The 60096-nt window shown below is 37.5% G+C and overlaps 2 protein-coding genes and 1 long non-coding RNA gene across 5 annotated transcripts; all 3 read left to right on the plus strand.

Annotated features, from left to right (window-relative positions):
- Positions 1-1125: 1125 nt before the first annotated feature.
- Positions 1126-10456, plus strand: LOC591507 (ADP-ribosylation factor-like protein 6). 2 transcript variants are annotated; one of them, XM_030994751.1, is made up of 7 exons: positions 1126-1292; positions 5055-5243; positions 5323-5583; positions 6061-6191; positions 6901-6995; positions 8300-8485; positions 8949-10456. In XM_030994751.1, exons 3-7 carry the CDS (start codon positions 5461-5463, stop codon positions 8963-8965), a joined length of 552 nt encoding a protein of 183 aa, XP_030850611.1. In that variant the 5' UTR covers positions 1126-1292; positions 5055-5243; positions 5323-5460; the 3' UTR covers positions 8966-10456. The 2 variants fall into 2 exon arrangements, with proteins under 2 accessions (XP_030850611.1, XP_796160.4); XM_791067.5 differs by having other exon boundaries at positions 5055-5583.
- Positions 10457-16067: 5611 nt separating this feature from the next.
- Positions 16068-58978, plus strand: LOC582118 (organic cation transporter protein). Of its 2 annotated transcripts, none has more exons than XM_030994753.1 (12): positions 16068-16195; positions 28180-28440; positions 28976-29079; positions 30778-30932; positions 32471-32639; positions 33191-33329; positions 45961-46052; positions 46563-46771; positions 47458-47566; positions 48081-48290; positions 56751-56873; positions 57413-58978. In XM_030994753.1, the coding sequence occupies exons 1-11, from the start codon at positions 16112-16114 to the stop codon at positions 56869-56871; spliced, it is 1653 nt and encodes a 550-aa protein (XP_030850613.1). In that variant the 5' UTR covers positions 16068-16111; the 3' UTR covers positions 56872-56873; positions 57413-58978. The 2 variants fall into 2 exon arrangements, with proteins under 2 accessions (XP_030850613.1, XP_030850612.1); XM_030994752.1 differs by lacking the exon at positions 16068-16195 and adding an exon at positions 21589-22045.
- On the plus strand, positions 36492-40299 carry LOC115928074. Its single transcript, XR_004065861.1, has 3 exons — positions 36492-36550; positions 37766-37916; positions 39044-40299. It is a non-coding gene; the product is annotated as an uncharacterized LOC115928074 (long non-coding RNA).
- Positions 58979-60096: the final 1118 nt, after the last annotated feature.

The following is a 60096-nucleotide window of genomic DNA, read 5'->3' on the forward strand; positions in this document are numbered from 1 at the left end:
CCGTTCCGCACGTTGTTGGCGGGATTAACAGCAATTGATCTTCCCTTTTTTCACCCTTTTCTTTTCTTCTTCTTCTTTTTTGTTCCCTTTCAGCTCTCCTCTTTCCCTTTTCCTTCCTTCTCTCTCTCTCTCTCTTTTTTTTTTTTTTGTTGGGGGGATATAGGGGGATATAGGGGGAACAGCCTGGGAGGCAAGGCCCTTTCGGCCCCGATCTCTCCCCCCCCCCCTTTTTATTTTCTTCTTCCTCTTCTTTCTTCCTTTCTCTCCTATTTCCCTTCTTTTCCTTCCTTCTCTCTCTCTCTCTCTCTCTCTCTCTCTCTCACTCGCTCTCTCTCTTTTCGCGGGGGGGGGGGGGGGGGCAAGGACCGCTCGGCCCCCTAGATCCGCGCCTGACGTCATTGCCTCGCTATCCTCTTATTGTTTTCTTTTTATTGGTAATATACATTTTTCACTTTCCCCCCGAGAATCTCATCTCCTAACTCCAGCATCCAAGTCATATTGATAATAATATGTTTTGTGTGGATGCACTAATAATCTATAATATAGAGTAATTTTTTCAGTTAAATCATGAAAAATGTGAATTCTGAAAATTTATTTATATAAAAGTCAATAATTATGAATATACAATATTCTTAAAATAGTTTTAATTCTTCAAAATTTATAAAAGATCTTGTGAAATGTCATGCCCGCAATACGATACAAATCATATAAAGGCATGGGAAATCAAGTTTTTGGGATAAAGAGGGAAATTAATGGGATACAAATATATAAAGCAATTGATAAATAGTAAGGCAATGGCGTCACAAACTGATTGAATCCAGTTAACTAATACCAGTTGGTTCAACTGTTTTTTCGACCTCGCGCGTATTTCTGAATTTCACTATTATTTTCGCTTAGCAGAAAACAATTAAGTCCGACAAATTTGCCTGAAAAAAAAGGAAAAACTATGTAAAAAAATATGTAAACTATGTAAATCTAAAAAGCATGTAACCCCAGGGACTTGCTTTTGCCCCCTCGACCTTTAGCCGTTTGAAAACGAACCTCCTAATTGAAAACTCTGGTTATACGTGTTCCGTAAATCGTGTATTGGACCAATTAGCATCAGTAAATTAGCAGCCTATACGTACGTACGTTACCAGCAAATTCGATCGTCGCGCACGCTGGCATAGCAACTTCATGACGCGCGCTAGCGCCAACGTAATAGGACTTATGCATATTTCCGTAGAAAAATACTCAAGAGCCGAGATTTGATCTTGCGAGACTTGTCTTCGGTCCCATGTATGGACAATTAGGTGAGTAGATTCGGGGGGGGGGGGGCTTAATATAATGGTGGTGGTGGTTATTTTACCTGAAAATTTCGTCTCTGGGTAATTTTACGTTCCTCTTGCCATTGGTAATATCAGATTTTTGAAATCTTACCGATTTTTTGAGCTAGCGAACTTTGGTCACACCACCATACAGTGCAGTGCAGGGATGGTATTGACTATTGGTAGGCCTAGCCTAGATCTATGGCTACACCGGTGGCTTGTGCCTGCATGTGTCTTGGATCTTGGATCTTGGATTCTTTTCCAAAATGACATTCTGATAATCAACATTTGTTCTGGTAAGATATGTATATACGCATAATACAACTGATCTTTATGATTTCTTAACGTGACATAGAATCTAGACTAGCTTCTTCTCCTCTGCAAACAAAACAGAAAACAAGGACAGGTTATTTAATAAACCATGCGACAAATAATCATTGTGATTCAAATTGATGCAAGGATTTTTTTGAATAAGCAGAAAGAAATTTTTATCACTGGTTCTTCTACATGCATACTTTATTGCCACGTACTGGATATGAAAGAGTATGCGGCAGGTCTGCAGCAGGTCTATATGAGATATGAATATTCATGATGAAGAGTATGCGGCAAGTCTGCGGCAAGTCTGCGGCAGACCTGCCGCAGACTCTTCATCATACTGAAAGAGTATGCGGCAAGTCTGCGGCAAGTCTGCGGCAAAACTAATTTGCATGTGAAAAAGATGACTGTCTGCGGCAGGTCTGCTGCAGATCTGCGGCAAGTTTGCCGCAGGAGTATGCGGCAGGCTCATTTCTTTCCTATGGGTACGTATATATTATACACACAGGCAAGTAACAGCTATGTAGCTTGTAAATTTGTAAGAGGGAAAATGCTGATTGAAATGATAATGATGAAATAGCAAATAATTGAGGAGTATCATAGGTACCAATTCAATGGATATTTGTTTAAAAAAGAGCCCCCGTCAGTAATAAAAGAGCCCCTGTGAGAAGGCTCACGGGGGCTCTTTTTTCGGGGGAAGAGCCCCCGTGGACAAAAAATTAATTTGAGCCCTGGTGTGAGACTCGTCAAATTTGTTTTGCGCGCGATGAGACCGGAGCTCATACATATTTATATAATGATGTCGCAATACCTCTATTTGGGGCTGGAACAATGACATCTCTGTTCACAGTTTTCCTTCGCAATTTGAGATGGCTCTAGCTATGGGCTCAAACCAACGCGGGATTGACAAAAACATTGTACTCTATCTACCTTCGAATGTGCAGTTTGTAAAAATCTGCAATTAAAAAGATGTAATCTTTTTTCTTTATATTTTCTAGTTGTTAAAAGTGACATTTGTGCACGTCTGAGATGTTAATGGGCAATTCCACGGTAACGGAAGGACACTCAGACAAGATTTTTGAACTTCAGGTTCATACTAAAAGAAATGTTTTATTAGTATGTATTAAACTATGGGGAACAAAATGTGTTTCAGTCAAGTGGAAAGCTTCATCAACTTCACAAAGTTTGGATAAACACTAATTAACTGGAAAAACCATGTCCATTTTTATGTCCTTCCGTTACCGAGGTAATTAATATGCACATTCTTAAACTACTTAACTATAATGACAATTTTTGGGGGAGAATTAAAGGCACTTATATAGGTATTAGATTCTATATCTGTACTGTTTCACATCTTATACTAATAAAACAGTTCTTTTAGTATGAACCTGAAGTTCAAAAATCTTGTCTGAGTGTCCTTCCGTTACCGTGGAATTGCCCTAATCTCTATCAAAAGTTCTTTCATTTAAATTGGATTCCATATTTTTAGGGTCTACCTTCTGCCATTGAGAAGGATTTTAGTGAGCTAACCTCCGCGCCCTCTAGGACCCCTCTAGTTTCTCTTATGTGCGCGTTAAGTTCGTCTGCTAAAACAATTATTGGATTCAAAAACGTCAAAATCTGCAAGATCGTCAACAAATGGTGAAAGACCGTTACAGATCCGTGATTATAGATATGTTGTGGAGTGTGTAATTGTGTATTTGTTTTATATTTTATTCCATAGATAATTGTTTTCATTTTTTTTTACTTTTTTTTTCTTCTGGTAATTTTCTGACTTGGACGACGAGCGCACAAATCGTAGGCGTAGAAGCCTTACACCCAGGCATTGGCCTCCCTATTAAGAGTGATGTGGTTCATTAATTTAAATTAACAAACCCTCAAAATGTTATCATAATAATGCGCCCGGTAGACCTATTGGGTCAATTTCCAGTATTCAACAGCTGTAACAAACTCAAAATTAAATCAGGTAGGGTCTATACAGCCCCGGAAAGATCTCCAACTTAACTTAAAATTGGTCAGTATCACACAACACAAGTTTCTGCACTTCCCTGTTCTGTTAGTGTTAGCGCGTCAACATGCATAGATCTAGCCATATGTAAAAGCAGATTGTGAAACAGCTACTTGTGCTGGTGCAATGAATTTAGTAATAGTAGATCTATGTGTGTGAAGAGTAGATCTAGCTCTTACGTATTTGCTCTAGATCTATTGCAGAAAATTTGCAAATGACGCACCTACCGATGTGCAAGAGGTATTTATACATTAGGCCTACCCTTGGCCTTGCCAACGCACTGACATTGAGTGCTTTGTCGCGCAATTGTGTGAAAGTTGTGTGCAAATGCGCTTCGCTCCTTGACACCAGAGATACCACGCAATATCTTGTGACCAAATTCTAGGCAGCATGACAGAATTCTGGGCAGAAAACTGCTCCTTCTCTTGAAAATATTTCCCTTAGTATATCATATTTTAGGTGACTTTAAAAACCTGTTAGAGGACCAATTTTCTTTTCTTTTGATGGGTAGATTGCCAAATAAAAGAGGAATGTATTCAAAATATGAGTGATTTCCCCTTTGTGACCAAAAGTACTGGGCGCATTACCCTATGTACAGGTGTATGTGAGTTGTGACCTCCAATTTCAGTAAACGACTAACCTTGCAAACAACATATTTTGGAGTTCACTAGTGAATAGCCTTACAGTGGACTGTTCTTCTCATACAAAGCACTTTGAAATTAGGGAAGAATTTCTTTCCATTGTATTATACTATTATGGTAGACAGAAATAACCGTCTGGTATAGTTTATGAGCTGGGTCATTCTTAGTTTAATAAAACTGACATTTGTCAACCTTAATAGAGGCAGTCAGAAGAGCCAGATATAATCTTAGTGGAATAACCGTCGATATCAGAGACTGAAGCTTTCGGTCTACCATATGTGTTCCCGCAAAGCTGCATGAATGATTATGAACTAACATGCGATAGACTGTACATCACAAAAATGCTGACAAAAGGTTTTGATGTTGGTTCTGCTGCACGCGCAAAATTACTTGATATTGCGTGACAAAAAAACCCAAATAAGAAATCCAACCTCTGTACTGTAGTGTGGTGTTTTTTTTTAAACGCTCTGGCTGATACTCCACCAGTTTTTGCCGGTGTAAAAGCTTGCTCTCAATTAACTAATGAATTATTCAAGATTTTGTTGCAGAACAGGGACCAAACAAATACAAAAACAAGAATGATAAATCACTGACTGTTTATATGTTATAAGTCTTTCCAGTAGTGTAATTTGGTAGTTAGAAAAACAGATGGCTTTTCAAATTGATTTTTCTGCAGTGGACTAAATGAGCCTAAATTGTGCTGAACAGTCTTGAGATTTCTTTTCGACTTTGCCTATTTTTGAACTGTCCATCACTTGTCATGTACTTGGTTTGTTTTTTCAGATTGATATCGTTTGATCCCATAATCCAGACTGAAGATCATCATAAACCAGACTGAAGATCATCATAATCCAGACTGAAAATCATCATAATCCAGACTGAAGATCATCATAATCCAGACTGAAGATCATCATAATCCATACTGAAGATCATCATAACCCAGACTGAAGATCATCTTAATCCAGACTGAAGGTCATCATAATCCAGACTGAAGATCATCATAATCCATACTGAAGATCATCTTAATCCAGACTGAAGATCCAGACTGAAGATCATCATAATCCATACTGAAGATCATCTTAATCCAGACTGAAGATCATCATTATCCAGACTGAAGGTCATCATAATCCAGACTGAAAATCATAAGTATTAAAAGGAACATTGCCTTGTAATCCTGTCTGCTGTTACTATGGGTCTCTTGGATTATTTTGCAAGATTATTTGGGAGCAGCAAGAAGGAAGCCCAGGTCCTATGTGTAGGACTTGATAACAGTGGAAAGAGTACCATTATCAACCGTCTTAAGCCAGATGAGGTTAGTTTGTACACATCATATTTAGAACTAACAAAGGTCTCTTGGTAGCAAACGACCGGTTTAGTTGAGTTTTGCTGGTAGACTGAAGTTGGATTATGTGTTGTCATTTTAGCCAAGAATTAAAAACCTACTATCAAATATTTTACATTTATCTTTGTTGAATCTGTAATTGCAAGACTCAATTGAATTTAAAATTAAAGTCATTGTAATGCTGGTCAAAGAAAAATGCATATCAAGCAAAGATTTTGGAGAGAAGCATCTAAAACAGGAATTATTTTGGCAGGGCACTACTATATTTATTGCATAAATATTTTCAAATGGTGATTTCATCTTTCATGTGCAGTAGAAGATCTCTATCAATGTTACATGGACATCATCATGTTTGTTGCTCCAAGTCATCAACCCAATACCTCATGGAATTAAAAATGTGTTTTGAATATAGTAATGAACAAGTTTTATCTTTCTTTGTCATCTTAGTCGACATCGGAGGATATAGTGGCTACAGTAGGCTTCACAGTGGAGAGGTTTCAGACTCCTGGTGTACGATTCACTGTCTTTGATATGTCTGGTCAGGGAAGGTACAGAAACCTATGGGAACATTATTATAAGTAAGTATAGCTCCCTTACTTTCTTTTATCTCTATTTCCTTAATGTGTTGGCTCAGTCAGTAGAGCGTCCGCCTCACAACCGGGAGGTCGTGGGTTCGAACCCCGGCCGCGTCATACCAAAAGACGTTAAAAGATGGGAGTTGTTGCTACCTTGTTTGGTGTTCAACAATAAGGGATAGAGCAACGTCGATCTGGCGCTGCTCAGTGGCTGCCGGGCTCACGATCAATTGGGCAAAAAGAATTTCCGTTTCGGTTTAATAAAATTTGGAGTGGACTATTAGGCTATTATTATTATTATTATAATTATTATTATTATTATTATTATTATTATTATTATTATTATTATATCCCTGTATTCTGATGCAGGGTAATAATATGTTTGCAGGGTGCTCTCAGGGGGGCTCTGATAAGACATATTAATATTATTATTGTTAGTAGAAGTAGTAGTAGTAGTAGTAGTAATAGTAGTAGTAGTAGTGGTGCTGTTGTTGTTACCTTTATTAAAATTCTGATCTATCTTTGTCCTCATCCATTTTCCCCTGGCTCTCATGCTTTCACTCACATTGTCTCTGAGTATCACCATTTATCTGTCTATGAATGAAAATATCACTAATTTTGACTGAAAACGTCTCTGAATATATATCCATCTTTAACTCAAAATATCTCTGAATTCCTGTCTAATGTTGTCTCAATATTTTCTTTATGACAGGGATGCTCAAGCCATCATGTTTGTGATTGATAGCAGTGATAAGATGAGAGTAGTCGTGGCTAAAGAAGAGCTGGACATGCTTCTTGATCACCCAGGTAATTCATTCTACACTACCCTTGTAGTCGGTATTTAAACACTTCTTTCCACAATAGTTCCTTTTGCAGCGTAAATATGATTTATCGTAGCAAGTGCTGTGCAGTATGGCAGCCATCCAACACTCGCTGAGAAAGACAGAAAAATATCAATATTTTCAAGGAAAACTGATGTGTTGTGATGACCTGAAAATCAATATTTAGTAACTTTGCGTGAGTAAAATTACCAAAAATTTCAGAGAATCATGCATGCATGTGTCCGCGCAGTGTTGGCGCGTCTTTTTTTTTAGATTCATAGCGCCGCATAGGAAATTACTAATTTATTCCCCAAATTACTGATTTTGAGCCTTGTGATTACTGATTTTCTGTTCTGGAGGTTGGCAGCTCTGGTTATAGGTGGTATTAGTAGCCAAGTTACATAGTGTTTGACTAGGCTTTTAGTGAGGAATGAGTAGGAAAAAACAATCAGCTATCCAATCTGAAAATGATGCACATTTATATGCGTACGACTGTACGTAAGGTTGATAATATACATTAGGTACATTGTAAGTATGTGCGTGAAGCTGCTGGTAATGACAATGCTCAACTGCAGGAGCTAGTGTACATATATGCAGGCTGGAGTAGTTTATTCTTCCATGTAGTTGGTTGTACAGTCCGTTTCGCCCAAAGGCTCATTAGCAAGTGAAATTAGATTATAGGGTATGAAGATAGGCACTTGAATAAATGTACAGTAGTGGTTAGAACATAATAAGGTACTGGGCAATGAAAGATTTGACAATACCAAGTATGCAGTCAGATGAGTGCATGTACACAACTTGCTCTACATTCATTGAAGCACTTATTTTCATACTACATGGAAGAATAATCTACTCCAGCCTACTAGCTTGCAGATGTTTGTTTCAATTTTTTTCTTTTTCTGGGGGATCCACAAACCACAAGCACTGCTTTTTAGTGGACCCCCCCCCCCCCCCCCCCCATTTCCTCAGAAATTAAGAATTTCTTGTAATCATTTTATTATGTGCAAAATGTATTTGTATAGTTTCCCTTTCTGTTGGAAATGAAATAAATATGAATATGAATGTAAATGAATGGACCATGGTCAATTTATATCTTAGTCTTGGTAACAATACTGTACAACTCTAGCCTTAACATATACCTAAAAAGAAGCAAGGTTTGAGCATATTTTGCCACAGCAAATCTAGATGCTTATGCAAAGATAATTGTCTCCTGGTATTTACTTTTATAATTCAGACATTGATTTTGATTGATTGTACCTAGTAACTAAGACTCTCCATTGTCTCTTGCAGATATCAGGGTACGTACAATACCCGTCCTATTCTTTGCCAACAAGATGGATCTTCGAGAGTCTCTGACTTCTGTTCAGTGTTCTAGGCTACTGGAACTGGAGAAGATCAAGAATAAACAATGGCACATATGTGCTAGCAATGCATTGACTGGAGAGGGATTACATGAAGGTGTTCAATGGCTATCAGGTATGTAGCTTGATATCCATAATAAAGCCCTGTGACAAGCTGTTATCAAGTAATTACAGGACATTATCGTGTCATCATGTGTAAGATGGGGTATCTCTCTCTCCTCCCCCTCCCCCCCCCCCCTCTCCCCCCTTTCCCCCCCCCCCCTCCCCACCTCTCTCTTCTCCTCCCCCCTCCCCCTCTCTCTCTAACTCTCTACTCTCTCAATCACTTGTTGTCTGTCTTGCTCCTTTCTTTAGGGTACGATTCAGTAACCATTTGCTTTTCCAAAAATTGATGGACAAGGGAGCATAGATAATGATAATAATATTCCTCTTATATAGCGGGATGAAGGAATCGAGATATGCCTTTGTACGATGCAAAAATGCTAATCCCTTAAGCTTATGTTCAATTTCAAGATTGCAAAGATGATATATTAATTCTCTCTTATAATCTTCTCTTAATTCTCCCATTTACTCTACAGATCAAATAAAATTGTAATTGATAGCCATGCGGCTGAATAGACTGATTGAGACCTTTGTGTACCCTAAGAACACACTGTGTAGTGAACAGCTACAGGAATCGATTCTCTCAAGGACTTTTGTAGGAGATCATTGTGCACTGACTCAATCATCAAGCCAAGCCTAGGAATGAATATAGACTGATGTGAACTTATCTTGGATAGAGGAATGTGATGGAAAGCAAACACCAGGAATGGCAACGCTGCCCCTGGTGAGAGGGTGTCGCTTTAAATGTTATTCAGTGGAGAGTCAATCTAATTGACTAATCATGGATTTTCTGCTCCATAATAATTTCACAGCACATGATCATGCATTGTTTTTTTAATGTCTTTTTGTACTAAAGCTAAATCACATGAGGCTGATTAGACCTCATCAATAACGTAACATTAAATATTTCCCAAATTATATCATGAAATTTGTGATATTTACAAGCCATTGAATACATGTAAGCTCAATCCAACAATATAACAGAGCAATACCAACAATAAATCAGCGCATACAGTTAACATGTAAATATTCACACCCTTGTATATTTGATGTTTGTTGTGTTTTTCGTAACTCAAGCATGAAGAACCAGTGGACTGGTTGAATTATAGGGCTGTTGTGGAATACTTTTAGATGTAAGGTTTGAAATGTCACATTCTCAAGAAACACAAATCGGGACAAGTTTATATTTCACATACTTAATAAATTACAAAGCTAAAGCTTGGTAAGTTTTCTTTGAGATCCATGTTCTATAATTGGAAGAGAAGCGGTTCAATGTAGAGGTGTGGTTTAAGCACTTGACTTGAAATGCAAAGGTTGTGGGTTCGATACCCGACACTGCACTAGTGTCCTGTGGCAAGGCATTAATCTACATTTGCCATTCCTTACCCAAGAGAGAGATTATGGGGACCTGTTAGTATGACGAAAGCCTTTGTGTTGGTAATTGTCATATGCCCTCACGGTGACTATATATATATGGTAGGAATATTCCCCAGGGGGTGGATATGGTGCCAATGTGCTTAGAGATGGTATTTTGTATTAAGGGCTATATAAATCAAGATATGTATTATTATTGTTATTATTATCAATAGCAGATATAATATCTATTTTCCCAACATAGAAATTTCATTGCTAGATTTAACTCCTGATATCCTCCTATCACATCACAAGTGTTTCTATCTGTATTGTCTTGAGTGAAATCACCAAAAAGATTACTTTATTTAATAACCACAAACAAGATTGATATTTTATGAATGAAAATGCCTTGGAACACTACTGCACCTTGTGTTTTAATACATTATGATTGTAAAGATTTAAACATACGCTATATTTTGATTTCATAAGCCCAAAGACAATGACCACATACATGACTGATGTGGTATTGGTACGAGGTCATCTTGTTGTGCAGTTGTTTTTGTTTAATGTTTAGTAGGACGAGGGGCTGTATTTCCAGATACATAACAAAAGCAAAGCCGTCACGTTGACCGTTAGATTTTAGGAAAATAAACATCAAATAGCACAAAGAGCATATATGTCTTGAAAGATTTATGAAGCCATTCTTGTTAACTTCTTCAAATTACAGTTTGAAATGCGTTCATTCATCAAGAATGTCTACGCCTTTAACTTCTTTTTAATTATTATGCTTGATATAATACATCTGTACCGGTAGTTTTATGCTCTTCATAAATTGTGTAGATATTTATACATACATTGTATATTTTGTTTAATTTGGGGAGAGGAGTAAGATTTTCGATGCGCTGGTCCATAGCAGGCCAGGACCAGTATTCAAGTCAATACTCGGTATTCAGCTTAGGTTAATACTTAGCCAGCTTTGGTATTCGGTTGCAGATTTTGTGTGTGTGTATACATGTAATATATCATTTGAATGGTATGGGATGGTTATAAGTTGTAGGTTAATGAACTTTTAGATGTTACAGTTGATGATAAATTTTCATTTGAAGAAAAAAAGTTGTGGTAGTTTAGCAGGGACAATCATTGCTTCATCACTCAGATTTGAATATATGCAATAGGTCTATTCCCAGCGTTACAGAATGATATTTTTAGAAAATATTATAAACATCTTAATAAAAATGTGCATATTAATGATATCATATATATACTGATATGAGGTACTTTTGCAACAGTAAAGTTTCTCATCCACCATTCATCCAATTTACAGAAAATATTGTATTTTAGCTTTGTTACGTAATGACCTAAAACTGACCTTCTATATCATTCCATCACAAAGTACATATAACATTCAATATTTCACAAATTTGTTGAATGGTTGACCAGGATGTCGTGGTAATACAGTGGAAACTCATTATAATAAGGTCATTGGGAACAAGGAAATTACCTTGTTATATCAGGGAAAAACAAACGAGAATATAAAGAGCTGGGACCAGCAAAATCACCTTGTTAAAGGTGCCATTTGCAGATGAAAAAAATGAAAAGGTAAATTCCAACTGCATTTGAAAGACTATACTAATTTAGAACTTCCCTCAAATCATAAGGGCTTGAAAATAGCTTTTAGTGGGAAAATAACAACCATTGGTTGTTTAATACACTTAGGTGATTGCAATCACTTAAGTAATAGTCTGATTTTCAGACCCTTGTACCGAATGGTCGTATGTTTTGTGCTGCACAAAGTTTGAATCAGTTTAATTTTTAGCCATTACAAGAAGTGGGTTATTGATGTAGACGAATTCTCATGTACCTGTTACAGCTCATTTTATGTATGTTACCAAAGAAAAAAAAGTTGTCAATCAGTCACTCAATAGTGTCTGATAGTGAAATCTACTGAGAGGATAAACAGGTTTCCTTGCATAATTTGAATATTAGGACACTGCTAATGTTTACATTACACAGATTGGACATACGGATACATGACATATTCATAATTCCTGCCAAGTTGTACAGAATTTGATGTTGGCTGCAAATGGGACATATACCTTTAAAACAGATACCTAGTTATATCAGATTTTGTTATACCAAGGTTTCACTGTATTCTGTATTCAAAATTGAAAATGATCTGGAAAGGTAATTCCGTAACTCTTGGAGTTGACCAGTACAAGCTCTAGATCAATCTACACATTAGTATATGACTGCCTATATTGTTCATAGTGCACATTTGTTGTTTAAGTAGATGATTCATGAGAGATGATATGATGTTGAGTTACATCATCTGCTTCTGATTGTTCAGATAAACCCACCTTTAACTCTTACTATAGATGCCAAGGGGCTTTACTTGTTTCAAAATCTTACCCAAACATGAACAATACTTACTGATTTAAACACCTGTACTTCTTTAACCATGACTTGTATCACAAACATAATGACACCTATTAAACCAGATAAACTGAAGGGCAAATTCAATACCCATTTGTACATCATGTTTGGATTACGTCATTGTCATGTTCACACAGTTCAATAGGTGACACACAAGGCTATTGAAATCGATGTTGGTTGATTTGTCTAAATTAGTTGCGATCGTGCTAAGAAATTGCTTTGTTAAAAAATGTATGTAATTTATTATCCTTTCTCATGACCCAAAACATATTTAATTTCATAAATAAAATTATTGTAAAATATAAGTGAAATTCCTTGTAATCCTTCACGTATTTGTTTCTCACTCATTTAGCATTGTTTGATTCACTAAAGTTCTTTGGCAAGACATTAATCTATATTTGCCACACTTGACCCAGAGGAAGTAAATGGGTACCTGGCAGGAATTCATTCCTTGAAATGCTAGAGTACCATAATGGCAGCTATGCTAAGGCTGGATAATAATTTCTGGATAATAATTTACGAGCGCCAAAAGTGCCAAGACTCACACACATGAGAGGTACCCACTATTATTATATAGATTATTATTCATGCCAATGATGTTTCACGACCAATATATCTGAGAACCAAAAAATAATACTAAATAGATGGATTGTATGATAATAGTATTGAGTTGCCCTAGATTAAGTGCCCTAGTTTTTCCTCTAATTTCGTTTAAACGTTGCACACTTTCTTGTCCTTCCCATTATAGTACAGCCTAGCTCTTTAGCTTTTTTGATGATCGGGGCTGAACCTTGTACTTTCAGCTTTCATTATGGTCTAGCTGTTTTATCAATTAACTTTTATATGGTGTGTGTGATATCTAAGCCTCTCAATAACATACTGAAACTCTGGTTTTAGCATTCGTATCTGTCTTGTTACTATATTATCATATTTTACGTTGATATCGTTGCAGAGCGTTTGACTTGGCCCCATGTTCAGGTGTACGGTCCATGATCAATAATCATAACCAATAGGGCACCACTGTAAAGGGGAATCAACAGGCTTTTGAACGATACCAACTTCAAGTATGATAATAAACTAACAAGAGAGATATCAATGCTAAACCTTGAGTTGCAGAACTTTTTTTAGGAGTTTATGTAAGAGCAAGATATTTATAAAGACGTAAATGGTTTTGTCAGCATGTTTGTGAATTTGTTTCAGAGTAGAAACTTATATTTCGATATATTTAATTACTATTATAAGCTGTCAATAATGTTGATATAATAATGATAAATGTTATTTGGCACTTAATATGTTGTATCTTTAGTAGGGTACAATATGAACGAACGTCAATCATTTTGATATCACTGCATATTCTTGTTCTCCATCTATGGTTTGGTTTGTTGTTTTTGTTTTACCCGACTGCTAAGAAAGCATGTAGGTATCCAGAGGACCGACAGCTATAAGTATTAAAGCCTTACCAAAGGGAATGATCACATTGGCTTGAAATCAAACCCAGGACCATGCACTGCTCTACCACAGAGCCCTCTTCTTTGGATAGGGGTATTGTGATGTTTTAAACAGCATACAATTCTTTAATGTAATTGAAATAGAGAAGTTTTATTTCAATTTATATTTGTTTTCGGCGTTGAGGTCCGTGACATAGGCCGGAAATTACAAGTGGGATTCATGGCGCCTTCCAAAGTTCTGAATGATAATCCTGTTATGAAGTCAATTGTAACTATAAAGGCCTTGGAAGCCATCCAATGTTACACTAGGTTCTAAAGTGTACCATTCACATAAACATGACTTTCAAGAATTCGTGTGTTTGACTTTTGTAACAAACTATGGGAGTGTATGGATATGATAGTAATGTCTATATTCTCAGTGGCGTACGCAGGATTTTTGCAAGGGGGGGGGGGGGTGTTTTAAAATTGTAAAATCGCGCGGGAAATTTCGCAATGACTCAGCCAGCCACTGAAAAAGCGGGGGCGGGGGTAAGAGTACATTTTTTTTTGTCCCGGAAATCTGGCCGACCGATATTTCGTTCGGTGGTAAGGTCACTTTTTGGGGGTCACCCTTTTGCACACAAAAAAATTGAGGGGGGTTCGACCCCCCCCCCCCCCCCCCTCCCTGCGTACGCGCCTGCCTATTTTTATTGTACGGTATTACTTTCTGCTTCAGGCAAAAGTGCTGTAATTATAGTTCAGTGGGCAGTGTTGGATCTACTAATTTATTGATAAAAGTTTATCGGAATAATAGAATTAAATTTTGTAGAAAAGTTTGGCAAATATCTGTTTTTGTTTATTGTTGTTTTTGCTTTTTGTGTCTAACGTGGTTATTTTGTTACTAATGTAACCATGTAAAACACGGCTTTATAGACGACGTCTAAATGCGCCCTTCGCGTATAAATTTCCCCACTTTTGAGTCAAATGAGAGAGAGAGACATAGAGAGAGAGGGGGAGGGAGAGAGAGAGGGGGGGAGAGAGAGGGGGGGAGGGAGGGAGAGAGAGAGGGGGAGGGAGGGAGAGAGAGAGAGAGGAAGACACACCGGGCGGCGTCTTTCACTTCCAGAGATGTTGTCTCGCATGAAATATGTTTATAGTATTTTATTCGTTTGTCAAATATTAGTATTTGAGTTGTCAATCCTAAGGATCACCTCGACTGTAAATAGTGATAACCTTGTACCCATATCAAATAGTCAAATGTACGTAATTGCGAGCGAGAATCTTTTACGACGTGCATGGGGTCTGGCAAATTTTGAACCTTCAGATGCTCTATGGTAAATTATAAGTATTTCTGAATGAGTAAACTGAACATTAATTTTATTTGATTTTTTTTTTGAAGGGAAAGGTGTTGCGCGAGCGCCCCACGCATCTTGGATCTGCCCCTGTGTTTTAATTATGACACTGTTCTAAAATAGTTATCATTTCTACGTGACATGAGATTAAAAACTCATAAAATATCATCACAGGAGAATAATGAGAATATCATGGAAGGATTCGAAAACTAACAGAAATATTGCATAAACAAAACATCCTGATGAATATCCTTATGAATCCTTATGAATAGGTAATTATAAAAAAGCGAAATATTTTGGTCAAGATTTACTAAAAATCATCAGAGATCTGTTCAAAGGAAAAATAGAAGTTACTCGACCAGGAGGGAAGCCGAGAAGCAACCACCTATTGGGAGGACGTAGGGACCTAGAGCGCAATTAATGACACTGCAATGGTGTACTAGAACGACAGATAACAAATATGTAGGCCTACGGAAAATATTGCAATCAACTTCCTAGCTTGGAGAAAATACCAGGATAGCCAAATAATTATGATATTGTTCTGAAATATTAGTCACTTATTTCTTCATTGTCACTTGAACGTCTGAATGTGGTTGCGAGCAAACGATGACTTCAGTTTTTTCGGGACATCGGTCTTCCAAGGTGGATGAAATACGCCCCTCTCCGTTCCTGCATGGCAGACACAAGTTAGTCAACATTGCTTCTTGTTATGACCAAACAAAGTTCTATAATTCATCAAAGTTACCCAGGTCAGTCTCAGAAGAAAAGAAACCGTGGTAAAAAAAACTTTGAAGTTTTGTAACAATACCCTTGATTATATTTGCAAACGGGAAAAAGAGCGGATAGTCCGTGTGTTTACGGACTGATTGGAGCATTTATTTCGTTGATATCATTTGATATCATTCTACTCTTATTATTCCAGTCGAGTCTAATCGATAGATCGAACACACGCTTGTCTGATTGTCAAACCTAACGTGACTCAAGGATAGGAACTTACAGAGACGCAGGATGAAGCTGGATGATATCTTAGGAGATATTGGAGAGTTTGGTCGTTATCAGCGATGGGTATATGCCATGGTATGTTTCATATCATTACCTGTCTCTTGGCATCAGATGGCTCAAGTTTTCATGGGAAGCAAAATGGATCATTGGTGCCAGGTATGTTCTATAGTTTATCATCACCATGTTGGTTCTCAACAACAGCTTGTTAAAACCACTCTGCACTAGTTTGGTATGGAGAGATTAGACCTCCCTGCAAGATCACTGGTAGGTTGTTATCTCATCAAATCAGCTCCGATAAGAAAAAAGGGCATCATGGGGATTCAACGGGTACCGCTTAGGCATTGGTGTATGTACGGAGGGCGCAAGTAGCTACAGTGCAGTGGGGCTTTAATGTAAAATGTAATTACAATACTATACACAAGCCCAGCTCTCCTTTCCATCTTACCCTCTGTTTTAACTATCTTTTATCTCTCTTCTTCTCTCTCCCTCCACTTTCTTTTTTAATTTTGTCTCCCGCCTATACTCTTCTTTTCCTCTTTTTTCTTATCTTTCGGCCCTCCCTCCCTCTCTCCCTCCCCACTCTCTTTCGTTTATTTCCCTTTGTTCTCCCTTAATCCTTACTGAATTTGAACAGTATTAGGAGCATAATAAGATATACCATCTCTCTGTGTCTCTGTGTCTCCCTCTCTCTATTTTCCCTTCTCCTCTGTCATATACTTACCTATATGCTTCCACACTCCCCCTTTCCCCCTCCTCCTTATGATCCTACAATAATGATAATCACATTACTTTGCGTAGCATTCAATACTTCTAAAAAGTGCTTTATATCATGATTAATTTCTCCTTTCTCTCCTCAGTCTCCCCCAACTTCTCCCTCGGTCTCCGTCCCTCAGCCCCCCCCCCCCCCAACTCTCTCTCTCTCTCTCTCTCTCTCTCTTTCTCTTTCTCCCCTCTCTCCCTCTCTCCCTCTCTCTCCCCCTCTCCCTCTCTCTCCCTCCCTTTCTCTGTCTTTTTCTCTCTCTATGTCGGAATCGAATTGAACTAAATTGGAAAAATAATTATAACAGGGAACCACCCATTTTTGGGATATACCGCGTGACAGGAACTCGAGCTTCGTTGTCGAGGACATTCACTGCTAGATACACCCTAAACAAAAAGAAATGTTCATTCAATGGGGAATTCCACCCCTGTCTGATTGAAAGTAAGAAAGTTATGAAATTGTTAAGGTTGAAACTAATCAAACGCAAAATGGCAACTCCTGCACGACGTACCCTTTTCGAGCTTATACAGTTTGCTTTTGTACAGAAATGTAATGAAGGTTTAGATATATTCCAAAGGGGATATTCAAATTAAATTTCCTCAGAGCAGATCAAAGTGGAAGGTAGTCCTGGGAAGGTATGTCACAGAGTTGCCAGTTCACCAAATGTAATCGAAAATTACCAGATTCAAATTTTGAGTCCAATATACACAATAAATTGTATATATATATATTTTTTTTTTTTTTTTTTTTAATTTTCGGGGGGGGGGGGGGGGGAGAAAAAAACCCAATGTTTTGCCTAACTATGATCATCGGAATTTGTCATTTTCCAACGAATGCATGAATAGTATAATTTACAAAGAAGTGAGAACCTCCCCCCCCCCCCCCCCCCTCCCCCGGAAAATCATGCATTCGTTTCAGCAACATTTGTAAATCATAGGTATCGAATTAGAAATAAACATTTTAATTTTATTGGAGGGGGCAACCACCCCAAAGCCCCCTCACCCTCCATCAGTACGCCAGTGCTATCATTATTTTTTTTTGTATCGATAATGATGGTTGCACCCAAACCTGAACAATGACAAATTCTCTGTTTTGTGAAGTGCTGGAAGTATGAACGTGGATGAGATAGAACTATACAGTGTGACCCAAAACGAACACAATGCCTGAGTTCTGAAATTACAATGACATCACAAACACACAGCTGATTGTATGGAAGCCGTAATGCACAAATTTCTCACTGCTTCGCAAAAGAAACAAATTTAATTTTGAAAATGACATTGCCAGTAAGGCACTGCATGCAACTAGACGATGAGGTGAACTAAGGCGATCTTTTGGAGTTCATTAATCCCCGGTGCGATCTTATTAGCGTTGGCGTTTAATTTTAGCCGTTTTTTGTTGTTGATGGATCGCTGTTATTAAAGAGACTTTATTTCTTCAACAGAACATTGACTGGTGGATCTCGTCTAGTTTGAGGTTAGATGAACTTACCAACGAACACATGACTGTAATCTCCTGTTATACCATTGTATTTCCTTCTGTAAAACATTGAGCTCTTTTGATATGTTATGATCACGAAGACAAGACATGATCCAGTTACTATAAGAGTCAACTAGAGTACAATACTGATCGACTTCCTCAATGTTTCGTTTCAAAAGTAAATGAAGTGGAATATGTTCATCAAAAACGTGTTAAAAGTGTAACCATGAAAAACTGTAGGTCTACATGGTTTAACTACAAGTAGAACCCCACTGGGAAGTTTCTTGATCTGTCGTAATTATCCCAAGTCTTAAAGGTAATACAAAGTTTTGATATGGGGTCATGAATTTGGTTCAAATGATTATTAGAAGCATATGCGATCCTACAATATTCAGTGATCATTGTCGCGGTCGAAATCAAGTCTAAAATTATGAAATTGTACATAGTAAACTCTTTATGTTGTATAGCACACTCTCAAGGTCAAGATATTAATAACACTATAAAACGATGATTCTTGACTAAAATAGACCGATTAGCTATTCCCGTTTGGTAATTATATATCACAACTACATATTCTGAAATGTTCATAGTCGCAGCTACCATTGTACGGCCGTATGCGCTATTTGAAATTTATCACAATTTACCGGGAGCACCGGTAAATTTTTATATTTGATTTTTCTCGAAAGCAGAAGTGTTTTACGGGCTATATTTTCTAGTGCTTAAAATACATCCACAGGGGCATCCAAATATATCAAAATTGGAAAGAATCACTATACACCCAATTTTCAAAATTCGCCAAAACTTTGTAATACCTTTAAAGTTATTTACTATACCACTAAAACGCTTATTAATAATTCTATGACACATGTTTCAGTAGGGTATCTGAGAACTTGGACTTCGGAAGTTTTAAGACTGGTCCCAGGTTCTGAAAGTCACATATAGTAGTCAGAGTCCATGTGTATATTGCACCATAATTCGCTGACACCAGATTCGGTTGAATTATCAATTACTATTTGCATATAGGTCTCTCAGGCAGCGAACCCGTTGTCTCATCAGAAAATACTCCAGCTTGCCTTCATAATAATTATCTCGAGGGAAATGTTATTAATATGATCAGAATTACTTATGGCGGTACGTTAAGGGCATTGTGCATTTGATATGCCCGTCTATAAATTGAAGTCCACTCTTAGTGATTGAAACGCCTTTTGTTCCGATATTTTTTTCTGACTTGAACTTTTCGATTACAGATCGATCAATCGACCTTATTTACTGGGTGTAAGCCACAGATATGTTTAATTCTTATTGTTTTTTAAAAAGCAACAACATTTTGTGCGCTCGCTTCGCTCTCTCGCTAAGAATCCACTAACAAGAATCTCTGATGCTCCTATTTATACGACAAAATCAATAGAAGTGAAGTGAAGCGCGAAGAGGTATAAAGAACAGGCACTTTCCATCGCTCTTGAATCGTCCTTTATGATGCTCACTGGCCCGCCATCTTTATACATGATGCTCACTAGCCCGCCATCTTTATACATGATGCTTACTGGCCCGCCAGCGCATATTTTTGCAACTGTTTAGCCATTTTCGCGAAAAAATTCCTAGAAGTGCTCTGGTAAAAGAGTCTAATTCGTCAGTGCACTATACATGTATAGCACGTACATTTAGGGAAGGGAAGATGATAGAAAAGGAAAAACAAGGATAGCGGAGAGGATGTGGAAAAGGAAAAACAAGAAAATACACAAGGAAAGAAAAGAGGATTGTGGATTCGTATAGACTAAGGAAAAACAAAGAATATAAAGAAGGAGAAAAGCATAGGCCTATAGATTGAAGGAACAACTAAGAAATAGATGACGAAGGAGAAAAGAATAGATTTAACGAGAAACAAAGACATAACGAGTATGTACACATGAACAGCTCCAGCAATCCAAAAATACTGAAGGGTAATGTTAGACTCTATCGAGTCGTTTGCACAGTTTATTTGACTGAACTGGCTAAACAGTAATTGTGTAAAAAAAATATATGTGCGGCCCGCCATCTTTATACAGTCATGATGCTTACTGGCCCGCCATCTTTAGACGTCAGTGTACTTGTCGTTGTCATGGTGTAACCTCATTGGAATCTTCATGCTGTGTTTCATCTAAATAAAATGTATGCTCTATCTCCCGATAATGTGTCATAATACCTCACGATTTACCTTCTATACTCAATACACACCATTATTTTAAATATAAGTATGGCCAGTCTGACTAGTTGAGAACATTTGAACTAGGAGAGTATGTATCAAAGGTCAATCTATTCCTTTAAAAACATACTAACAAATTGGTTTCGTGATATAAATATCAATGACTCACCATGGTTATGCATGGTGCGTCTGATGTACTGTGTTAATGAATGGTTTCATGATATGGGTTATAACATAATTTTGAAAGATGATGCATTCAAAACTTTGTAACCAATAAATGATCCATTTCGTAGTTGTGATCGCGACTATATTATGTTGAGCCACCCATCACATAAAACGAATGTTATAAAATTGCCGATTTCACACACCAACGACACACAGAGATCGGTCTGATATTTAAACTTTTCCATGACAATAACGTGAACTTAATGAGTGTCTGCTGCTGCTACATACACAATAGATTGTAGACATACGTGTATTAGGCCAACAATAACATACTCTTTAACCGCCCTTGGATATAAACCTTCTCTTGAACCTTCTAAGGAAACAATGTGACCAAAAATACTCCATTCGGACAATATTTTGATAATAATTCATATGTTTTTAAAACATTCGATTATTTTGTCTGCATGTTGTCCATGTTTAAATCTCTTTTATATGGTAATTAGTTCAAATTTTCGTTCGAACGTTTTTCATATTCGGATCACTTGTCAGTCTCATGCTCGATTTTAGTTTGAATGTTCTTAGCATCAGTCTTTTGGTCGACTTATTTTATTTTATAAAAGAAACATTTCAAACACATAGAGCGGATAATCCCCTTCGGATGGGTCCACGAAATGTTTAACAATACTACTTTGAATATCCTTAGCGGCGGTCTCTTGTTCGATTTGTAGTGCGCATGTTCAACATTTCAGTTTGCATGTTCTTAATGTTAGTCTCTTGTTTGGCTTGTAGTTCAAGTATTAATCTGAACCTACAAGTCTGTTGTTTTAGTGTTGATTTGAATTTTATTAATTCCAGGTTATGATACAAAAATTAGTGATATAGTAAAACTTTAATCATAGTACAACAAAAAACAGATCGACGTTGACATATTATTGTTCAACAAGAACTGTCTCTCTTATAGGCTTCCTGTTTGATACAGACCGGAAGTATGGTTTGTAGTTTTGTAGTTCACAGACAAAGGCTTTATAATTCTAAACATTAACATTCTGTTCATAGCAGTTCTAGCATCCACTCATCTGGGAATGCTTGTAAGCTCCATCTATCACGAGAATATTTGTCCTCAAGTTCATTTGAGAAGCAACATCATCAGTGCAAATACACGAATGCAGCATTCGCGTTAATGCCTGGAAGGAATTGTACATAGGTTTGTCACGCTGACACGAGTCTTAAAGATTTTGAAGATTTGAAGAAACATACCTCTATCGAGATCGAGATGAAGTTTGATGCTATCTTGGGTGAGATAGGAGAGTTTGGTCTCTATCAGAAGTTGGTCTACTATGCTCTATGTATTAATGGCGCCACTGTAGCTTGTCACATGCTAGCTCAAGTCTTCTTGGCCGGTCACATGTCACATTCATGTAAGGTATGCTTATCACATCTCATCTTATACTGTATACTCATATCTATGCGCAGTGATTGATTTAGTGATTATTGATAAAATGTATAAGTTGGAAAAAGTCATACATAGTGATATTTACTCTGTATAGAGGTATCAATAAAGATGCAAATGCTGTGCTGGAAAACGATGTTTTGTATTCATCATATCCTCCAGTCAAACTTTGTCATTTTCTTAGAACACTTTATTATATTAATAATTATATGATGTAAATAGTCGCGTTAATGCGATAAAGTCCATGGGCCTACTGTAATTCAGTGCTTATGATGCAACAAATGACACCTTTTCTACACATTGTTCGAAGATATAAGTATGGAAAAAACCTTCTCAATCTGAAGTATAATTTATTTTATGGAGGGGGAATCGATTGACATGATACTTGGTATATTATTTATTTATAATCTGATTTATATTGGTCATTTTATATCGCCATTGGTATCGTTTTTTACGAGGAGGTGTCGTTGTATAGTGGTTATTGGTTAATGGATTTGACTCTCCATATAAGGGTTGAGGGTTCGAATCCCAGTCCGGCTCTAACTTCCCTTGACAAGACGTTAATTTATACATAATGCCATGCAGTGTTCACCCGGGTGTAAATAGGTACCTGTCAACTGTTTGGGTAATCCTGATTGCAGGGCCCTCAGGAAGGGCCTTACTGATGAGGCTACCCTGTGTATATAAGACTCAAGAGAACACCTGACCGTATACGGTTAGAAAAAAACAGATTTAGCTGCCTGGTCGAAATCTCACAAAATGTCGATTATTTTGTTCAACAAATTAGAACCTTAATTTGGAGTTTTATTTCGCAAACCATTTAATTCATGAGATCACACAAGATATAACCGATGCTGGATACATCCTTATGAGGCCAACATTCATTTCTTGAAAATACAGGCATTGCATTCCAGAATGAGCTTAGTATGGGTTGTAAATTTTATACTGCAACTGTTGTATCTATTTTTTAAATCATTATTATATTTGTCTTAAACAGAACTAGTTATAATTTGACCCGTTCTACTTCGATCACCGCATCGTGCATTGCGCAATAACAAAGCAATAATGACGTCAAAATGTCATCACAAAAACAGCTCACCCATCCATTTATTTATTCATTCATCCATTCAACAATCAATTCCTTCATTCGTTCATTCATTCATTCATTCATTCATTCATTCACTCCTTCACTAAATCATTGATTCGTTCGCTCCTTCACTCATCCATTCATTCATTCGTTCGTTCATTCTTTCATTCTGATCCATTCGTCCATTCATCCTAATTTATACCTTCACTCATTCATTCATTCTTTCATTCTTTCTTTCCATCGTCCATTCATTCTTTCATCCTGATCCATTCGTTCATTCATTCATTCCTTCGCTCATTCCTTCATTCATTCATCCATTCATTCATTCTTTCATTCTGATCCATTCGTTCATTCATTTATTCCTTCGCTCATTCCTTCATTCATTTCTTCATTCATTCATACTTTTATTCATTCATTAATTCATTCACTCATTCATTCATTCGTTCATTCATTCATTCATGCATCCTTTCATTCTGATCCATTCGTTCATTCATTTATTCCTTCGCTTATTCCTTCGCTCATTCCCTCCTTCATTACTTCATTCATTCATGCATTCATTCATGCATTCGTTCATTCATTCCTTCATTACTTCATTCATTCGTTCATTCATTCATTCATTACTTCATTCATTCATGCATTCATTCATTCATTCATTCCTTCATTCATTCCTTCATTACTTCATTCATTCGTTCATTCATTCCTTCATTACTTCATTCATTCATGCATTCATTCATTCATTCGTTCATTCATTCCTTCATTACTTCATTCATTCGTTCATTCATTCATTCTGATCCATTCGTTCATTCATTCATTCACTCACTCATTTATTCCTTCATTCCTTCATTACTTCATTCATTCATGCATTCATTCATTCATTCGTTCGTTCATTCCTTCATTACTTCATTGATTTATTTATTCGTTCATTCATTCATTCTGATCCATTCGTTCATTCATTCATTCATTCACTCATCCATTCATTCATTCCTTCATTACTTCATTCATTCATGCATGCATTCATTCATTCGTTCATTCATTCCTTCATTACTTCATTCATTCATGCATTCATTCATGCATTCATTCATTAATTCTGATCCATTCGTTCATTTATTTATTCCTTCTCTCATTCCTTCCTTAATTCATTCATTCACCCAGTCCTTCATTCATTCCTTCAATCATTCATGTATTCATTCCTTCCTTCCTTTATTCATTCATGCATTCATTCGTTCATTCATTCATTCATGCATTCATTCATTCATTCGTTTATTCATTCATTCTGATCCATTCGTTCATTCATTCATTCATTCACTCATTCATTCATTCCTTCATTACTTCATTCATTCATGCATTCATTCATGCATTCATTCATTCATTCGTTCATTTATTCTTTCATTTTGTTCACTAATTTATTCTGATCTATTCGTTCATTCATACATTCGTTCATTCATTCATTCATTCTGATCCATTCGTTCATTTATTTATTCCTTCGCTCATTCATTCATTCGTTCATTCATTCCTTCATTACTTCATTCATTCGTTCATTCATTCATGCATTCATTCATGCATTCATTTGTTCATTCTTTCATTTCGTTCATTCATTCATTCTGATCCATTCGTTCATTCATTCATTCCTTTATTCATTCTGATCCATTCGTTCATTTATTAATTCCTTCACTCTTTCATTCATTTATTCATTCACTCACTCCTTTATTCCTTCATTCCTTTACTCATTCATTCTTAACAGGTACATTGCCCTGTAGTTTGAACGAGTAAAGTTTACATACAATTTTATGATCAAAACAAAGTTCAGCTTGTCAAGTAAAGGATGTCGACAGAAACGAGAAGTGAACTTGTTTGGAAAAGGAAGACCTTTTGTTTTGTTACGCACTCTTTTTGCCTACCGAAAATGGTATTTCAATCATGCCTGGAATAAAGTCTTCCTCCCCTTTAATCTGTGTTTCCCCTCTCGAATGATTAAGCAACAACAACCAGAAAATCCCGTTAATAAGATATGAACAGTTTCAAAAGATCAATCAACCAGTTAGAATATGTTGTGAATGAGCATTATTTATCTAATAGAAATGAAAAAGGCATTCTTTGTTTTACATCAGGTCAAAAGGTCTATTGAGTTAATTATTATTAATTTTATACTATTTTTGTTTTAACCCAGGATTTCGTCTCCATATATATCATATCAATAAATTTTATGAATGAGACGGATTTACATTTTTAGTATAAAGCATTCCATGCATGGACTTTTACGATATAAAATGCAGCTAGTCGGCCTATGTACTAATAAGAGAACCAAAGCTGCGACGTCATAACACAATTATTTCTAGAATTTCTCAATTTGAACTGATCATTTTTCCGAAAGAGCATAACAAAATAATGTCCAAATGTCGAAAACCAATTGCATAATATGTTAAGTATTGGCTGAGATATGACCATCCGAATAAATATATTTTAATAGAAAATCACTTTATTTTGCTCTGGTACGTAATGTAATGAACCAGAGCAAAATAATAGTGATTTCCTATTGAAATATATTTATTCGGATGGTCATATCTCAGCCAATACTTGACACATTCAATTGGTTTTCAATGCATTTGGACATAACTTTTGATGCTCTTTCGGAAAATAAACTTCAAATCTTGAAACTCTAAATATAGTTTTTGATGACGTCACACTAATGACCACTCTATAACATTGTTTATTGAGAAAGTAGTCTAGATGTCGGTCTACAATAGCCGATTGTTCTCAGGCACAATAGATGTTTGACCTAGCTATAGCTTGTTTCAACTATAATGACTGCATATAATATTATTTTAACCTGATACGATTGTGAAAAAAACAGGGTGGATGTGATGGTAAAACCATTAACTAGTCACATCTCTGTTCTGCTCAGTCATCTAAAGAACAGCTGAACTCTTGTATCGGGTTTACCGCTGGTTAGCATTCATATCAAATCGTTGAAATCATGTTGCTATTCTAACCTTCAGTGTATTTCCAGACATTTCTCCAAATTAATGATTAATGTAAATTTACTGCCAATGAATTTGAATTTTGACCACTTGAGTATTCTAGCTCCCATATATCTGAGTGAATATAATATATGCAATTGTTCTGCGTTCAATTATTTCAATTACTTCACTCACATGTGTCCCTCTTCTTCTATTACTGTATTGTATTTTAATATAATTTGTAAAGGTCTTCTGTAAGTTCTATATGCGTGCACCCTTTTTCATTTTTGATATTTCACTTTCGGAAAATTAACGCTCGGAATTATTAACGTTCGGAATTTGACCTAGGAATCTTCGGAAATACAGACCTTCGGTATAATGAACCTTTGGAATACAAACCTTCGAAAAAAAACGACATAATATAAATGGAAGTGAGAGGGAGGGGCCTACGAATGATGTACATTTGATTGGTCCATGACTGACACAAGGAGAAATCATGTGAGAGATGAAAGGAGGCTATAGGGCATAAACAGTGACCTCTAATGTAGACTTGGTATAAACATATTTTAACACAAAGCCATTTACGGCTACGAAAGACAAATAAACAAATATTGCTTTAGAACGTAAAACCTTAGGTTTATCTCAAATTTCATTACTTGAGCAAATTGTACAGCAAAATCAAGGATTGATGAAACTAATACAAATATATAATGTATATTTGTGCTCGGTAGCCTCATCAAAATACGCCTATCTTTATGTTCCAGTATAGAAAGAGTAGGTAACACTGCATAATTATGGTTTTCTTTTCAACTATTGGATTGAAGGATTCGAAGTACATGTTGACCTGAATTTCCGAACTTTACCTTTATTATGAGTTATTAGGGTCTTAAAAGAGAAAGATCGAACAAGAGCGAGAGAGAGAGAGAGAGAGAGAGAGAACAGAGAGTGTGAGATGTGATAGAGAGAGAAAGGGATAGAGAGAGAGAGAGAGAAAGAGAGAGAGAGAGAGAGAGAGATAGGGGAAGGGATAGAGAAAGGGAGGGAGAGAGAGAGAGATATATATATATCATTTAGTTTCATTCTGCATTATTCAATAAATCTATATTTGAAAAAAAACATGACAAAAGTTATATTTTGCAATTAAGCACCCATTTTTTTTCTTCCAGTAATAGATTTCCGAGTACAATTTATGAGAGAACAATGATAGAAGAGTAAATATCTCTGAATCATGTTAAGAAGAAGAATGTGAGTGTCTGGAGTTGATTACGATGCTCAACAGGGGCTGGTTTCTATATTACAGATATGGCCTACATGGTAAATATCACAAATGTTTGTGTTTCCCTGAACTCGAGAGGGAGCTAGGTTACTACATCCAAAATGCAAAATACTTGGCAAGACATTAATCCACAATGCCGCTCTTTAAACAAGATAGAAATGGGGACCTGGTAGGATGACGAAACCCTTCCTGATAGAAATTCCCAAATCCCCCACGGTGACTGACCATAAGTATGGTAGGAATGAATCCTAGGAAAGAATTCTACTCATTTTCAACGCTTTGGAACAAAACTAAAATGTCAGAAAAATGCTAGAGTTTTATATCCCGCTTAGTCGGTTTGTCCACGTAATACGTTGTTTAAATACCTGGGTCCATATTCATAAAAAATAATTACAAAGGCTAGGGTACATTATTAGTTGACAAGTAATATTCTTATAGTAAGGTTTTATTAATATAGGTACACTGTCTTTGGGTGAACTTATCGTAAAAAAGTAGTCTTTCCTGTAGTGTTAGAACTGGTACCCCATGCGTTTTTCAATAATTATTGTTAAAGATGTTTTACATAATTATGAATTCATAGCAGAATTGACCTCTATTCGTAATTATGATAGAATGATAGATGCCAATATGGTAATACCACACTCATACGACATGGTGTGTAAGTGACCCAACCCACTTGCATAGTTAACTTCCGGTTCCTTTCTGATTTTCAGCATTTATTTATTTTTTCAAAATTGACTTTATTTATGTCCTTTATCCCATTGTCTATTCTTGTTGATTATTCTAGGTGTCAGCATGGGACAATGAGGATTGTAGTAGATGGGACTACACGGCAGAACAATGCATGGAAGCCAAACATAACGCTAGTGTACCCTTCAACTACACAAAAGAAGATAACATGTTCCAGTGTTATAAGTATGGTATCGTCGATGAGCTGGACTTCCACCCTGGTCTAGATCCTGAGAATTACAATAACACTGATCTCATACGATGTAATCAAGGATGGGTCTACGATAAATCCCAATACAAGTCTTCCATCATTTCAGAGGTAACTGCAATAGTCTATCTTTGTATAATAATAGCTACATGTATACTGCTCACATTATCCATTCCCAGGGAGACTCAGATCAAGCGCCTACAAAGTAGACTATACTACTCACCTTGGCTTTATCATAGATGTCACTGTGTGCCTAAGACAATATTGATACTGATGTGGCTACCCTGGGTAAATAAAACCAAGTTATTAAAGACTTTAAGCTCCACATGAATAAACAGGTTCCTATAGCATTCCTCCACCCCCCCCCCCTCGATCAAACCCAAATATTCGAATATAAAATGTACATATTCCATGTAGAATATTTGATCCCCTGACGGGAGAAGCGAAATCATATCCCCGAGGCAAGATGAAAGGAATCAATTCAAAATTCCCTGCTTTTTTTTTTGGGGGGGCGGTGTTTTTGCTTCGATAATGTTTCACCGAATGAAAAGCATATAGTTGCGAATGGAATAAATACATAAATGAATGAAGATCAAATGAAAGAATATACGATCATATTTAGTCGTATTTTATTTTTCTATTTCAGTTTGACTTGGTATGCAGTCATAAAGATCGTGATAGTCTAGCACAATCGCTCTTCTTTGTTGGTGTTCTGATCGGTTCTGTGGTGTTTGGAGGTCTCTCTGATATGTAAGTCTATCGGTATCTAACTGCTCAATTCTAAGCATATCACAATGAAATTTCTAGAGAATTCTCGATTTTGAAAAAGAATATTATAGATGTTTCAATTAAAATCTAAAAATATGGATATGATAGATAAATTTATAATTATGATGTACTAACACAACAGTTTAATCACCAATCATTAAAATCATAAAATATCGATTCCGTTACGAATCCATATAAGATTCATTATTTCATAAATTTGATGAAAGATTGATAGGAAACTTAAACGTGAAAGAACCTCGTATTAGTTAACATGTTACTATTAGTGTGTAGAGTTTTATTTAAGTGTCTATAATATTATTCGTCAAAATTTAACATTTTGTGAAAATGTAATTCCGTAACGTTTGGAACTGACCAAGAGAATTGGAAACAATGTCTCTTTGATGATGTTTGAAGATTTGCATGGTGGTATGAACAATCGCGGAAGAGATTTACGGTACACCATGTGTAAAGTCCTGAAGACGGACAGTCAACCTGTCCGAAACGTCGAGTCTACTCTCCTGCTCCTGCTCTGCAACTCTACTCGCCGACTCAAGCCAGCTTCTCTCATCTACTCAACTCTCCAACTCAATCCAGTCTTCTACTCAAACCTCTCATCCTGTCTACAACTTTCTGGTTTACAGTCCTTTTCAGGACTATACTCACTTCCGAAAGATACTCTTCCTTCCAACCTCCACTTTCTCGCCTTTCCATTTCACTTCTATTTCTATCCAATTTCCTTAGTCCTTCTCGGACTTTACACATGGTGTACCGTAAACCTCTTCCGCGAATGTCTCTTTGATATGTAAATATCGATGATCGTATTAATGTGCCTGTCATAGTACACGTTCTCTCCGTCATCATCAATTTATCTCATTCCGCCTTTTAACATATCATTCTATTTCATTCACTTAACACAATCTCTATTATAACAATGGAGTTGTGTTTCATGAAAGCAGGCTAAAATTCATTCATTCCTAGTCGATCAAAATGCTTCATACCTTATAAGATTACCCTTTTGAAAGCTATAAACTAATTCATGAAAATGCTTCATACTATTTCATTGTTACAAATGATTATATCTTGAAGTGGAAAATTTCTTTAATTATGATAAGATCTTACTAAAATGAAGGAGGTAAGCTTCATTTTGTAACATCTATTAAATAATTAAATATCAGGGATACCGCGCTTGCATTATGAGTTGACAATCTGAAGGAATTTTCGCCATCTTGTTTGTTTGTTTGTTTGTTTTATTCACCATGTAAAATAACTGTTTACAGATAATAAAATTCGGTTACAATATATAATAATAATACATAGTAGGAACAATGCATAAACATAAAATGTTTGAAGCGCAACGTCCCTAAGATAATAGCTGGTAATTATTAGATTTAAATAAAAATCTGTTGGCAAGTGCATGAAACTTTAAGAAATTCATTTTCTTAGAGAACGAATACGTTTTTGTTGATTCAGGTAATATTTTCAGAGTGAATTATTGTTCCACATACTATAAGAAAGAAAATTGTGAAGTACATACATTGCAATAGCAAGGAAAAGATTTTTATGTTAAAAAAGGACCTCGAGGATTGATATTTGATTGGACTAAACCAAAAAGATAGTTTCTCAAGATTTGTATTAATGTGATAAAAAATATTTTAAAAACGTGTTTGTTGTCTTTTTTAGATACGGACGTCGCAAGATTCTTTTCGTGGCATTATTGGTGCAGAGTGTAAGCGGTCTAGCTATCGCCTTCTCACCTAGCTACTGGTTCTATACCATATTCCGTATGATCTTGGCTTCAGCTAACATGGGGGTCTTTCTTCTCTCATTCATCATTGGTATGAACAAGCTTTCATTCGCAGTAATATTCCAGTCATACTTAAGAGACCTACTCCAGACCTATACACCAGACCGACACAAGATTCTGATCCAAAAGATATTTATTTCCTTCTCGTATGTAGAAAATGTTAATCAATGTTTATTACAACAGGAGTAGGACGAGGCAAAACCCGACAACAACTCTTCCCCCCATATTTAATGTTATGCCCCAATAACCATTATGGTATGAATACACCATACAGGAATGGAGAGGGCGCACTGTATGTTGTCTTAATGTCCAAGATTGAGACTACATCTGGTTTGTTACGGCGGTGTACGACTTTAAAAACCAGCAACGTAAGACCTGCAAACAAAAAAAGCGAGGGGTTCAGGAATTCGCATTTGAAAAGAAGAAGAAGAAGAAGCAGAAAAAGAAGAAGAAGAAGAAGAAGAAGAAGAAGAAGAAGAAGAAGAAGAAGAAGAAGAAGAAGAAGAAGAAGAAGAAGAAGAAGAGGAAGAAGAAGAAGAGGAAGAAGAAGAAGAAGAAGAAGAAGAAGAAGAAGAAGAAGAAAAAGCAGAAGCAGAAGCTAAAGAAGAAGAAGAAGAAGAAGAAGAAGAAGAAGAAGAAGAAGAAGAAGAAGAAGAAGAAGAAGAAGAAGAAGAAGAAGAAGAAGAAGAAGAAGAAGAAGAAGAAGAAGAAGAAGAAGAAGAAGGAAAAAAAAGAAAAAGAAGAAGAAGAAGAGGAAGAGGAAGAGGAAGAGGAAGAAGAAGAGGAAGAAGAAGAAGAAGAAGAAGAAGAAGAAGAAAAGAAGAAGAAGATGATGGGAGTGTGGTGGTCGAGTGGTTTAAGGCGCTTGACTGGAGATGCGAAGGTCGAGGGTTCGAATCTCGACTCTTAATCCTTATCTGAGTTTAGTTTCGCCCCCTCCCGCTCAAAGCGCGAAAGCTCCGACGTTTCATTAAATTATTAAAGAAAGAAGACGATTCGTTGTACCGTTCTCGACTCTTAATCCTTGTCTAAATTCAGTTTCCCCCTCTCTCGCAAAGCGCGGAAGCTTTGACGTTCCATACATTTTTAGAGAAAGAAGACGATTCGTTGTACCGTTCTCGACCGTTCTCGTTTTCTTCCTATGTCCTCTTCCTTTATTTGTTGGGCCGGCGTTTTGGTGGGAGCGATCGCGCCTGCTACTTTCAGATCCATTATCGTGGCTAATTTACTTCTGATTGATATTATGATAAAATGTTATTCCCAAGGTTCTCATGAATACAAATAAAATACAAAATTTAATTTATATTTGAGTAAATAGAGCATATTATTCTAAGAACCAAATGAAATAACTCTTCCCTGATCATGGTTTCCAATCTGCTGAAGATTTCTGTGTGAAGGCAGGCACATAAATATTACATTTAATAATTTAGGCCTAAATAGGGAAATTACCGTATTTTCCCTGTAGATCTGCCAACTAAAGTAATTACTTTTTGGGGGAGGACAGTGTTTTATTTTGATTGATGATGGCTTTATGATTATATTTCATGTTCTGTATTTTTACTTCTACAGGAACGGAGTTTGTAGGTCCAAGTAAACGGGTGATAGCCGGTATCGTCATCATGATTTTTTTCTCCATTGGATACATGCTACTTGCTCTCTTCGCCTATTTCATTCGTGAATGGTGGATTTTACAGTTAGCCATCACCGCACCTATCTTCATCATGTTTGCTTTCTTCCCGTAAGTTTGAGACGTTAGAGCTTCAGTTTGGCATTAGGTCTCAGGCATAAGTCTTATGCCTATACATATTACCTATAGACCAATCAAATATCATAATCATAATTGATATAGTATACGCTTAGGCCTATATACGTCTAGGAATAGAATGTACAATAAGCAGGCCGAACAAGGGAGAAGAGGGAGAAGAGAAACGGTAGAGAGAGAGAGAGAGAGAGAGAGAGAGAGAAGAGCTATAGGGGGGGGGGGTAGACGCGAAATTGTTCCCAGAATTTGCTCCAATTCCTCCTGACTGAGGTTCCACGAATTATTATCCATCGCGTTGCTTTATAAAGTCATTTTCTTTCGGACATTTTAAGACAATGGAGGTATTTATTTGTTTATTTTATTATCATTATTTATATTACTATATGTTGTTTGTTATTATCACTATTTTTATGATATCATTATTATTATATTATTATTACTATTATTATTATTATTATTATTATTATTATTATTATTAGTGATATTATTATCATTCTCATTATTAACGCAGTAGTAATTTTGATCAGGTTTCTTCCAGAGTCTGTTCGTTGGTTGATCAGTAAGGGTCGTACTGAGGAAGCTACTAGGATCATTAAGAAAGCAGCTGATGTGAACAAAGCTAAGCTACCTGAACCCATCTTCACCCCAGAAGATATCAAAGAACAGGTAACCAACACTATGAAGCGGTATGAACCGCGGCAGTTTCTTTTTTATAACGGGTACACAAATGGCAAGTGAACACACAAAAGTCCTTCACGCATTCACTGAGCTATGTGTTATAAGATACAGAGATGTAAAACGTACTACACTTTCGTCATCATAAAACAAGAAGGTAAAAAAAGAAGGACACAAAATCCCACCGTGGGTTACCGCGTCATACATGGCTTTATTGTAACAGCACGTGTTTCAGAGACCGTATCCACACGTCATTTTTCTACACGTCCATTATCTCGAAAATAAAAAAAGGGTTTATTATTCCGAAGATAAAATAAGATTCGTAATATAATAAAATTGTTATAAGGTTCATAATTCTGAGAAGAAAATGATACAAATTAAATGTCTTTCATTCTGAAAATTAGAAAGGGTTCATACGTCCGAAAATGAAATAAGATAATTCCGAAGGTTCATAATTTCTAATTGAATCATTTCGAAATTATGAACTTTCGGTAAAAATGATGATACGTACTTCATTTTCGGATTTACAAATCCTACTATTTTCTGAATAGCGAACCATAATTCATTTACGAAATTATGAACCATCTATTAAATGAAACTTCAGAAAAACGAAACTTCGGAAAAACGAATGACTCAAAACGGGCCAATCAAATTGATTTAAATGATGTTACAATATCTATTCTATTCAATAACAGAAAAAAGAAAGCATATTTAGTACACGAAACTTAAGAAACAGTCGAAAATACAAGTAGTGCAGCGGCTTAGCAAGAAAATTGTGCACTTTTTGATAAAAGCATGAAACTTCTAGCATAGTTAGTTTAGACCATACGATTTATTTTCAGATGTGGAGGGAAGTCAGATTTGACCTCTGATGACCCTGAGAGGTCAAATCCAAAATGGCCGCCAGTCCGTATGGTCTAATGTACAAACACGCTTAACTTTTGAACCAAATAGTCCAGAAAAATGTTTAAGGTGTCATTTCCAACTAACTTGGGGATGCCAATTCATTTGGTAATACTTTTGAGATCGCCTGAACTCAGGGTTTTGCATTTAGGTCAAGGTCAAGGTCAAAATTGACTTAAAATAGCAAGTTTAGAATGGTTACAAATGAGATTTGTCATTTGTTCTCAAATTTCTTTAGGAATGGTTCCCCTGCATAGTCCTCCACCTTAATCCTTTTCAGGTAGTTTATTTCACATTTAGTTTTGACCTCTGATGACCCTGAAAGGTCAAATCCAAAATGGCCGCCAGTCCGCATGGTCTAATGTACAAACGCAGTAACTTTTGAACCAAATAGTCCAGAAAAACGTTTAAGGTGTCATTTCCAACTAAGTTGGGGATGCCAATTCATTTGGTAATACTTTTGAGATCGCCAGAACTCAGGGTGTTGCATTTAGGTCACGGTCAAGGTCAAAATTTACCAAATATAACAAGTTTTGAATGGTTACTAAAGGTTAAATCCCCATTTTGTTCTCCCCTATGTTCTCAAATTTATTAAGGAATGGTTCCCCTGCAGAGTCCTCCACCTTAACCCTTTTCAGTTAGTTTATTTCACAGTTTGATGTGACCTCCGATGACCATGAGAGGTCAAATCCAAAATGGCCGCCAGGCCGCATGGCCAATGTACAAACGTGGTAAGTTTTGAACCAAATACCCAGATAACAATACGGCGTTGGGCCAACGTCGGCCACGGTCGGCAGGGTCGCAGTCGGCAAGCCAACGTTGGCTAATTGTTGGGCCATCGTCGCCATTTTTTACTGATAAATGGTGGCTATTGGTTGGCTCATTCGACGTTGGGCCAATGTTGGCTGAACGTTGGTCCATTGTCGCCATTTTCACTGATAAATGGTGGCTTTTGGTTGGCTATTCGACGTTGGGCCAATGTTGGCTGAACGTTGGTCCATTGTCGCCATTTTCACTGATAAATGGTGGCTATTGGTTGGCTATTCGACGTTGGGCCAATGTTGGCTGAACGTTGGTCCATTGTCGCCATTTTCACTGATAAATGGTGGCTTTTGGTTGGCTATTCGACGTTGGGCTATTGTTGGTTTAATGTTGGTCCATTGTCGCCATTTTCACTGATAAATGGTGGCTTTGGGTTGGCTATTCGACGTTGGGCCAATGTTGGCTAAATGTTGGTCCATCGTCTCAATTATCACTGATAAATATTGGCTATTGGTTGGCTATTCGACGTTGGGCTAACGTTGGCTCATTGTCGCCATTTTCACTGATAAATGGTGGCTTTTGGTTGGCTATTCGACGTTGGGCTATTGTTGGTTTAATGTTGGTCCATTGTCGCCATTTTCACTGATAAATGGTGTCTTTGGGTTGGTTATTCGACGTTGGGCCAATGTTGGCTAAATGTTGGTCCATCGTCTCAATTATCACTGATAAATATTGGCTATTGGTTGGCTATTCGACGTTGGGCTAACGTTGGCTCATTGTCGCCATTTTCACTGATAAATGTTGGCTTTTGGTTGGCTATTCGACGTTGGGCCAATGTTGGCTGAACGTTGGTCCATTGTCGCCATTTTCACTGATAAATGGTGGCTATTGGTTGGCTATTCGACGTTGGGCCAATGTTGGCTGAACGTTAATCCATTGTCGCCATTTTCACTGATAAATGGTGGATATTGGTTGGCTATTCGACGTTGGGCCAATGTTGGCTGAACGTTGGTCCATTGTCACTATTTTTTACTTATAAATGGTGGCTATTGGTTGGCTATTCGACGTTGGGCTAAAGTTGGCTCAACGTTGGTCCATTGTTGCCATTTTCACTGATAAATGGTGGCTATTGGTTGGCTATTCGACGTTGGGCCAATGTTGGCTGAACGTTGGTCCATCGTCTCAATTATTACTGATAAATTGTGGCTGTTAATTGGCTATTCGACGTTTGGCTATTAACGTTGGCTCAATGTTGGTCCATCGTTTCAAATTTTACTGAGAAATGGTGGATATATGTTGGCTAATATACGCGACGTTGGGCCAACCCGGGGGCCAACCTTGGCTTAACGTTGGTCTTTATCGTCTCCATCTTTACTGATAAATAGTGCATGTATATATTGGTTGGCTATATGACGTTGGGCCAACGTAGCAAATACGACCTAGTACCGCTACATCCGGGTAAAAAAATTGCATGCGTGCGCATGCCCATGTGCTCATATCCTGTCCATTTGTCTGGATCAGTTGCCGGGGAGTACCAACACTGCATGGTAAATGAATGATTTTCTTTCTCTTTCAACGTTATTTTTGTGAGCATGTCGCGTGAAACTGATAAATTGTATAGTGTGAGAACTCCCCGTCACAAAGCTAGGGAAATAGCATGAGAAATTGTTAAAGTAATCATTGATAATTCCCTGTCCAAATGAAAGTGAAAGTGAGTATACGAGCTAGTGTACCGCTCGGCGTACGCTATTAGCATGCACACCCGCTGCGTGCAATTGAAGTGTGAGTGATGGCTATGATGGCTATGATGGGGGCCGAAGTGTCGGCATCAGATGCATCGAGTGTTTGCCGTGATAAATGTTAATATATGTTCCTGACTTAGAGTTAGACCTAGGTGATGTATTGATGCATCATGTTGCAGCGTCCGTGACAGTGATGATGTTCATCCCAATATGCAATATCGACCATGAATCAAATGATTGTGAATCTGTTGGTGTTACAAGTGTTGAATGAAGGTGCTGATGCATTGTTGGAAAGACCAGTTGAATCAAATAGAGCTGAATGGGAAGACGCATCATTTTTTTATGCATATCTAAATGATATTATAGTCTCTGATACTTTCAGATTTAGAAGTAGGTCTATACTATACTCTGTAGTAGCTCAATATATGCTGATGATGATTCAGTTCGAAAAGGAATAAATTACGAGATTGAGCTGTGAATTAAGATATCCCGCTAGTACATGTTTCTAGCCTCCTGAAATCTTACAAGGGTGCCAAGTCTGCCAAAATATGCAAGAACTTTGTATCAACACATTTAGTGGATTGTGAGTGTGATGTGAAAGAGGTAGCTGGTGGGAATTACCCTCATTTTGGCATTTGCAATCATTTAAGTCGCAATTGGCCAAGAACCTCAATTTGATCAAATAGTAAATAGGAAAAACTATTGAGGGCGGGGGTAACAATGATCGATCCCATAATTTTCATTCACAATTTTCATTCACAAATTTGATTATTGCTGCATTTTTATTCTCATTTTCAAATTAGTTTTTATTGTTTATGCACATGTAGAATTGCTATAATTTGAACTGAAGGTAAATATTCTAATTATTTATTTTTAAAATTCTGACGTTCTTTATTAATACATTCAATTCTATATAGCTCTTCCAAATCCCAATACTTTTTTCTCCCATAATCCCTACAATTCTGAAATTTAAATATTAAATCCTGCATTTCATATCGTCAACTTCACAACAAATTCCAGATTCCTCTACCCGTTCAGATCCAGCTACCCCTACCTCGATCATCCAGAACAGCATCAACAGCACCAAGGACCCCTTCGACATCGACCCCATCAACCTCCAGAACACTGTCGACCCCAACGACCCCATTGACCTCAACGTTCAGAAATATGGGTATGTCATTTGGCATTTTATTCATTTTGTATTTAGTTATACATGTAGACAGGATAGCACTTCTTAGTATTCGTTATAGTTGTGCCCTGCACACAAAGTACAAATGTACTGGATTAATGTGCGTTTATGTAGGACATAGCTGCTAACGGATGCTAGAATCTTTTTCCTGATTATATTGAGAAACTGCATTGTGATCACTTACAAAACTATTCAACAACAACAAATCATGAAATACCGCTTATAGCAGTATTTTTTTGGAAACAATTCTGAATGCAGGGTGCCACAAAAAACAAAACACAGTCAATTGATTTGTTTCTTGTATCAGCAACTAACGATATAGCTTTGTGTTTTTGTTTCTACTTTGAAGCCCCTCGAGCTCTCTCAAGTATTGGGAGCTTGCATAAATACAAAAAAAAGTATTGGGAGCTTCACATTTCACTTCAATGTTATAATGATGTGAAAGAAAATGCCACTCTTCTTCAAACATTTGTCCTAAAATTAGAAAGAATACAAACTTACTAAGGGTTTTGTGTTGTATGCAGAAAACGCAAATTTTGTATTCTTTCATCCAGATTCTACTTCAAACACATTTGTTAGGGCAATATTCTATTTGCAGAAGTGTCCGGGTGTTAATGACATCCTCTTTTACATCATACCATTTAAGTGAGATTGTGCCATCTATTCTTTGGCTAATTTTGGGATCCAACACTTAAGAGGGGCTTTAAACTGTTATCAATCAAGCATCTCAACACTGAGCAAACAGATACTATAAATTGGTTCTTTCTATTGAAGAATATTACTGCCATTTTACCTCAAATGTATATTTCCTTTGTTAAGAAGAGTGTTTGATGCTATTCTAATTAAACAAGACAAAAATAAAAGAAATCCATTCCTTTCTAATTTCCGTACGTCTGGGTCATTCGCTCTAAAGTTTGAATGAAGTTATTTTCATGACAAAGTACTTCTATCCATGAAATTTCATCAAAACTAGGGAGGATGTGCCACTCAGGACTACTTCCCTTGAATGCCGTACTATTTGATTAATATCCGTACTATTTCAAGGTGATGTTTCCATGATCTGCTTTTAAATCTTGTTTGGTTTCTTTCTTCTTCTTTTTTTGCCGCAGATGTCGAAGCTGTACCACCACAAGCTAGACAAGATTTTGATTCCGACTAACCCATTCTTTAAAGGTCCATTGCCTTAGGAAATTAAAACTTTTATGTCTTGTATCAAGGCCCTTTTAAAGCAACATAATAACAATTGTTTCATAAATAAATGCCTCCTTATATTTTTTACAATTTTTTGAAAACCTCTCCAAGTTGCTCGTCTAATGGTGGACCCCGCCCCTTACAATTCTCAGAGTTCCTCGGAATGATTGACCAAAGGATTAGTGATGTTATATCAAGAACGATCTCCGCTTAGGCAATCTACGGTGCTTGCTAGCCAGCTCTGCAGGCATTATGTTTTGTACACAAACATAAACAATAACTTTTGTTATCAAATAGTGTGCTATGCATCTTTACTTGTTATTTATTGTGGTGAAATTTCACTATTGGCCCAATTTTAAAAAGAGAGCTATACCATGAGTCGAAGAAGGTCGTAATTGATTTGAATGCCTGTATAACGTGTCAACTAAATGCATGCTATAAAGAATTTCAAAGGTAAGAAAAAAATGTTTCATATATCTAAGTGACTGAATGTTTTTCGTACTACCTTCTTCTCAATTTAAAGAAATATTGAAAGTGGTATATCAGAGTGAAGAAACTTGTGTTTTTCCCTTTACAAGCTCTGCTCTTTCTTACTTCACTTTCAAATTTCCTCTCTTGTTATATAAACATTTAGCGATTGCTTTACTTCACACATTCAAGCAATGTATACTATCCCTCCTAAAAAAAAAAACAGTTTGTAGATGTGTTAACAATAGATATGGCGACGAAATGTATCAGCATCTCTGAAATGCCTAAGCATCAAAAATGTTGGCAATTTCTCTGAATTTTATTTTTTATTTTTTATGGAACATTGTTTACATTAATTACCTAGTTCTTGGTATGCAAATGGTGGACACTTTATTAATTTCTTTATATTTTTGTGCTGTACATATGTAGAGGAATCTTGTCATAAGCAATCGTGTTCGTCTGCCAGAAAGTTTGTTTTGTTTTACTCGGGAAGTTGTGAGGATTGTTTATTATATTCGTACAATGAATTTCAGTATGTTATGTTGTGTTACGTGTAAGCGACAATTCATTTTATAACAGCTCCTATCGTCCTAGCATTCATTGATAGTAGGCCTATATTGTGACACATTGAGATACCTTGAACTTGAAACTATGTTTACATCTTTTTCGAATTCAAACGAAAATACAAAAGAAAGATGTACAATAATTGTATTCACATTTACAACAGTTTGTTTATTACACATAAAATAAAGTATGTTTTATCACAAAATCAGTTTATTTTCATTGTTCTTTTGTTTTTGAGGGAGGGGGATGTATTCAGAGCAAATTTTAAGAAGCAAGATGGTGAACTTTTCATTAAAATGGGACAAATAAGTTGTTATCAAGTTTTGATAGTGATTAAAATGTACAAGATAATAGACATGACGAAATTAAAATAACATGTCCCTCTTGCTTCAATATTGTTATTATACATATCTTCCAGAGGGATCTAAGTCGAGTTCTATAATGAACTTTTCTCAAATTCAGTCTAATTTTGATGAAATTGTTACTATCTTCATTTTGTGGATTTTGCTCTGTTTATTTATTTAATCCAATCTTAAACTACTTGGCTTTTCCTTGTCACGTTGTGATGCATGTGTTTGAATGATTGTACATGTCCGATGTAGTATGATCTTGACGATGTTCTTATGAACGGACGACTGATGTTGGTGTGAATATGTTTTTGAGTTGGTGTTGGTAATGTCAGAAGGATGTTGGCATGAACTGGAAAGGGGAGGTACAACGTCGGCACATGGTGGGATACGGGTTGGCATAACGTTGCTTCTACGTCGGCAAATGGTGGAGAAGAGGTTGGCATAACGTTGGTCTAGCATTGGCACATGGTGGAGGAGGGGTCGGCACTTGGTGGGAAAAGGGTTGGCATTATGTTAGGACAACGTCGGGGAGACGTCGGCACATAGTGTAAAAGGGGTTGGCATTACGTTGGTCCTACGTCAGGGAGACGTCGGCACATGGTGGAAAAGGGGTTGGCATTACGTTTGTCCTATGTCGGCATATGGTGGGATAGGGGTTAACATGACGTTGGTCATACGTCGGGGGGACGTTGGCCCGATGTTGGCTTAATGTCATTTCGTCGCTGTCGAGCCAACGTTGGCCCGCCGGCAAGAAAGCCGTTGGCCCAACATCACATTGGTGACGATGGCGCAACGTAACAGCCCACGACGTCGGCACATGGTGGGATAGGGGTTGGCATAACGTTGGTCTAATGTCGGAACTACGTCGGCACATGGTGGGATAGGGGTTGGAATAACGCTGGCCCTACGTCGTGGAGACGTCGGCACATGGTTGAAAAGGGGTTGGTATAACGTTGGGCCAATGTCGAGGAGACGTCGGTACATGGTGGGATAAGGGTTGGCATTACGTTTATCCAATGTCGGAACAACGTCGGCACATGGTGGGATAGGGGTTGGCATAACGTTGGTCGTACGTCGGCACATGGTTAAAAAGGGTTGGGACGACGTTGGTCCAATGTCGGAAAGACGTCGGCATACGGTGGAAAAGAGGTTGGCATAACGTTGGTTCAATGTCGGGAGGACATCGGCACATATGGTCGGATAGGGGTCGGCATAACGTTGGCCCGATGTTGGCTTAATGTCATTTTGTTACTGTCGGGCCAACGTTGGCCCGCCGGCAAGAAAGCCGTGGGCCCAACATCATGTTGGCGACGTTGGACCAACGTAACAGCTTACGTTGGCCCCACGTTGGCGTAACGTCGTATTGTTATCTGGGTAGTCTAGAAAAACGTTTAAGGTGTCATTTCCAACTAACTTGGGGATGCCAATTCATTACGCAATACTTTGAGATCGCCAGAACTCAGGGATTTGCAATAAGGTCAAGTTCAAGGTCATATTAGGCCAACAAAAGTGATGTTTTCTTTTTTAAAATAAACTTTGCCTCTATTTTGACACTTAAGGAGTCATTATTTAAAAAAAAATTAAATGACCCGTGTACCACTACTTTGACTATCCAGGGTCATATTTTATAGAGCTGCTTATCGGCTGGTTTTGTGTTTACGTATGAGTTTCTACTTCATAGCACTGCTAACCGTAAGCACACGAAAATGCATTAACCTTACGCTGCTTACTGGACGAAAATTAATTTTGTAACAATGCAAATCCATTGTGAACGCACAAGGTGGACGCCTTGTTTTCACGAAAATTTGATTACCGGTAAGCAGCTTTAAGAAATTGGGCCCAGAAGACCAAAAAAGCTATTCCAAATACGACCTAAAACCTGTTCATTACCCCATGAATTTAGCACTATCCACAACTTATGAATTATCCTAATGGTAACGATCAAAATCTAACAGTCTCCAGAACAAGAGAACAGTTCAGTGCATCCTTTCTTGCAGCGACAGTGGATTATTCATGGCACAATTTTGATGCTTCCGGGAGAGTGATCCAAAGAGGCTGCCACCCAGTTGTTTCGTTTGTCCAGCCCAAGTCAGATGGCTCTGGCATCTCTGGATTCTTGGCCAATATCTGGTTCCAACAATTGGCCTGGTAGCAAGTGCGCTTGATGTGCTGCTTGAGTGCTGTCTGGGTTGGAGGAAAGTTCTCCAGGTTTCTAGACTTCTGTGCGAAGAGCTGTTTCCTGGCATCATTCACTACCATGCTCTCACTGGTTCGGTCGTATCAGCACCACAAATCGCTCTGGCAGTAACATTGATCCTTCACTGACCTCCCTAGGCATGCACAGGAGTTCACTAAAGGAATCATTCACTTCTGGGAAAGACTTCTAAGTTTTTCCTCTGGATGTAGAAACAGTCTGACAACCGTTGAACGCATGACAGATTGGGAGAGTCATACATTGTGTCGGACTCATGGTGGCAACCATCATGATTTTGTGAAAAGCTATGTACCGAAAGCTTGATCTGACACCAAAAGCGATCCACAGCATCAGGAGCTGTCTTGCTGAATGAAGCCACAGCCAGTTCAACCGCATCAGTATCACCAGTACGTATGGTTACCCTTTTACACCCATGGGGCAAGGCCTGCCAAGTGTGACTCAGCAGGAGAGCAGAGTACTCCACTTCCATCTGTTGCATATTGTACAGTTCCTTGCCCTGTGGTAGAGGAAGATGAACGACATGACATGAAATCCAACAATTCGGGATTGTTCTCATTGACTCGAAAGAAGTCCTTCCAGCTTTCTGGCAGCACAGTAGAAAGAGCCACCCTTTTCCTGGTGCCCTTTCCTGCTTATTGAGGCTTTCAGGCTAGCAGGTAAGTATACACCCTAGCCAAGGTCGATGCGGATGCTTTTCTCGAGTTGAGCAAAGATGTATGGGGCAAACACTCTTTCTCCATACTCTTGAAATATTCTTGATGTTCCAGGATTGAGCATTTGAACCACAGCTTCACCATCAATAATTATTGCTTGGGCCACAGGTGCACTATTGTTTTCGAGCAGATTTGATTCCAGGCAGCGAAGTAGATCTGCTTTAACTCCAACCCGCATTTTCCTCCAGTTAACAAAGCTGGCGGGGCTGCCTGGTTTTCATGAGAGAAGAAATTATCCATATGTCCATCTCTTGTCTGACACGAGATGTACATCCTCAAAAAGAGACCACAGTCCAAAAAGAGACCACGGGTTAAGTGCTGCAAGCTGTGCCTACTGTTTTAACATAACCTTCGCCGGCTGCCGACTGAAAAATGGCAACTTGTTCGTATGAATTTGTGTGACAGGTGTCGTACACTGCCAATGACTAGTAGGTCTTGACTTTGTTCTAGATATGGATTCCCCATCTCTTTCAGTACTGTCAGAAGTTCCCATCCCTCAAGAATGCTGCCTGCACTCCAGGTTGCTGGTCATGGTGATGTTGTCTAGTGTTAGCAGAACCGTTATTTTGCTTTATGGCCTGTTCCTCAAACTCTGTAGTGATCCTTTAAATTACTTAGCACCGAATAAAACACAAAGTAACTTAAAAAACATCTTACCAGTATTATTGAGCAGTAATGAAAAGGAGCAGTTTTCCTGACTTGAATTGAGGTTTTTGCCGTATACTGCCTAGCTGCCCACTGACCATGCTATGCGCATGGTCAGTTACAAGACAAATGGTTTGGTGCTATAATTAGTGAAATAAACTAACTGATAGGGATTACGATGGAGACTATGCAGGGGAACTACTCCTACAGAAATTTGAGAACATTATATAGGGGGACAAATAAATGGAAAAACTGTATGTAACCATTCAAAACTTGCTATTTTTTGTCAATTTTGACCTTGACCTTGACTTAATGCAAAGCCCTGAGTTCTGGCGTACTCAAAAGTATTCCCAAATAAATTGGCATCCCTAAGTTAGTTTGAAATGACACCTAAAACGTTTTTCTGGACTATTTGGTTCAAGAGTTATGCGTGTTTGTACAATTATTAGACTATGCGGCGGACTGGCGGCCATTTTCTATCTGACCTCTCAGGATCATCAGAGGTCAAATCAAAACGTGAAATGAACTAACTGAAATGGATTAAGGTGGGGGACTATGCAGGGGAACCATTCGTAAAGAAATTTGAGAACACAGGGGAGAACAAATGACAAATAAATGGGAAAACTTTTTGTAACCATTCAAAACTTGCTATTTTTTAGTCAATTTTGACCTTGACCTTGACCTAAATGCTAAGCTCTGAGTTTTTGCGATCTCAAAAGTATTACCAAATGAATTGGCATCCCCAAGTTAGTTGGAAATGACACCTTAAACGTTTTTCTGGACTATTTGGTTCAAAAGTTAAGCGTGTTTGTACATTAGACCATGCGGACTGGCGGCCATTTTGGATTTGACCTCTCAGGGTCATCAGAGGTCAAATCAAAATGTTTAATAAACTAACTGAAAGGGATTAAGGTGGGGGAATATGAAGGGGGACCATTCCTAAAGAAATTTGAGCACACAGGGGAGAATAAATGGAAAAACTTTTTGTAACCATTCAAAACTTGCTATTTTTTAGTCAATTTCGACCTTGACCTTGACCTAAATGCAACACCCTGAGTTCTAGCGATCTCAAAAGTATTACCAAATGAATTGGCATCCCCAATTTAGTTGGAAATGACACCTTAAACGTTTTTCTGGACTATTTGGTTCAAGAGTTATGCGTGTTTGTACAATTATTAGACCATGCGGCGGACTGGCGGCCATTTTGGATTTGACCTTTCAGGGTCATCAGAGGTCAAAACAAAATGTGAAATAAACTACCTGAAAAGGATTAAGGTGGAGCACTATGCAGGGAACCATTCCTAAAGAAATTTGAGAACAAATGACAAATCTCATTTGTAACCATTCAAAACTTGCTATTTTAAGTCAATTTTGACCTTGACCTTGACCTAAATGCAAAACCCTGAGTTCAAGCGATCTCAAAAGTATTACCAAATGAATTGGCATCCCCAAGTTAGTTGGAAATGACACCTTAAACGTTTTTCTGGACTATTTGGTCTAAAAGTTAAGCGTGTTTGTACATTAGACCATACGGACTGGCGGCCATTTTGGATTTGACCTCTCAGGGTCATCAGAGGTCAAATCTGACTTCCCTCCACATCTGAAAATAAATCTTATGGTCTAAACTAACTATGCTAGAAGTTTCATGCTTTTATCAAAAAGTGCACAATTTTCATTATATTGGGAGCTTATCCGCTGTACTAAAGGTATGAATGTTTAAGTGTATACTTGCATCGGAGAAAGGCAACATCGCATGGAAAGGAAAAAAAACTAGATCAAAAAGCCTTACCATGCATGAAGAAAAATACACGACACTCTTATATAGAAAATTTAAATTGAAGCTAGTTTGTTTTTGAAGTATTCTGGTTTTTGAATTGCAGGAAGCAGCCGCTACTGGACGACAAGCTACAGCCATCGATCTCTTCCGCACGCCAAACCTCAGGATTCGAACACTCAATCTCATGTTCAACTGGTATGACTTCCATTTAAACATGATGATGAAACTTTTGGTAGCGATGATAAGTAATGATGATGGTGGAGCTGATGATGATGATGATGGTGATGATGGTGATGGTGGTGATGGCGTTGGCGATGATGAAGATGATAATGATGGTGATGGTGATGATAGTGATGGTGATGATGGTGATGGTGATGATGGTGATGATGCTGGTGATGATGATGGTGGAGCTGATGATGATGATGGTGATGATGATGATGGTGGTGATGGTGATGATGGTGATGGTGAAGATGGTGATGATGCTGGTGATGATGATGGTGGAGCTGCTGATGATGATGGTGATGATGATCATGGTGGTGATGGTGATGATGGTGACGGTGATGAGGGTGATGGTGACGGTGATGGTGATGGTGAAGCTGATGATGATGATGATGATGGTGATGATGGTGATAAATATGATTATTGGTGGTACTCCTTACTACAACAAAATCGAATTTTATTTTGTCCTTCAAATTGTTGTTACAGGTTTGTGAACACGCTGGTATATTATGGACTCTCTCTGAGTACATCCGATCTAGGTGTGAATGTCTACATTGCTTTCTTCATCTCTGGTGCTGTGGAGTTTCCTGCGTACATCAGTTGTATCTTTGCTATTGAATACTTTGGACGCAAGTGGAGTATGTTCGGTTACATGGTTGGTGGCGGTATCGCATGTCTATGCACCATCTTTACACGTAAGTTTACCATCTCAGAGGCTTCTTCAGATATGGCGTGGTAAACCGCCCCCCCCCCCCCCCTCTCAAAAAGGCGCGTTTTTTAACGTGTAAATGAATGGCAACTGCATAACTATAAGATACAGAAATGTGAAGCTATTATAGATTTTTTGTCATCATTAAACAAACAAAAACCGCCGCGGTTGTTTGCGGTTTAACCGCGTCATATCCTATATCACGTAATGATGTATAGAAAGAAAACGAGAGAGGGAGATGGGGATAAATATATATATATATATATATATATATATAGGTTGAATACATAACAAAATAAAACACTAATTTGTTTGATAAATACTAGAAACAATGCACACCTTTCAAATAACTATATAGGAAAGTGAACGAATTTCGTGATTAAATTCCAATAATGAGTTATATAGGTGGATAAATAATTGTCAAAACTGACAATATATTGTGTCTACATTTTGATGGACTACAGCTCAGTACTTCAATTAACCCCGTAATCATCAATATCTTTCTTACCATATTCGGTTGTTTTCGTTGTTGATATTTTAAAATATTAACACATCAATGCTTTCTCTACAACCGTTCTTTCCATTCAACACAAATATTACAAAGACATGACAATATTATTATAGGATCTAAACAAACAAGATTGAATGATGAAATATCACATTTGTTTTTAGCCATTGGAGCCTGGCGTACAACAGTGGCGATGATTGGAAAGTTTGGTATCTCAGCGTCGTTTGCGATCGTCTATATCTACTCAGCTGAGCTTTTCCCCACACCTGTCAGGTAATTAACCACTTCTCAAACTACTCGAATGATCAAAACTAATTATTATCATCAAGATACTCTGTAATTCAACCTGCAAACGTTATTGATACGATCGTAAAGACAGTCGGAAAATGAACTTTAGTCTCTTTCAACATAGCCTCTTCCATCACGGATTACAATATGCTAATATATAAACTAAAAATCAAGCGGGAAGAACACAACTGTTTTGAAATTAGGCTAACCCTTGAGTTCATGTCTCGAAAGTCTATGCAAACATATTATTTGCGTTTCTCTCACCGTGTGCGGTGATAAAGGAAAAAGAAAGAAGCTTGAACAAAACGAGAGTTTCTAAACAAATGTGAAAATAATTACAGTCTAATCGGATCCTTGGGAATTTCTCTTGGCATTAAAATATAATTTACCCGAAAATTAATGACCGTGCATGGCAAAGCAGTACCATCATTTTGATAGGATTCTTCGTTTTCTTTTTTCTTTTCTTTGATGGAAATGTGTTTGTTTTCTTTGTTTATAGGAGCGTTGGTGTAGGTATATGTTCAATGAGTGCTCGTATTGCCGGAATCTTAGCTCCCATCATCCTTCTATTGGATGATACGTGGGAACCTTTCCCAGTTCTCATATTCGGTGTGATGTCGATAGCCGCTGGTCTTCTTGTTCTCTTCTTACCCGAGACTCGCGGGGAGCAGCTCCCTGAGACACTGGAAGAAGGAGAGATGTTTGGAACGTAAGTTGCTCCAATCAAACCGAGGACAAACATACGCGAAATTTGTCCTCGATTTGTTTTTGTGTGTATCTTTTTGTGTTAATAAGTTTTTAGTCTTTTCTCTAATAAAATAAATTACAAATAAATGTTCACATAAACAAAATTACAATTAAATGTCCATGTTACATACGTTGTCATAACACATAATTTAGATTCACAATACATTATTCGAGAAAGCAAAACCATACATGAATCAAGCCTATTATATTATTACCATTAATAACATCTGCACTTCCTGTATGCTTAGTCTTCGGAGAGAAAATAAAATTACTCAGAGAAAGAGAAGAAGAAAAAATTGAAGGAAAGAAGATGAGAGAGTGAAGTGAAGGTGTCGTGAAAAAAGGACCCCAGCGAAACAGAAATAAAAAATGATATAATCGATAATAATTGTATTTTCTCAATATCTGAGTTCGGAACTAATCATAGACAGAATTATTGTATTATTTTAACGAAACGGAATACTGCCATCCCGTGATTTACCGAGAAGATTCTCCCACGTGATGTTGTCACGCGACGCAAAAAAATGAGAAGGAAAAAAGAGGAAGAAAAAAAGGCGCGTACGCAGGGGGGGGGGGGGGGGGTCGAGCCCCCTCAAATTTTTGTCAAGCTGTCAAGTTGGTCCTGATGTGTATAATGCGTAGACCATGGGTTCTCAAACTTTTTCTTTGACGGTCCAGAAGCGATTTCTATGAAAGCTGTAAGGTCCGAAATGACACTTGTATACTGAAGATAATGAGGCTTGTTTTTGGTCTATATCTGATCCAAGGAGAATTGTTACAGTTTTAAAAAAACAGAACCGCCAGTGCTTCCACTCGTTTAAATAGAGTTTCCTGAAAAAGAACACCCAATATCCTGGAATTTGAAAGAATTTTCTTAAAACTTTCAAAATGCCTCTTACGTGGATTTCTTATTTGGATGAATCGCTATGACGTTTTAATATATATCAATTATAGAGTGGGCTTATTTTGCTTTCTAATGGATCCATACAACATGGCAGAGCTTGAGGGCCTGGCAGAGCCTTTTCAAGAGAGAAATTGTCTTTAGGTGAAAAAAAGAGGTTATTTCTGAAATGAAATGAAAGGGCTCTTGTCAAATAGCCCTTTCATTTCATTTTTGAAATAAACTCTAATACATTCCTTGATATTTAAATTGCGCCGCCCCTATTGTGTCCTCTTTTTAAAGAGCACAACAGAGCCCTCAGATTAGGCAGCAAGTAGAAAAACAAACCCGTAACACTGGACACAACATTCAATGGGATGATGCCCAAATCATTGAGTTTGAAACGCACTTCTGGTCAAGAATGGTAGAAGAAGCATCTGCATCAAAAGGATGAATCCTTCACTGAATATGGATTCTTGCTATACACTTTTACCTTTGTGTAAATAATAAAAGGTCCACGGGCGTGGTTGTTAGAAGCTTAAACTACATAAAACTCTCTCCAATTTTGCAGGGGGAGAGCCTTTGTCGGGAGTCTTTAATAATAAAAGGGATAAATCCTTCACTGAATAGGGATTCTTGCTATATGTTACCTTTCTTCGCTCCAGTGATCTCGAGGCAGCAGACAGCAAGAAATTGTGTAAATAATTTGCTGTTGCCGGGAGTCTTGCATGGGGCGGAGCCCCAGGAAGTTCTTGAACTTTAAAAAAAATAGGAAATTCCAAATAGTCGTCATGAGCGATAGAAATTGTAATTTCCTCCTTGAGAGTCACATAACCCCTTTCATTTCATTTTAGAATTTAACCTCTCTTTCTCTCTTAAAGACAATTTCATATAACTTCTGTTTTCGCATTGTTGTACTTTCGTCCGCAGACTACTTAAGCACATGTCGAGCCAACTCAGTCGGAAATGTAATATGTAGGCCTAAGTGTAAAGTTAAGTTTCATGTTCTTCCTTTTTTCTTTCTTTCTTTCTTTCTCTCCCTCTCTCCGTCTCTCTCCTTTTCCTCTATCTTCTTTTTTAAAAACATTATTCTTTCTTTTCTTCTCATTTTTCTGTGTGTGACATGCGTTACGCGTACGTCTATCAATGTGTTAATATGGTAGATTTACATTTTGATGTTTCCCTTTGTAGGTGCACCTTATATTCCAGAAAGTGCCCTATTTTGATGGTGCCCCCCCCCCCCATGTATTGATCTCGATAAAAATAACTTTCTCATTAATTCTATTTCCAATACATCTAATAATTGCACTAATCTCCAATTTAAAAAAAAATCGTCTACTTTCTCTCAAGACAACATTATATTAAGGATTCATTAATGCAAGGCTATCACGCGAGTAATCTCTCAATTTTCTTCCTGCTTTCCTCATCTCCCAGTCTCCCTTGCTTCAATATTCCTCGTTACTTCCTTCCATTGAACTCCAACTTAATTGATGTTATACACCGTATCTATTCTTCAACTACAGGTAGATGCAAATGTTACTCAAAATCTATTATATAAATCACACTCAGGATACAGCCAATCGACGAGAATTGCTTCAATCTATATTTTACATGTATCATTAATATATGGTTTTACAATGGCTATGGTATGGTGATGAGTTGTCTAGGTAACATGTTGATGTGTTTGTTAAAATGTATTACCATGGTGCACCTTCTTGGTTACAAAAAAAATATGTGTATGTATTAACGTAAGTTCGTGCCTTTACATATCCAGTAGAAATCAATGTTTTATATTTGATGCAGAATAATATTAATATTTGGAGATTAGAAACACAAACAGTTTCCATAACCGTTCAAGTGTTTCAAGAAAAAGTTAAGCAAACTTTCTCCTGGATGTAAATTCACACTAGCGTATAGCACTAACGAGCTCTCTGATCCAGGCTAGACTCTTCGCGAGCGGTTTCATTGGAATTTTAAGCGGTTTCATTGGATTAATCGAGAAATTCCCCTCGCTAGCGTGTAAATAAAAAATACGCCGGCCGGCCATACGTAAATGGCAGTGACGGTAACGACGAATTAGGAGGAAAGGGTGCATACGTGAACTACAAGCGTATTGGGGATGACCATACTATCATTTTAGAGTGTGCAATCTGGGTCGGAATCCAGCATAATATATTTATAAAAAAGAGGTTCACGTAAAAGCACCTATGATAAAGCCGCGCCCGGCCCCTACATCATTTTGGATTTTCAGATGATGGGGCGGGTGGCAGGAGTAGGGGGCAAAGTTCGCCCCACTCTTCAAGTACCTCCCCCCCCCCCAAAGGGCCACTTTTACTTTTGTAAAGAAGTGCCCCTTCCCCTTTTTTACTCGGATAAGCGCACCTTTCATCAACACATGTGCCCCCTTTCCTTTTTGATAAGGGCTATTTAGAAAAATGAGGCCCTTCATAAATAAAAAGTGTCCCTTTTCATCTCTGGTAAATGACCATTTTCATATATGAGAAGTTAATTCTTTTCACTTCAGTGCGCTCTTCACCTCCGATAATTGCCCCTATTCAAATCTGAGAGATGCTCGTTTTACTTTGAAAAGTACCCCTTCCCCTCCTGATAAGTACTCTTTTCATCTATGATGGGAGCCCATTTTCACCTTTGCTAACTGCCCTTTTATTTTGAATCTTGCCCCTTTTCCTTTCTATTAAGGGACCTATCCCCTTTTCACCTCTGATAAATCAATTTCTGATGGATGCCCCTTTTCCGTCAAACAAATGCCCATTTCCCATACTCATACATTGTAAGTGCCCTATCTCATTTCTGGTGAGTGCCTCCTTTCAGGTGTAAGAAGTGCCCCATTTGAATCTGATAATTACTCTTTGTACCTTGACACATACTCCTTTTCTTTTCTAATAAGTGTCTTTATCCCTTTCGATATGTGTCCCCTTAACCTCTAATCATCAGGCACGTAGGCACGGGGGGGGGGCACGGGGGGGGCCCTAACCTGCTCATCATTAGTCTTGCACCTAATTTAAAGCGACTAAGAGTAATTTCCCCTAAAGCTCGCTCGCTCGCTCGCTCGCATTTATAGATGATACAATTATATGTCATTTTAAAACAAATATTTTTTCAGTCTTCCGTGTTGCTTATAACCCCATCATGATTTGTTTTTTTCCTCTTTATAAGATGTAATTTTTCACTCTGCGACCTCACAGATCTTACATCTCGCTCGCAAATGAATATTTAGACAATCACACTCAGCCGAAAGTGTGATGCTTAAGCAATAACTTGTATGATATATAAAGAAAAACAAATATTGAAATCGTCCCTGATAATGGAATCACAATGAAAGGGTATATACCAATGTCTAAAAATGTATATTTTCGCTTTGAGATTTCCTTTTTTGTTGGTGCTTTCCACTTTGGGAAATAGCTCCGCCGCCCCTGCTTACGCATTAGCGCCAGCGTTAATTTCACGCTTGCGCGCACAGGGGTGTCTGTGTGTGTGTGTGTGGGGGGGGGGGTTCCTCTCTAGCTCTGAAGCTGATTTTTTTTTTTTTACCTAGATTCGTGCGATTCGGTTAATAGTTTTAGAGGGAGTCTGAGGGGTGATGTGCCCCCCTCTGAAGCTGACATTTTTTTGGATTTTTGAAACTGGATTCGTGCGTTTTGGTTAATACTTTTTTTGGGGAGTCTGATTTGATTTCAAAACACCTGCAGTTAATGCGGGATGGTGTTGCAGCCTCTCTTTCCCCGAAAATTAAAAAATTACCAATGTGCATTTGTTATATCTTATCTCGTATATTTTGGTGACAATTAACACTTTTCACAACATACATAAGCTCAAATTTCCGCTCACTCGCTTCGCTCACTCGCCAAATTATTAAACCAGGAAATAGATATTGGGGCAAGAGGCTTCAGCCCCCACTGATGGAAATGTCAAAAAAATTGCGCGCGAGCATAACTTGAAAACGGGGAATATTGATATCGGACAAGAGATGTGACGTGAGCATGTCCCCTTTCCAAAATAATTGTGCCCGTTTGTAGGTACCAGTACACTATTAAAGTACAGTGCTTCTAATATGACCTTGTCAGTATTGGTAAGTTTAAATAACGGTCTGCGCGAATTTCGAATTTCCGGCCCCCCCCCCCCCCCCCCCCCTATTGGAAAATCCTGGATCCGCGCCTGCTATTTAGGGTACGCATATGCTTGTTCCCTCTTTTTGAAAGCACCCCCTATCTGAGGACTGCCAACATTTCCGAACCCCCCTTTTGCGGGCTTTTCCTGCCTTGGAGACCCCCCCCCCCCCTAAATCATGAAAAATGCTCAATGTACCCCTCTTAATTCGAAATAATTTCTCAGGAGTCCAAAGAGATGAGAGAAAACAAACCGAAAAAACACCCCCCTTTTTTAAGAAATCTCCGGGTGAAAAGTTAATACACCCCTTTTTTTACAATTCTTAGGCCGGACTTTGTCACACGAAAAGTACCCCTTTACTGACAGCTTGGTAACACGCATGCGGTCCACCCGTTCTCGGAGTGGGGGGGGGGGGGGGGAGGGGGCGGGTGTGAGGTAACATCATCCCGCAAATTACGTAGAGATATTATGAAAATGAGATGTATTCTTGACCTTTGATGTAAAAAATTCCTTACGAAAGTGTACAAGAGATATATAAATGAAGATATTCTTGGCATGATGTGATGCCTTTTAGCATGACATGGGCGCAGTCATTTTCTTGAAAATGTGACGCACCAGGCTAAGTTGTACACGTATCACGCACCAAGCTTTAGTTGGAAAGAATTATAACGAAACCTTTATTTTTCAATGAGGAAAAATTATAGCTGAGAAGGAAAAATACTTTGGTGAAAATATATAACAGGGGAACAATTGTAACTCATTTATCCAAAATACTAAGATATAGCAGTTGACAAATCTATTTCATTTCTATTATCTACTTCACCCCAGAAAAGCACCAACTTATTTGCGCTATTTGCATTCTCACAATTGTAGTACAAAGGGTAATAGCAGGTGAATGAAATACTTCATCATCATACACACACACACCTGGGAAGGAATAAAGCATCCAAACATTTGAATACAATCGACTTCGTACAATTCGTCACGTTATCAAGAAAATTGCGATGCCCATGTCGTGCTGAGAAACTGTACATTATTCTTGCTCTATGCCTCTCTCATACAGTTTTGTGGGGAATCTTAAAATGAATGGGCAAGAATGGTATAAATCTCTCAGAATAACTAAAGTTTATTATTGAGATGAGGTTTCCTTTAGGTTTTTGTCTGTACTAGCTTAGCGGAGGTACAAGGGAGGGGTACGTAATAACGTGCTCCTGCCAATTGAATGACGAAGAAAAGGGAAAATATGGAAATAAAATTATAAAAGTAAGAAATAAGGTAAGAGAGAAAATATAGGAAAATGACAAGAAAGAATACGATAGGACCACTCCCACATCTTTCCACTAATCAGATGCCTAAGCTTGTAGCTTTCATGGTTGTAACTAGTGGAGCCCCAATGAGACCAGTGTATCTCAACGACCTTACGCTACGCTAATATTCGTCCCTTTTCAAAGGGTTATATTTGTTTCATTTAATCGTATATAAGTCTATACACAACAAACAAAAAGTACACTTATATTGAAGTGCATGGGAGCTCCTTGGTATGTGGAAGCACTGCACTGTACATAAGTATTGTTGAAAGCTCCTGACTTTCACAAGAAAGGGTCCGGGGAGTTAGTCTTGCTTGAAGCGCTATACAACTTTGGTCAAGAGGATTTACCCCCAATTGTTTCACAAAGACTAAGATCGACTTAAAGATGAAGTTGAGTTCTGGTCATGCGATTGCACTGTGAAAGAAACGGTGTGGAGCCGACCAGAAAAGGTTGATCATCTAGCATATAAGAATTTGTGTGTATTGGAAGGTTCTGGAATCATCAAATGATAAGAATGTGGCAGTCTTGGTAAAGTTACAAACACTTGCACAGAAAGATGTATATGGGACTACACGAACTGGCGTAAAAAGCCGGCCCCCGATTTTTACGATGTTACATGCATATTTAGAATATGAAGGCATTTGAAGAGCCATGCTTTTCAGGGACATGTCTTAACTGATGTTTTTACTTGCATAATAAGAATGAGTAATGCTCACAAATTATTTTTCACCTCTTCCCAGAACTCAACCTTCTCTTTAAGTTGGACTAAATAGGGCAGGCCGTTCATGCCACTGTTTGCTCTCACCATTCATTGGATTGGGCTCTCAAGGGACGTACAAAATGTGGTCACAAATCCACATTTTTTACTTCAACGATGAACTATTTAAAAAAATATAACAAATCTGTAGATTTGTGACGTCTCTTGAAAGAACAATGATGAGAGCAACCAGTGGCATGAACGGCCTGCCATAGTTCATGTCCAACTTAAGTCGATCTTAGTCTTTGTGAAACACCCCAGGTGTACTAAATGGGTACCTGGCAATGCTGGGGTAATTATAATAGCAAGGCCACAAGAAAAGTAGTATTCATACTGATGAGGCTACTCAAACACGACCACATCCATTTTCAATAAATCAAATCAAGGGCAATTACATACCCCATGGATGTCCTATATACAGATCATGTTCAGATTACGTCATAATTACGTCATCATCATGTTCACACATTTCAATAGGTGATGCACAATGCTGTTAATACTTATCCTTCCCTCATATACCTTGAGACTGGGTTGGGTTTAGAGAGGGTTGGCTGCGAGTGTCATGGGAAGGGGTGCATGGGGGTGGTGTGCGTTTGTTTGACCATATCCCACTTCTGACACCATGTTTGATACCTTTGTTGGACGCTACATACTAGTCAACAAAGATTGCTTGTAGTGGCTAAACTTTGACAGTTGTCCTTTATTGTGGTCATCTTGGCCTGAATCCGATATCACATTATGTACACTTCGCGGCCCAAATAACAATTGACATTGACCCGAATATTAGCAGAAGTTGCTATCTCCAGTTTCTTTACCCATACATTTTTTTGAGATCCAGCCCCTTTTATAGCTGTTTTAATTCTATAGTCCAGTGGTACAAATATTCCTTCATCTTCATTGCCTCCAAGATGATAAGGAACTTGTATTTGCTCTAGATATTCAGTGATAGCTGTCTTATACAAACATTTTTTGGGGGGCCATACATATAACTAGAAGGAAAAAACGTAGATACGAGTTTACGAGTATATTCTTTACCACGAAGATAATGAATCTTCATTTTCTCTAGATTGTCAATGACTTCTGTATATATAATAACAAGACAATATTTTTAAAGTTTCTGGCTTTACCTTTGACAGCAATTCGTCATCCATGGGGCGCAACATAAGAGACATGCAAAACTTTGCTTCGTCTTGGAGCTCTTAGAAAATGAATTAGAGTGAACCATAGTCATAGTAGACAAAATAGAAAAGAAAAAAAAACATGTATCATTTATGTTTAGACTAGTATAGTATCAAAGCACAACATTAAATTTTCTTATCATTCTTACCCTATTTTCTGTCCGAACAGCAAACCGAAGGAATATGAGGTGAAGACAGAGCCGAGGTTCCAATACAAGAACGATGCAAACAGCGGCGTCATCAATCAGGCATTCGACCAGGAAATCGAACAAGGAAAAGTGATATCTTAAAGGTACTATGTCCCATTTGCAGGCCAAAAAAATGAAAAAGTTAAATTCCAACTGCATTTGAAAGATAATACTAATTTAGAAATTCCCTAAAAAAGGTGGGGCTTGAAAATGTCTTCAAGTGGGAAAATAACGACTATTAGTTGTCAAATCGACTTTAGGGCTATAGAGCCCAAAAGTAATAGTCTCGATTTTCAGACAATTGTACCGAATGGTCATACGTTTTATGCTGCGCAAAGATCCAATCAGTTTAATCTTGGCCATCACAAGAAGTGGGATATTGATGTAGACAAATGCTCATGTATCCTTTACAACTCTTTTCATGTATGTTATTACCAAAGAAGGAAGAAGAAAGCCAGTCAGTCACTCAATAGTGTCTGACAGTGAAGTCTAGCAAGTAAACGGGTTTCGTTGCATAATTTGAATATGAGGACACTGCTAACGTTTAAATTTCACAGATAGGACATACATGATATATTTATAATTCCTGCAAAGTTCTACAGAATTTGAGGTTGGCTGCAAAAGGGACATAGTACCTTTAAAGGATATCATTGGGGATGCTAGTCATAATTTCATATATTCATGATATCAAATGATCTTACTAATCAACCATCAGTCATGTTTACAAACTCAAATAATTCAAATTGTATTGATTTCAATCCAAACAATCCTCCTCTAATAAATATGTCATGCTTGTTGACAACCATGGCAAATAAATCATAAATCATAAATCATTTATTACATCCACCCATAAATGATATATGATTATCAATATTTGCTATAACTGTGAATCACATGTTGTAAAAACTTTTATGGTGAATGTATAATATCTAATGTTCAAAAAATATGGTGAGTAGCAAAATTAAGCAGCATTCATTCTTAGTGTCATACTTTTGTTGTGTTGTAATGGTACCTTCATGATTTGAGCTGAATTAATCTTCTCATATTGACTTCCGTACTTACATACCATTTAATAGCCGTCCTTTTCAATTAACTTCAGTACACAGCGCGCGGCGGCTTCACGTAATTTTAGTACAACTCGAAGGAGTGAAAAGAAATCTTTTTATTTTAATACACTTAACAGGATAGAAACTCAATTCCGAAGAAGTTTAATCTGGAACATGCTTACTTTGTTTTGATATTTCAGGATTCATCCATCGCATATATTTCTATAATTAAGACTGAATTACACACTATCATGTACATGTATGGACATCTCGCTTGGTTATTTAACATTATAGATAAGATGAAAACTTATATTGAGGAACTTTGGAAGTCTCGTCTGCTAATAGAACAATATATCTAAAATGCAACAAAAAAGAAATGTGTCTCACCATACTCCTAACCCGACCTATGTAATCCTATATTAAAAAGAAGAAATGTGTCTTACCATACTCCTAACCCGACCTATGTAATCCTATATTAAAAAGAAGAAATGTGTCGTATCATACTCCTAACCCGACCTATGTAATCCTATATTTAAAGAAATTAAAACTAATATAATAACAGCAAATGAACATGGATTGTTGTTACATTGATGATGTTCGAATAATAACATATTTGCCCAAACATACACTGAGATCTCTATCATCGTTAAACTCTTACATTTCTTTAGCTCGATTCCCTTATTGGAACTTTAAAAATGTGTCATTTGCCGATTAATAGAGTAGTCATGCAGTAGAGATTATAAGGGGGTGGGGTAGTATATAGCGAGATATGTGTTGGAAGAATATCAGATATTCCGATATGATGTTAAACTTGGTCGGGATCCCTCTCCCTTCCTGTTTACTGTTGCCTATAAAGTTGGAATATTTTTAACCTTTTTCATGAAAAGATATGTAACAGGATTATTTTATTATTGATAGATGAAGTGAAGTTATATCTTTAAAAGCTTTTTTTATCATTGTCCATGACTCTTCAGGTTGACCAATGAAGTTCTAAGAAGATATAAACTTCATCAATCAAGAATAAATCACATTATCATCATCCTTACATGAGAAGATGTCAGAACACTTATTTCAACTTTATAGTCAACAGCGTATTTGGGTGTTTTATGTGTTGTTATAGAGGATATAGATTATCAATAAATCGGATTTGATTTTAAAATGAATTGATCTCCTCTTAGTCTTACCTAATTGATGTGTGTGTACTGTGCACATGGCTGTATGTTCACCGGCTTCCTTGTTTCTCTCACTTTATCTATTTTTCCTGGTTCGACATTGACCTGTTATAAAACATTTAAAGTATCCCATATTGTGTTGGGATTTAAATCTGTATTACTATGGATTTCTTGAAATTCCCTTATCTTGTCTTTGATATAATTACAAAAATCAGCATTACTTCTCAAATATTTACATTTACATTTCCAAAAACCACTTACCACGAGGGATGTTGTTTGTCAAATGAAAGTTTCGTGATCCTAGCCGGGACCCTAGCTTATACCAGTCAAATTATCCGTTTTTGTTTACAATGCTTATCAAATCGCTACATACCGGCAAAGATGTAATCGAGCCTTGACAAAACAAGAGGGTTTTGTTGAAGTCTGGGGAACATTAGATCCTGCTCCTTAGTATCACAATAATTGATAAAATTCTGATGAGCTTCAAATAACACTAACAATTCAACATTCAATCAATTCAATTCAATGTATTTATTTTGTCCAATGTTATTCAAACATGGATATTTGGTTCGCTCACATGTAAAATAAAGGCTCAAAAAAGGTTTACAAAGAACAGAAATATAATACAAAACATAGATGCATTTTGGTGATGACAAAATAATAGTCATACGTCATAATGACTCTCGTTTGTTATGGCTTCTTTAGTTTCCTTTAAGCTATGGTCACAAATCAGAGCAGCGACCGATCAGTAGCCTGCTCGGTCGCTGCTGGAATTAGGCATCGCCCAGCGATTACGTCGGTGCCCGGTCAGCGACCGCCCAGGCACCGAGCGTATTTTGGGCGGCGACTGAAAAGTGAGCAGGGCGCCGCCCAAATTTTAACTCCGCGCTAAAACTTCAGCGGCGACCGAGCGATGCCCTAAAAACGAGCGGTGCCTGGGCGGCCGCCGCTCGGTGGCCGGGCAGCCGCCGGGCAGAATTGGTTAAAAACTCGCCGCTCGGCCGCCGACCAGGCTACTTTTGGGTTATGTGACCATAGCATAAGTTACGTAATTTAAATGTCTTCATGCATAAAGGATCAAGCAGTATGAATTGCATACATTTCATGGA

Source organism: Strongylocentrotus purpuratus, unplaced genomic scaffold (genome assembly GCF_000002235.5).
Source record: "Strongylocentrotus purpuratus isolate Spur 01 unplaced genomic scaffold, Spur_5.0 spur5_scaffold_21, whole genome shotgun sequence".
In the NCBI taxonomy this organism is placed as follows: Eukaryota; Metazoa; Echinodermata; class Echinoidea; order Camarodonta; family Strongylocentrotidae; genus Strongylocentrotus; species Strongylocentrotus purpuratus.

Excerpts from the sequence above, each read along its gene's own strand:
- LOC591507 (XM_791067.5), top strand. The coding sequence starts at position 5,461 with ATGGGTCTCTTGGATTATTTTGCAAGATTATTTGGGAGCAGCAAGAAG. Across the intron at positions 6,192-6,900 it reads CTATGGGAACATTATTATAA|GGATGCTCAAGCCATCATGT; the intron begins GTAAGTATAGCT and ends TCTTTATGACAG. Across the intron at positions 6,996-8,299 it reads CATGCTTCTTGATCACCCAG|ATATCAGGGTACGTACAATA; the intron begins GTAATTCATTCT and ends TGTCTCTTGCAG.
- LOC582118 (XM_030994752.1), top strand. The coding sequence starts at position 21,896 with ATGAAGTTTGATGCTATCTTGGGTGAGATAGGAGAGTTTGGTCTCTAT. Across the intron at positions 22,046-28,179 it reads ACATGTCACATTCATGTAAG|GTGTCAGCATGGGACAATGA; the intron begins GTATGCTTATCA and ends TGATTATTCTAG. Across the intron at positions 47,567-48,080 it reads CTTTTCCCCACACCTGTCAG|GAGCGTTGGTGTAGGTATAT; the intron begins GTAATTAACCAC and ends CTTTGTTTATAG.